Here is a 72,089-nt window from a genome sequence, read left to right as displayed (position 1 = left end):
GTGCGTACTGGTAGGTATGGTGACTATGTAATGAGGTGCGTTCTGGCGGCAGAGAAGTCAGGCGCAGGAGAGCGAAAACTGGTTCACAACGGTGTCGTTTAATCAACATAAACCACCGTCAACAGAACAATACAATAAATGGGACAAACAAAACCTGGGAATCACCAGCATACCGTTGCACAAGCACTAAAAGAAACAATTACCCACAAGGACATGGGGGGAACAGAGGGTTAAATATACAACATGGAATTGATGGAATTGGAACCAGGTGTGATGGAAGACAAGACAAAACCAAAGGAAAATGAAAAGTGGATCGGCGATGGCTAGAAGGTCGGCGACGTCGACCGCCGAACGCCGCCTGAACAAGGAGAGGGACCAACTTCGACGGAAGTCGTGACAGACTAGTAGAAGAAGAATACTATCTTCAACCTTTAAGGGTTCTTCAGCTTTGAACCCTTTAAGGAACCCTTTTTTGGTTGCAGGCGGAACCATTCTGGGTTTAATGTAGAACGTTTTCTACAGGGGGTTCTACATGGAACCCAAAAGGGTTCTACCTAGAACCAAAAATGGTTCTACCTGGAACCGAATGGGTTTATCCTGTGGGAACAGCCGAATAACCCTTTTGGGACCCTTTTTTTTCTATGCCACATAGAACACGTATTTCCATTATGCTGATGATGACTGAAAGATAATATTATAGCATATAGTCTTAGTAGTAATGCCATGACTGCTAATTAGCCAGCTAATAGTAGCAGGGCAAATTAGCGGAAATTTATGTGATTCTATGGCTTCTATGCAGGATGACTACTAAAGTTTTTGTCACTTGCTAGCTCACTAGCTAGTGACCACAGCAGAGTCATATCAGACTGGAATGAAAGCAAACTGTCTACCTCGTTATACAATGACTGCTACATAACTGTCCTGGCTAGGCAGCTAAAATAGCAGGGTTAAATTGGCTGCAATTTGTGTCACCCAGTGTTTCTACTCTTGGGCTGATCATGGATTCATGGATTAGTTGGCTCATATGTCTGCTGCCTATGTGTTGAACATACAGTATGTACTCAAACAAACTAGTCTCCAGTTGTTTTTTTCCATGGTGTAAGCTCAGAGTCCAGCTACCTAGTCGCACGTGACCTTACTTGCTACAAAGTTTTTAAAAATAAATCAAAAGAAACACCAACTGCGCAAACCGAAATTGGGTAAACAATGTTGTGGACAATTAGATCCAAAGATGAAGGCAGAGACTATTTAATTTAATTGTATAATAGAAACATCTTCAATACAAGCAGCTGAAAGGGAAGTCGGAAGTTTACATACACCTTAGTCAAATACATTTAAACTCAGTTTTTCACACTTCCTGCCATTTAATCCTAGTACAATTTCTCTGTCTTAGGTCAGTTAGGATTACCACTTTATTTTAAGAATGTGTCAGAATAATAGTAGAGAGAATTATTTATTTCAGCTTTTATTTCTTTCATCACATTCCCAGTGGGTCAGAAGTTTACATACACTCAATTAGTATTAATGCTATCTCTACTGTTTGTTTAGTTCAGAGAGGAATGTGTGTATGTAACCTCGAGCAGGATACTTTCTATCAGTGTGGTTCATTGCTACATTCATTGTGTGTTTATAGAGTGCTAATAGGCCTACTCCTTATTGTATTAGCAGTGTGTATTGTTGTATGCTATCGCTACAATGTTTATAGCCTCCATACTGTTGTTGTGATTTGCTCATGGCATGGAAAGCATCTAGAACAGGGGAGTCAAACAAATTTTGGCCCGGGGGCAAGGTATGGAGGGTCACATTGAAAACGTGTTATATTTCCTCACTCTCAAATCTTGCTTAAAATAGTCCTCTATCCATTGTTTTGGAATTTAGTCCTTTATCCTCTATCCATTGTTTTGCAATTTTCAATACTCCCTGACTGTCTAGAGTTAATTTCAGTAATTATTAGTGAGCTGGACCCAGTCAATGAACTGTATGAATGTAGTGATTATTAGTGAACTGGACCCAGTCAATAAACTGTATGAATGTAGTGATTATTAGTGAACTGGACCCAGTCAATAAACTGTATGAATGTAGTGATTATTAGTGAGCTGGACCCAGTCAATAAACTGTATGAATGTAGTGATTATTAGTGAACTGGACCCAGTCAATAAACTATATGAATGTAGTGATTATTAGTGAGCTGGACCCAGTCAATAAACTGTATGAATGTAGTGATTATTAGTGAACTGGACCCAGTCAATAAACTATATGAATGTAGTGATTATTAGTGAACTGGACCCAGTCAATAAACTATATGAATGTAGTGATTATTAGTGAACTGGACCCAGTCAATAAACTGTATGAATGTAGTGATTATTAGTGAGCTGGACCCAGTCAATAAACTATATGAATGTAGTGATTATTAGTGAACTGGACCCAGTCAATAAACTGTATGAATGTAGTGATTATTAGTGAACTGGACCCAGTCAATAAACTGTATGAATGTAGTGATTATTAGTGAACTGGACCCAGTCAATAAACTGTATGAATGTAGTGATTATTAGTGAACTGGACCCAGTCAATAAACTATATGAATGTAGTGATTATTAGTGAGCTGGACCCAGTCAATAAACTGTATGAATGTAGTGATTATTAGTGAACTGGACCCAGTCAATAAACTGTATGAATGTAGTGATTATTAGTGAGCTGGACCCAGTCAATAAACTGTATGTATGTAGTGATTATTAGTGAACTGGACCCAGTCAATAAATGTATGAATGTAGTGATTATTAGTGAGCTAAACTAGATCTAGTACTAGTGTATAAATAAATATCCCTGTCTCTAAATAATACATGACGGTGTACCAGACGACTGTATCTCTAAATAATAAATGACGGTGTACCAGATGACTGTATCTCTAAATAATAAATGACTGTGTACCAGATGACTGTATCTCTAAATAATAAATGACTGTGTACCAGACGACTGTATCTCTAAATAATAAATGACTGTGTACCAGACGACTGTATCTCTAAATAATAAATGACTGTGTACCAGACGACTGTATCTCTAAATAATAAATGACTGTGTACCAGATGACATTACTGTATATGTATGCTAAGTGTTATTTTGCAATGTGGGCAGTTGAAAACGGTCCAAGACATGATAGGGATTGTTAGAGGTTGAAAGACTATGAAGGGATTGTCTGCGTTGTCAATCTACCTGTAATTTGAGTTACCTAGCTGCTTCCCCCTTGACCTGAGTGCTACATTCTCTGTGGGGGGTTTTAAACCAACGGATCCAATACATTCATGTTTCCACTATTGGGATCTCCTGTAGGATTGCTCTCAAACTATATTCCAATGAAATGGATCTACGGTTAAAAGAAAAGCCAGTCTGCATCTTTACATTTACGAACACAAATGTTTACATTCGGTATGTTCCTTTGACTATAATAGTAAAGTCGACTGAGTGGACAAAACATTAAGAACACCTGCTGTTTCTGTGACAGACTGACCAGGTGAAATCCATGAGCCCTTATCGATGTCACTTGTTAAATCCACTTCAATCAGTGTAGATGAAGGGGAGGAGTGCGCTAGAAGTAACAAAGGTTATATGGTCCGAAGCAGGTGCTGTGTGAGCACTGAAATACACTGACTGTACAAAACGTTAAGGATATCCTTCTATTGTGTTGCACCCCCCTTTTGCCCTCAGAACTGCCTCAATTTATGTCCTAATGACCCGTCTCCTCCCTTTCATCTACACTGATTGAAGTGGACTTAACAAGAGACATCAATCAGGGATCATACCTTTCACCTGTTCAATCTATGTCATGGAAAGAGCAGGTGTTCTTAATATTTTGTACACTCAGAGAACATTGCCCTTTTTTATAGAACTACACTATCAGGGTAATAGAATAGCAAGCCCTATGGTAGGGCTCCCAACAGGTTTTATTTGGTCCCTCAAGTTTTCTGAGTCAAATAAATAAAGCGTTTTTTAAAAGATCATTGTTGGACATAAAAGACAGTAAAAACACTCGGAAATCACCTCAAAATGATTTTAATTTAAGAAATCTGTTCCCAAGTATTCCCACGCAAAATAGAGAGACGTGATCGTATATATATGTAAGCAACGTTTGAAATGATTGTTTTAGTCAAACGTTATGTCTGTTTGGGTTTGTGCAGTCAATTTGCAGTCTACAAATGATTTGTAATTATGTTCCAGCCCCCCCGACCATCCGCGCAAGAAATAATAATAAAAAACATAAAACTTGACTCCATTAATTACAGCCTAAACCTTCTCATTTCAGGAGATGAAAAACAGGTTCAATTTCTCTCTTTCTTGTCTCTCGTGTCTCTGCCTCCACCTCTTCCTCCTTCAGCAGCGTTGAGGGCACGCTTTTCCCATAGGCACCTGATGATAGATAAGCTGTGCTAATGAGTATGCAGCAGACGGGTGACAATTTGTCGAGTGTTACAGCGGAGCGCCCATCCACCACCTGCACACGACCCACAAGTCACATGGTGACAAAGGCACGGCATTAACCAATCCCAACGCAGCGCAAAATAAATTAAGCATAAATGTTATTAACACGCTGTCAGGAAACAAGAGAGAGAGAGAGAGACAGAGAGAGAGAGAGAGAGGGAGAGGGCGATAGAGAGAGAGAGAGCGAGAGAGAGAGTGAGAGAGAGAGAATGAGAGAGAGAGTGTGAGAGAGAGAGAGAGAGAGAGAGAGTGAGAGAGAGAGAGAGAGAGAGAGAGAGAGAGAGAGAGAGAGAGAGAGTGAGAGAGAGAGAGAGAGAGAGAGAGAGAGAGAGAGAGAGAGAGAGAGAGAGAGAGAGAGACAGAGAGAGAGAGAGAGAGAGAGAGAGAGAGAGAGGAGGGAGAGAGAGAGAGCGAGAGACACAGGTAAATCTTGTGGTGTTACACGGTAACATGTCCACAGGTGGTAGAGGACAGGGACATCATTCACCAGAAACGTTAGAGGAACCCCCCTACATGAACGAAACATTAAATCAGGTCTAATGTAGCTTCTGCTGGTAACACAGAAGCTGGGGTTATTTTATATCATTCGCTGTGATGCCGTTATATTATAATTTTATGCTAATATAAAATAATAACAGCGTCACAGCTCACGCTGCATTAATAGAGACGCTGATGTATGTTTCTATTTTATCTTTTATTATTGTTGTTGCATTGTTGAGAAGGAACCTGCAAGTAAGCATTCGTTGGGCGGTGTATAGCAGGTGTATCCCATGCATACGACTAATAAAACGTGAAACTTGTATGTCAGAGCATGACCAGGGCGAGATTCACCAGTAACGTTTGCGGAAGGAGTGGGAGGGTGAAGGGGTTGTTTTCCTACACTGCCGAACATTAACTCAGTCTGATGTGGCATAGCTTCTTCTGGGGTGGATCTTATGCTTATATAGAATAATAATGGAGTCACGTCTCAAGCTCTATTAATAACATGAGAAATATATTCATATTTAAATGTCTGAGCTTGACAAGGGAGAGACGCATGAGTGTCAATCTGTAGAGAAAAGTAAAGGGTTCAATACCAAATTAATTATGGTGTCAGATATCAGACACTGACCATCTACTAACCATCTACTAACCATCTACTAACCATCTATTAACCACTTACTGAAGATCGACTGACCATCTACTAACCATCTACTGAAAATCTACTGACCATCTACTACAAGATCTTCTGACCACCTACTGAAGATCTACTGACCATCTACTACAAGATCTACTGACCATCTACTGCAAGATCTACTGGCCATCTACTACAAAAACTATTGGCCATCCAATGAAGATCTACTGACGATCTACTGAAGATCTACTGACCATCTACTGACCATCTACTGAAGATCTACTGACCATCTACTACAAGATCTACTGACCATCTACTGAAAATCTACTGACCACCTACTGAAGATCTACTGACCATCTACTACAAGATCTACCGACCAACTACTGAGGATCTACTGACCATCTAATGAAGATCTACTGACCATCTACTGACCATCTACTGAAGATCTACTGACCATCTACTACAAGATCTACTGACCATCTACTGACCATCTACTACAAGATCTACTGACCATCTACTACAAGATCTACTGACCATCTACTGAAGATCTACTGACCATCTACTGAAGATCTACTGACCATCTACTGAAGATCTACTGACCACCTACTGACCATCTACTGACCATCTACTGAAGATCTACTGACCATCTACTGAAGATCTACTGACCACCTACTGACCATCTACTGAAGATCTACTGACCATCTACTGACCATCTACTGAAGATCTACTGACCATCTACTGAAGATCTACTGACCACCTACTGACCATCTACTGAAGATCTACTGACCACCTACTGAAGATCTACTGACCATCTACTGAAGATCTACTGACCACCTACTGACCATCTACTGACCATCTACTGAAGATCTACTGACCATCTACTACAAGATCTACTGACCATCTACTGCAAGATCTACTGACCACCTACTGAAGATCTACTGACCACCTACTGAAGATCTAATTTGCGCTGGAGAAAACCCAGCGTGCACAAATACAGTGCATTCAGACCCCTTGACATTTTTAACATTTTGTTACGTTACAGCGTTATTGTAAAATCAATTAAATAAATACAAATCCTCATGAATCTACATACAATAACTCACAATGACAAAGTGAAAACAGGTTTTTAGAAATTGTTGCAAATGAAATGTTATTTTTTAAACAGAAATATCTTATTTACATAAGTATTCAGACCCTTTGCTATGAGACTCGAAATTGAGCTCAGGTGCATCTTGTTTACATTAAACATCCTCGAGCGGTAAATTCAATTGATTGGATATGATTTGGAAAGGCACACACCTGTCTATATAAGGTCCCACAGTTGACAGTTCATGTCAGAGATAAAACCAAGCCATGAGGTCGAAATAATTGTCCGTAGAGCTCCGAGACATGATTGAGTCGAGGCGCAGATCTGGGGAAGGGTACCAAAACATTCCTGCTGCATTGAAGGTCCCCAAGAACACAGTGACTGCCATCATTCTTAAATGGAATACGTTTGGAACCACCAAGACTCTTCCTAGAACTGGCTGCCGGCCAACCTGAGCAATCAGGGGAGAAGGGCCTTGGTCAGGGAGGTGACCAAGAGCCATATGGTCATCTCTGACAGAGCTCCAGAGTTCCGCTGTGGAGATGGGAGAACCTTCCAGAAGGACAACCATATCTGCAGTACTCCACCAATCAGGCCTTTATGGTAGAGGTGGCAAGACTGATGCCACTCCTCAGTAAGAGGCACATGACAGCCTGCTTGGAATTTGCCAAAAGGCACCTAAAGGATTCTCAGACCACGAGAAACAAGATTCTCTGTTCAGATGAAACCAAGATTAAACGCTTTGTTCTGAATGCCAAGAGTTATGTCTGAAGGAAACCTGGCACCATCCCTACGTTGAAGCATGGTGGTGGCAGAATCATGCTGTGGGGATGTTTTTCAGCAGCAGCGACTGGGAAACTAGTCAGGATCAAGGGAAAGATGAACGGAGCAAAGTACAGAGAGAACCTTGATAAAACCCTGCTCCAGAGCGCTCAGGACCTCAGACTGGGGCGAAGGTTCACATTCCAACAGGAAAACAACCCTAAGCACACAGCCAAGACAACGGAGGAGTGGCTTTGGGACTCTAAATGTCCTTGAGTGGCCCAGCCAGAGCCTGCACTTGAACCCGATCGAACATCTCTGGAGAGACCAGAAAATAGCTGTGCAGCAACGCTCCCCATCCATCCTGACAGAGCTTGAGAGGATCTGTAGAGAAGAATGGGAGAAACTTCCCAAATATAGGTGTGCCAAGCTTGTAGCGTCATACCCAAGAAGACTCGAGGCTGTAATCACTGCCAAAGGTGCTTCAACAAAGTACTGAGTAAAAGGTCTGAATACTTATGTAAATGTAATTTTTTCAGTTTTTTATTTGCAAACATTTTTGCTTTGTCATTATGAGGCTATTGTGTATAGATTCATGAGGGGGAAAAACAATTTAATATGTTTTAGAATAAGACTAACGTAACAAAATGTGGAAAAAGTCAAGGTGTCTGAATACTTTCCAAATGCATTGTACAGTCATTGAAAAACATTGAAAAACTCCAAACCTTCATTGACCTTGATGCTGAGCACTGAGGTCCTGTCAAGAGTCTTCTCCAGCATGTACACCGACCCCTGACCCTGACAGACGAAATCTGTGCATCCTTAAACTAGTTCCTCACATAAGAGGCCTTACTGGATCGATAACTCTTACATACAGTACCTTAGAGAATCCGCCTATTTGAAATATGAAAGACCTCATTCCAACTCACACCACGGCTAAGGAAAATCAATCAGAAAATGGAAGGATAGGGTTTGTGTAGGCAACTTTCCTTTCAAGTATCATCTGTGGGAACTGGGAAGGCATTCTCTAAAGAATCAGTTGGTTTCCTTCTGCACTAGATACTGATTGAGACTCCAGGATGGTCGAACTGGCCCGGCTCCAGGATAACATACCCGAGGGGGAATTTTAAATCCCTCCGCGAGGCTGCTGAGGGGAGGACGACTCATAATAATGTCTGGAATGGAGCAAATTGGAATGGCCATTCCACTAATTCCGCTCCAGTTGTTACCATGATCCCATCCTCCCTAATTAAGGTGCTACCAGCCTCCTGTGCACGTTCTTGAGAGCAGAGAGATTTTTGGCACATTGCTGTAGATTGGTCCTTCTACTGATGGTTTGAACTTTGATACGCCCATCTGGTGTGGGCTTAGTCCCATTATCATTTGTTTTTCAACGGGACACAACTCCGGGCTGTTTAAGGGCTATTTGAAAGAGAAAGAGAGTGAACTGCATCAGATGACCTGGCCTCTACAATCACCTGACCTCAACCCAATTGAGATGTTTTGGGATGAGTTGGACTGCAGATGAAACTGTTTGAGATAAAAAGTGTACAAAGCTGTACAAAAGTGTACAAAGCTGTCATCAAAAAAAAGGGTGGCTACTTTGAATAATATAAACTATATTTTGATTTGTTAAAAACACTTTTTTGGTTACTACATGATTCCATCTGTTATTTCATAGTTTTGATGTCTTCACTATTATTCTACAATGGGGAAAATAGTAAAAAGAAAGAAAAGCCCTTGAAAGAATAGGTGTGTTCAAACGTTTTACTGGTACTGTAGTTGTGGACACCTCTTTAAACACCTGTTGCTGACAGATACAGTTGAAGTCAGAAGTTTACATACACTTAGGTTGGAGTTATTAAAACTCGTTTTTCAACCACTCCACAAATTTCTTGTTAACAAACTATAGTTTTGGCAAGTCAGTTAGGACATCTACTTTGTGCATGACACAAGTCATTTTTCCAACAATTGTTTACAGACAGATTATTTCACTTATAACTCGCTGTATCACAATTCCAATGGGTCAGAGGTTTACATACACTAAGTTGACTGTGCCTTTAAACAGCCTGGTAAATTCCAGAAAATTATGTCATGGCTTTAGAAGCTTCTGATAGGCTAAGACATCATTTGAGTCAATTGGAGGTGTACCTGTCGATGTATTTCAAGGCCTACCTTCGAACTCAGTGCCTCTGCTTGACATCATGGGAAAATCAAAAGAAATCAGCCAAGACCTCAGATTTTTTTTTGCGTTCTGTCTCCTAGAGATGAACGTACTTTTATGCTAAAAGTGCAAATCAATCCCAGAACAACAGCAAAGGACCTTGTGAAGATGCTGGAGGAAACAGGTACAAAAGTATCTATATCCACAGTAAAATGAGTGCTGTATCAACATAACCTGAAAGGCCGCTCAGCAAGGAAGAAGCCACTGCTCCAAAACCGCCATAAAAAAGCCGGACTACGGTTTGCAACTGCACATGGGGACAAAGATCAGCACAAGAACGGTTTGACGGGAGCTTTATCAAATGGGTTTCCTTGGCCGAGCAGCTTCACACAAACCTAAGATCACCATGCGCAATGCCAAGCATCGGCTGGAGTGGTGAAAAGCTTGCCGCCATTGGACTCTGGAGCAGTGGAAACGCGTTCTCTGGAGTGATGAATCACGCTTCACAAGATGATAGTCTGACTGACGAATCTGTGTTTTGCGGATGCCAGGAGAACGCTACCTGTCCGAATACATAGTGCCAACTGTAAAGTTTAGTTGAGGAGGGATAATGGTCTGGAGCTGTTTTTCATGGTTCAAGCTAGGTCCCTTAGCTCCAGTAAAGGGAAATCTTAATGCTACAGCATACATTGTAGACAATTCTGTGCTTCCTACTTTGTTTGGGGAAGGCCCTTTCTTGTTTCAGCATGATAACGCCCCGGTCCACACAGCAATGGTTTATCGTGGAAGAACTTGACTGGTCTGCACAAAGCCCTGACCTCAAATCCATCGAACATATTTGGAATAAATTGGAATGCTGACTGCGAACCAGGCCTAATCGCCCTACATCAGTGCCCGACCTCACTAACGCTCTTGCGGCTGAATGGAAGCAAGTCCCTGCAGCAATGTTCCAACATCTACTGGAAAGCATTCCCAGAAGAGTGGAGGCTGTTATCGCAGCAAAGGGGGGGGATCAACTCCATATTAATGTGTAGCTTTCTGCTAAGCAAAAGTACAAATCAGCACCATCAAGAATCATTAGTGAGAGACTTGAGAATGCACAAAACAAATGTGTACCCTGAGAAACAGAAATGCACTGTCACTGTACCCCTTTTTTTAAGAGTATTGAGATGATTGTACCTTTTGTTTAATATAAGAAAAATGTTGGGTACAAACTTTTACCGTTATACTGGATTATACGCACATGTACCCTAAAAGGTGACATCATATGTGTACCTCTGAAGGTACGTTATGTGTAATTGCATATTTATGTCAACCAGATAACAATACTGTGCCCTTCTTTTCTGAGTGGATGGAATAGCTGCAGGTGCTGTGGATATGCAGGGTTGAATTGGAAAGGCATTGCACTAAGGAGAGGCCACAAGGGAATGCTGATAACATATAGACACAAGATTATATAAATACAGAAACTCACAAATTCAGACCACATCAGCAATGACCGAAATGATCTCTGAAATATCTTTTCTTTTGTCTTTTTTACATGTACCATTCATGTTAAAATTGTAGCTGTTGTTGTCTGAGAATCATTCATTGCCTGTGCTGTAATCTGAACGCACCATTATCATAACAAAAGCGAACTGTCTCATTAAAATGTCCTGTCTCACGGAAATGGTCTCCAGAAAATGTTATTCTCGATCACAGAGAACAACAACAAAAAAGACAGCGGGCAGGGTTGAATTTAAAAGTCATTGAGAAGTCAATCAGAACAGACTACCATATTCATTCGGAGTTATATTTTAAATGTCACATTTTGCAAAACAGGTACAACAGGAAACAGGAATGTTTATCTTTAGTCACCATAAACAAAATCTTCTGCAACCATTGTTCCTATAACACTGTTTTTTTCCCTCCTATCTTTCAATCCTATTGAAAATCAGTGAAGAATAATAAAAAACACGAAGACAATAGACTAAGTGTTAAAGATCCATGACCTTCCAGAGCCGTCTAATCAAGACTGGTCAAGCTCTGTTTATATTCTGACTTCTCGATACTGAGCCTCTACTTCGTATCATTAAAGATATTCTCACTGACATGTACACACTGGGAAACAGCCCGTTTTACACAGCGATAGCAGTCCCTACTGAACGATCTTTGAGGAACACATGAGGAAGAATAATCATACTTCAACATTTATCGGCCAAGTTCCCTGAGGAAGTCTTCGCCACTCCAGTTTTACCAAAGCAATGTGATTCTGCGATCCATTATCTTTCAGGAGCTGGAAGAAAGGATATTTAATATATCGCTTTGTAACAAAAAAAAATACAAATAAATTAAAACACAGTCCATGTTATTTTGAGTTATCATGTATCATTCCTTTTTTTAAACTACAGAGAACAAAGTATTTTTAATTATATGATTATAAACTATGAAACATTATAGTTGGAGGAATCGTGCGTCTGGTTTCTCTCAACGTGTCTTCTTGCCCATTTCCATTTGTGATACTGTTCTGCTGGAGTCCACACCTCCTCATGCAAGTTACAAAAGGTGTTCCCACGCCTTATCATCCTCACTTCACCCTCAATATATCTCACTGAGGCTTCGCATCAACACGGATGGATTCTGAGAATTATTTTTAAAAATGAACTGTATCACAAACATAACTTGTGGAGATGTGCCTGAGGTGATTAACTGTGTGTAACGTCCTGAGGTGATTAACTGTGTGTAACGTCCTGAGGTGATTAACAGTGTGTAACGTCCTGAGGTGATTAACTGTGTGTAACGTCCTGAGGTGATTAACAGTGTGTAACGTCCTGAGGTGATTAACTGTGTGTAACGTCCTGAGGTGATTAACAGTGTGTAACGTCCTGAGGTGATTAACTGTGTGTAACGTCCTGAGGTGATTAACAGTGTGTAACGTCCTGAGGTGATTAACTGTGTGTAACGTCCTGAGGCATACTATGTTGGCATACTACATAAAATTAGTATCCTGAGGTGATTAACTGTGTGTAACGTCCTGAGGTGATTAACTGTGTGTAACGTCCTGAGGTGATTAACTGTGTGTAACGTCCTGAGGTGATTAACTGTGTGTAACGTCCTGAGGTGATTAACTGTGTGTAACGTCCTGAGGAGATTAACAGTGTGTAACGTCCTGAGGTGATTAACTGTGTGTAACGTCCTGAGGCATACTATGTTGGCATACTACATAAAATTAGTATCCTGAGGTGATTAACTGTGTGTAACATCCTGAGGTGATTAACTGTGTGTAACGTCCTGAGGTGATTAACTGTGTGTAACGTCCTGAGGTGATTAACTGTGTGTAACGTCCTGAGGTGATTAACTGTGTGTAACGTCCTGAGGTGATTAACAGTGTGTAACGTCCTGAGGTGATTAACTGTGTGTAATGTCCTGAGGCATACTATGTTGGCATACTACATAAAATTAGTATCCTGAGGTGATTAACTGTGTGTAACGTCCTGAGGTGATTAACTGTGTGTAACGTCCTGAGGTGATTAACTGTGTGTAACGTCCTGAGGTGATTAACTGTGTGTAACGTCCTGAGGTGATTAACTGTGTGTAACGTCCTGAGGAGATTAACAGTGTGTAACGTCCTGAGGTGATTAACTGTGTGTAACGTCCTGAGGCATACTATGTTGGCATACTACATAAAATTAGTATCCTGAGGTGATTAACTGTGTGTAACATCCTGAGGTGATTAACTGTGTGTAACGTCCTGAGGTGATTAACTGTGTGTAACGTCCTGAGGTGATTAACTGTGTGTAACATCCTGAGGTGATTAACTGTGTGTAACGTCCTGAGGTGATTAACTGTGTGTAACATCCTGAGGTGATTAACTGTGTGCAACGTCCTGAGGTGATTAACAGTGTGTAACGTCCTGAGGCATACTATGTTGGCATACTACATAAAATTAGTATCCTGAGGTGATTAACTGTGTATAACATCCTGAGGTGATTAACTGTGTGTAATGCCCTGAGGTGATTAACTGTGTGTAACGTCCTGAGGTGATTAACTGTGTGTAACATCCTGAGGTGATTAACAGTGTGTAACGTCCTGAGGTGATTAACTGTGTGTAATGTCCTGAGGCATACTATGTTGGCATACTACATAAAATTAGTATCCTGAGGTGATTAACTGTGTGTAACATCCTGAGGTGATTAACTGTGTGTAACGTCCTGAGGTGATTAACTGTGTGTAACGTCCTGAGGTGATTAATTGTGTGCAACGTCAGACTTGGCAGCCTCAGTGGGCTCAGCAGCAGGAGCAGCAACAGATAGAACATTAAAGTCCCATTACCTTTCAGAGGCTGTCCTGTGGCGACATTCTTTTCTGTCCATTGAGTTTTGGTCATTAGCACCTGGCATCTCACTCTGTGCAATGTTTAATTCAATCTGTCGTTTACAGTTTACAGCTTTGGAAGAGTTTTTACTTTCAACCTCGATACACACTATGGGGAAAGGGTGTGTGTGTGTGTGTGTGTGTGTGTGTGGCTCCCAGGGGCACCTTTGTGGTGTATAAGAATGGGGATTTGAGCCACCCCAGAGTGAGAGAGAGGATCTGGCACATGCAGTGTGTTATGCTCTAGTCTACACAGTCAGTTTCCCACCACAGATCACCAGAAATGGTCCAAAAGACTAGAACCAGCTAACCTGCTTTTACACTATGATTTGACTAGTAGATGTTCAATGTTGCGTTTTTATTTGTATTTTTTTTTTTAAAGGAATAGTTTCACTATGTTAAAACAAGTGTTTAGTTCACATAACAGGAGTGACCTGAAAAATGAGGGACGGACATAAATTAATCACGAATCACATGATACAAATAATAATGTTCAGAAACGACTTTGTCAAAGCAACAAAATAACTAGGACTTTACAACAATGGTGACCATTTTAGACCTTTTTGGACAAAGGGAATTCCTTACACATAGTTTCTGAGTGGCACAGTGATCTAAGACACTAAATCTCAGTAGAAGAGGTGTCTCGTTCAAACCCAGGCTGCATCACAGCCAGCTGTGATTGTGAGTCCCATAGGGCAGCGCACAATTGGCTCAGTGTTGTCCGGGTTTGGCTGTAGTAGGCAGTCGTTGTAAATAAGAATTTGTTCTTAACTGACTCGACAAGTTAATAAATATATATTTTTTAAATGTTTGACGGAAGGGGCACATCAAAATGCTGAATTTTGGAGCATTAGCAAGCCTTTATTCATATAAAGAACATTTATTTATTGAATTCTCCATGTGGTCTATATTAAAGGGGACTTCATTTAATATAACAGGCTTTAAAAATGCAATAATGATGCATAATGTCTACTTATCAAAGAGACGCAAAAGGCACTCATTTCGTGGAACGACCATTCTAATTTTCATTCAGTCATTCAAATATATCCATCCAGCGAGATATTTCAGTCATCATTTATAGACATACATGTATACCTTTTATTACATGGAATGGTAAGACACTGTTTATGAAGATTGAGTCTATTTTAGGTATTCAAAGTTAAATATCAATGGATTATAACAAAGAGAAAACACCAATCACTGAATGGCACTCCGTCATCGCTCAAGGTTGCGAGTCCGAACACGCCTCCTCCTGTGCCAGATATAAAACCATCACAACTTTCCTCTTGGCCTCAAACCGGTGCTCTCCTCTTCCCGCTTTTACGCGAAAACACTACATGTGTTTTCTCAACGGGATTTGAATATAGTGTGGTGTTTCTGCAGATGCAGAAAAAAACTGGTTATTGACATTACACACTATGGAGCTGAATTTTACACAGAGAGGGCGCGACTTTCTAGAGTTACGCGCGCTGGCGCAGAAACTTCTGACTCGGGGGAACAACTACTCTCTGCGTCTGGAGAACTACTCTCTGTTTGACAACGGATCGGAGCTCGATCAGGAGGACTCATTGGACGTCAACACTAACATCTACTCTAAGGTTCTGGTCACTGTGATCTATATCGCGCTCTTTGCCGTCGGCTGCTTAGGGAACTCTGTTACGCTATACACCCTGGTGACCAAGAAGTCCCTCCAGAATATCCAAAGCACTGTCCACTACCACCTGTCCAGTCTCGCCGTCTCCGACCTGCTAATACTAGTCCTCAGCATGCCCGTCGAGCTATATAATTTCATCTGGGTCCATCATCCTTGGGCATTCGGAGGAGTTGTTTGTAAAGGCTACTATTTCATTCGGGATGCCTGCTCGTATGCCACGGCGTTCAACATCGCCAGCCTCAGCGTCGAGCGTTATATGGCGATATGCCACCCTTTCAAGGCGAAGAGCATCATGTCCTGCAGCCGCACCAAAAAGCTGATCAGCGGGATGTGGGTGGCTTCGTTCCTCCTGGCCTCTCCGATGCTCTTCACCATGGGACAGAAGTATCATGGACCCCACCGGGAGAAGATATGCACCACCATCGTGCCTCCTGTCGTATTGAAGATAGTGATTCAGGTGGGTTTGAAAGTCCTCCTGACTTCGGCATTAATCAGTAATGGTGGTATTTTTACGCACCAATATTTCAAGAGCGGCTTGGGCAGTACATGCAGCTCTAAATAACAGCCTTCTGAAATATTTACTTGTCTTTCTTGAATGGGAAGGTGCCAGCACTACCTGTTGACAATTAGCTTCCTCTGTGAATAAATAAAACTAATGCAAATCAGAAGAAAAAAATAACAATTACATTTATTATTCGTTTAAATGAAGTAATAATTTTTCATTTCAGCATTTTTAACTGTGAATTTAGTAATTCAAGAAATGGGCATGTTGTATGGCTACTGTGGAGCTCTACGTAATACTGGTACACACACACACACACACACACACACACACACACACACACACACACACACACACACACACACACACACACACACACACAGAGAGCGAGAGGGGGGTGAAGGAGATTATGTTTTTATTTGATTAGGATCTCTCTTAGTCCTCATTAGGACTAATCTTCCAAGAGTCCTTAAACATTAAAATACAATTTATAATACGAACACATTTTCACATATTGCACATTATTACAGACAACAGACATATTGACCAGATAAATAATTCGGACAGTCTTGTAAAATAGAGTGGTTCCTTCATCTGCCATAGTCCTGCAAAACCTTTCAATTGAGTATATTTAAATGGTTGTAAAGTACTGTTTGATGTATATATTAAAAGGTTTCTGGTTTTCTCAGATACATTATTCCATTTCTTTATTGCTCTGGATCAAAATGTTATTTTGCCTATTTCTCTTTTCTGTCTGGATAACACATAGATGGATGGTGGATAATCTATTCCTAGTGTTGACCGAATGTCTGTCTCTTACCAACTGAATACTGTTGTGAATGGAGTTTGGCCGTTTTAAATGGTGCACATTGTGAAATAAATTGAGAATGTTTTTTCAATTATCTTGTTGATCAATGAGCACCCAAGAGCATTGTGCATGACTACAACAGAATAATCATATCTCCACCTTAAAACAGCACTTGCTACTTTGTTCTGTTCAATCTGCAGCCTCCTAGTTTAATTTAACTTGCTGTTGCATTTCCCCAGACCACAGAACAATAGATGACCTGACTCACAATTAATGCTTGGGTTGTTTGCTAAATAATCTTTCCCAGTAAATATTTAGCTATCCTTCTGAGCATGCTTTTTTTTATATACATATATGAGTTATTTGAGATGACCATGATAAGCAGTTGTCTAGCTGCACCCCTAGTAGTCTGGTATCTGCAACTTCATATATTTTTACTCCCCCCATACTCAATTGCATCCCATGTTGTGTTGGTCTTTTCCTGGTGGAACAGACCAACATAACCTTGGTTTTCTTGCTGTTCAAAACAAATTTGTTCCACTCACTGATCTACTTGTAAAGCTTAGGGAACTGATTGTCTTGCTGTATAAATTGTAGTATCATCTGCGAATGTAGTAGCTTGAGATTCAAAAAAGGCGCAAGGAAGATCGTTGGTATATTTTAAGTAAAGAAGCGACCCAAGGCAGCTGCCCTGCGGTATTCCACAGTTTAAAACATGAAGGGAAGAAAACGACCCATGACATAGGTGGACTGTTTCCTGTCAGTTAGATATGACTGTACCCAATACAATGCTGCCTCCGTGAACCCATAATGCAGTAATTCTGTCAAAATTATTTAATGATCCACCTAATCAAATGCTGCACAAAAATCTAAAAATATTACACCTACAAACCTGCCATTATCCCTAGCATTGAGCCACTGGTCAGTCTTCAAACAGTGGAATGTTTTTTGTGATAAGCGTGCTGATTGGCTGTGATCAGATCATTCTTTTCCTTAAACTACCATATTTGTCTAGTCACAATACCTTCCAATATATTACTGGGTGAAGGGAGTAGACTACTTGGTCGACTATTGGCTGGAGTAATGGGTTATTTTCTGTCTTTCAGGATTGGACACATGGTTCCATACATTTGGAATTTTCCCCTTTTCCAGTGACCAATTAAATATGTATTTCAGTGTAGCTGCAATCTGGGGAAGCAGCATAGCGAAGTACATTTTTTTCCCCATGAGCTCATAACCTGTAGATTTACCATCGGATAATGACTTCAATGGGTTTAACACCTCCTGTACTGACACCAATGGTAGACTAAAAGAGAAGTGAGAAGTTTTTTTTCTCTCTCTCATTACATGACTATCAATCCATTGGACAATAGCTTGTTTGGAAGAATGGGTGTTTCCATTATCTCTCAATCAATTCAATTTCATTGTAAAAAAAATTAATGCACAATGATTGGCAATATCAGCTGGTTTTGTAATTGTTCTTCCGTCAACCTCCACACTAGATGGGCATTGTGACATAGATTAACCAAGTCAGCCCTTTACTGTATTCCATACATTTTTACAATCATTTTTACAATCATTTTTACAATCATTTTTACAATCATTTTTACAATCAATAAAATCTTTGTTTTTACAAAAGCTTTTTTTTTTCTTGTGATTTATTTTAACAGCACGTCGTGTTCTATAATTCTGTTCATCAATTTCTTGTTCAAATTTGTCTGCTAAGACTATTGCCACTGTAATTCTTTTACACTGGGGCATGATGGTCCATTACCTCAGTGAGCAAATCAATAAAACCTTCTGTATCGTGATTTAAATAATCCTCTCGATAAATCAGCTCCCAGGGTACAGCGGACAAATCATTTTGAAATTGCACATGACTAAATGTTTTATAATTTCTCTTGACCACAATCCTTCTGGATTTCTTTGGAACCTTGGTGTTCATGGTTATGGCTACAATATTATGGTCTGTCCAGCCCACTTTCATTGATATATCCTTTAAGCATTGCAATGGTATATTACAGAAGATCAGATCAATGCACGTGTCTGAACGGTGACCCAACTAGGTTGATGATCTAGTAATGTCATTAATCATTTGTTTCAAACCACAGCTCTCGGCATATCTCATTAATCTAGTTATATTTGAATTGTTATGATCTTTCCAATTTGTATAAAAATCACTCAAGATAAATACATCTCTATTAATATCGGTGGCCTGGTCAAACCCAGTACATAAGTCATCCAGATAGGACACCTTAGAGCTAGTAGGTCTATACACACATCCAACCAATATGGCTGCCTGGTGAGGTGGATGTACTGGTGAGGCAGATGTACTTGAGCCCATAGTGCCTCTATTTGACATACATTTAATGTCATCCCTCCGCTTAAAAGGTATGTGATTCTGAATGTACAATGCTACACCCCCACCATTCATATTCCTGTCCCTTCTCAGTAGACTATATCTATGATTCCTGTCCCTTCTCAGTAGACTATATCTATGATTCCTGTCCCTTCTCAGTAGACTATATCTATGATTCCTGTCCCTTCTCAGTAGACTATATCTATGATTCCTGTCCCTTCTCAGTAGACAATATCTATGATTCCTGTCCCTTCTCAGTAGACTATATCTATGATTCCTGTCCCTTCTCAGTAGACTATATCTATGATTCCTGTCCCTTCTCAGTAGACTATATCCATGATTCCTGTCCCTTCTCAGTAGACTATATCCATGGATGTTAATTTGTCCATCATTAACGGATGCATCCAAATGTGTTTCGGTTAAAGCTAAAATATCAATATTATTTATATTGACCAAGTTAAAAACCTCAATGCATTTTGTTAGGAAGGCTACATCCATTAACCTGAGCTATATGCAACCCTTTCCTTATCAAGAGGAGATCAATAGAGCATGTATTCATTATAGTGGACATCAATAGAGTATGTATTCATTATAGTGGACATCAATAGAGTATGTATTCATTATAGTGGAGATCAATAGAGCATGTATTCATTATAGTGGAGATCAATAGAGCATGTATTCATTATAGTGGAGATCAATAGAGTATGTATTCATTATAGTGGAGATCAATAGAGCATGTATTCATTATAGTGGAGATCAATAGAGTATGTATTCATTATAGTGGAGATCAATAGAGTATGTATTCATTATAGTGGAGATCAATAGAGTATGTATTCATTATAGTGGAGATCAATAGAGTATGTATTCATTATAGTGGAGATCAATAGAGCATGTATTCATTATAGTTTAAGTTGTCATGATACACTACAACACAAACTCAGAATTGAACATTAAATTAAAATAGCCAGGGAGTTACTCTAGAGTCTTGATACAGTTGGTTTCAAATAGCCAGGGAGTTACTCTAGAGTCCTGATACAGTTGGTTTCAAATAGCCAGGGAGTTACTCTAGAGTCCTGATACAGTTGGTTTCAAATAGCCAGGGAGTTACTCTAGAGTCCTGATACAGTTGATTTCAAATAGCCAGGGAGTTACTCTAGAGTCCTGATACAGTTGCCAGTTGATGTAAAGTTTATTCATCACCAAAGAGCCTTGTTGGTTCAGGCAACGCTTCTCTTTCATGATGGTATACAGTTTTTTTTTTGTCTCCTTTCATTGATCTCCGTGGGGAAGTAGTGTCTCAGAGTTCTCTGTCCCTGCTCTTCGCCATTCCCTTTTGCTTAAAATGTTCAAAACATGCAATAACAGCCCTGTGTCCTATTCCCAGAGGCCTTACCCATTCTACAGACTCTGGAGAAAGTGACATTACTCACTACATCTGTGGGCAGTTTCCGCTGAGTTGACCGAAAGTCTCGGACAGTGTCCTCACAGCCTCTGCTGTTGTCATCCTCCGGTATCCCTGAAAAGATGAGATTGGACAGTGTTCTCATCTCACAGCCTCTACTGTTGTCATCCTCCGGTATCTCTGAAAAGATGAGATTGGACAGTGTCCTCACAGCCTCTGCTGTTGTCATCCTCCGGTATCTCTGAAAAGATGAGATTGGACAGTGTCCTCACAGCCTCTACTGTTGTCATCCTCCGGTATCTCTGAAAAGATGAGATTGGACAGTGTCCTCACAACCTCTACTGTTGTCATCCTCCGGTATCTCTGAAAAGATGAGATTGGACAGTGTCCTCACAGCCTCTACTGTTGTCATCCTCCGGTATCTCTGAAAAGATGAGATTGGACAGTGTCCTCACAGCCTCTACTGTTGTCATCCTCCGGTATCTCTGAAAAGATGAGATTGGACAGTGTCCTCACAGCCTCTACTGTTGTCATCCTCTGGTATCTCTGAAAAGATTAGATTGGACAGTGTCCTCACAGCCTCTACTGTTGTCATCCTCCGGTATCTCTGAAAAGATGAGATTGGACAGTGTCCTCACAGCCTGTGCTGTTGTCATCCTCCGGTATCTCTGAAAAGATGAGATTGGACAGTGTTCTCATCTCACAGCCTCTACTGTTGTCATCCTCCGGTATCTCTGAAAAGATGAGATTGGACAGTGTCCTCACAACCTCTACTGTTGTCATCCTCCGGTATCTCTGAAAAGATGAGATTGGACAGTGTCCTCACAGCCTCTACTGTTGTCATCCTCCGGTATCTCTGAAAAGATGAGATTGGACAGTGTCCTCACAGCCTCTACTGTTGTCATCCTCCGGTATCTCTGAAAAGATGAGATTGGACAGTGTCCTCACAGCCTCTACTGTTGTCATCCTCCGGTATCTCTGAAAAGATGAGATTGGACAGTGTCCTCACACCCTCTACTGTTGTCATCCTCTGGTATCTCTGAAAAGATGAGATTGGACAGTGTCCTCACAGCCTCTACTGTTGTCATCCTCCGGTATCTCTGAAAAGATGAGATTGGACAGTGTCCTCACAGCCTCTACTGTTGTCATCCTCCGGTATCTCTGAAAAGATGAGATTGGACAGTGTCCTCACAGCCTCTACTGTTGTCATCCTCCGGTATCTCTGAAAAGATGAGATTGGACAGTGTCCTCACAGCCTCTACTGTTGTCATCCTCCGGTATCTCTGAAAAGATGAGATTGGACAGTGTCCTCACAGCCTCTACTGTTGTCATCCTCCGGTATCTCTGAAAAGATGAGATTGGACAGTGTCCTCACAGCCTCTACTGTTGTCATCCTCCGGTATCTCTGAAAAGATGAGATTGGACAGTGTCCTCACAGCCTCTACTGTTGTCATCCTCCGGTATCTCTGAAAAGATGAGATTGGACAGTGTTCTCATCTCACAGCCTCTACTGTTGTCATCCTCCGGTATCTCTGAAAAGATGAGATTGGACAGTGTCCTCACAGCCTCTGCTGTTGTCATCCTCCGGTATCTCTGAAAAGATGAGATTGGACAGTGTCCTCACAGCCTCTACTGTTGTCATCCTCCGGTATCTCTGAAAAGATGAGATTGGACAGTGTCCTCACAGCCTCTACTGTTGTCATCCTCCGGTATCTCTGAAAAGATGAGATTGGACAGTGTCCTCACAGCCTCTACTGTTGTCATCCTCCGGTATCTCTGAAAAGATGAGATTGGACAGTGTCCTCACAGCCTCTACTGTTGTCATCCTCCGGTATCTCTGAAAAGATGAGATTGGACAGTGTCCTCACAGCCTCTACTGTTGTCATCCTCTGGTATCTCTGAAAAGATGAGATTGTCCCACATTGATCAACACTGCACATCCAAGCAAGGTTTCTTTAAGTTGTATGTTCTCCCTTTGGCACCACCTCCACCATGAATAGAGTCTACAGCACCTTTCAGCTCCGTGTTTCTCTTTCCTCAGATCATCAATCTGATATTGGCTGAATTGTAGACTGGCACGTAATGCATTGATGTCCTCTCGTAGTATATCCAATATATCAAGTTTGGCAAGCCTTTCATTGATGGATTTCAACAAGTCCACATCTATATCCGTGAACCTCTCCCCACTCTCCACGTGTGCCCTCTTGGGGCTTGGTGATGGTTTTTGGTGCCATTGTTGACACCGCTTGGCCGACTTGGCTTTGGGTTTGTTTTGTTGATTGTGTTTGTTGTCCTAAACAGTGCTTGAATCCTCTGAAACCTGTGCCATGTTTCTTTGAGCTCGTATCTCTCTACGTCAATGAATCAATTCAAGCTCTTCATTGGATTCTGAATCACCCAGCGTGTTTACAGGCAGAGTAAAACTAAAATAACAAAAACAACGGATATATCTTTCTGGACCTACATACATACTGTATACAGGCAGTGAGTAGATACACCTAATACAATTAAACCATTAAACCATTAAACCATTAAACCATTAAACCATTATACCATTAAACCATTAAACCATTAAACCATTAAACCATTAAACCATTATACCATTAAACCATTATACCATTAAACCATTAAACCATTAAACCATTATACCATTAAACCATTATACCATTAAACCATTAAACCATTAAACCATTGAACCATTAAACCATTAAACCATTAAACCATTGAACCAATAAACCATTATGTGCTCATTCCTGCCTGTTATATTGAACTGTTTGCTGCAAAGAATTAAACAATTCTCGGAAGATTTCCGCTCTGAGAGATGAATACCCAATAATGAGAAAATTTTTGTTTGATTTCCCCACTCAACTGTTGCAGTTGTATGTGGAAACATATTGTGGTAGCAGGCCAGTAACCAGGATTTTTGACGGTTCGAATCCCATTCCAGACGAGAAAATCTGGTTTGGAAAGTTGCTGGCATTATCCCCAATGTCTGCCATTGTGGCAATTAACAACGTATAATTGCTCCAGGTGCTCGGCACTGCAGCTGACCTGTTGCTTCCCGCCACTCTCTCTCTCTCTGTGTGTCAGGGGGTTGGGTTGTGTATAAAGACACATTTCTGTTCTGTCTAAGTTCATGGACAATAAAGCAAATCTGATCTTGGCCCTCCTTACAATCCCCACCCCATCCACTTCTATCCTCACGTACCGCTGTCACACACGAAGGCTGAGATCAAACTGATACAGACAACAATCATGTCTCCTAGGGGTGCTGTTGCTGTTGTAGCTCTTAGTCACATATTTCCACAGAATGAACGGTGTAGCAAGGTGGAGCTCAGAGCTTGTTGGTGTTGCCACGTAATCTAGATGGATGTACTTCCACAGATCTTACCATCATTCTGAGAATTGCACACAGCCGTGTGTGTGTGTGTGTGTGTGTGTGTGTGTGTGTGTGTGTGTGTGTGTGTGTGTGTGTGTGTGTGTGTGTGTGTGTGTGTGTGTGTGTGTGTGTGTGTGTGTGTGTGTGTGTGTGTGCAGTATTACATAGTATTTGGCATAGAGCACCACAGTACAACATGCCCATTTCTTACATCATTTAATTCCAAGGCTGAAGATGTTCCCCCTCCTCTCCTCTCCACCTCCCCCTCCTCCACTGCCCCCTCCTCTCCACCACCTCCTCCTCCTCCTCTCCTACTCCCCCTCCTCTCCTCCTATCCACCACCTCCTCCTCCTCCTCCTCCTCCTCTCCTCCTCCTCCTCCTCCTCCTCCTCCTCCTCCTCCTCTCCTCCTATCCACCACCACCTCCTCCTCCTCCTCCTCCTCCTCCTCCTCTCCTCATCCCCACCACCTCCTCCTCCTCTCCTACTCTCCTTCTTCCACCACCTCCTCCACCCTCCTCTCCTCCTCCTCCTCCTCCTCCTCCTCCTCCTCCTCCTTATCCTCCTCCTCTCCTTCTCCTCCTTCTCCTCCCCCTCCTCTTACATGGAAGGCAGCCACATACTGTGTCTTTGCTAATTTTATTTTGAGGGGTCACCACTACTACACTAGCTGTGTGTGTGCAGTATTACATAGTATTTGGCATAGAGCACCACAGTACAACATGCCCATTTCTTACATCATTTTATTCCAAGGCTGAAGATGTTCCCCCTCCTCTCTACTACCTCCTCCTCCTCCTCCTCCCCACCCCTCCTCCTCTCCTCTACACCACCTTCCCCTCCTCTTCTCCTCCTCCTTCTCCTTCTCCTCCTCTTCCTCCTCCTCCTTCTCCTCCCCTCCTCCTTCTCCCCCCCCTCCCCCTCCTCTGATCTCCTCCTCCTCCTCCTCCTTCTCTCCATCCTCCCCTCCTCCCCTCCTCCTCCCCTCCTCCTTCTCCCCCCTCCTCATTCTCCTCCTCCTTCTTTTCCTCCTCCTTCTCTCCTCATTTTCCTCCTCCTCCTCCTCCTCCTCCTTCTCCCCCTCTTCCCCCTCCTCTACCTTCCCCTCCTCTCTCCTCCTCCTCCTCCTCCCCCTCCTCCTCCTTCTCCTTCTCCCCCTCCTCCTCCTTCTCCTCCTCCTTGGTGTGTGTAGTGTGTGTAGTGTGTTAATATATGTTAGTGTATTAGTGTGTGTAGTGTGTTAATGTATGTTGGTGTATTATTGTGTGTAGTGTGTGTAGTGTGTTAATATATGTTGGTGTATTAGTGTGTGTAGTGTGTGTAGTGTGTTAATATATGTTGGTGTATTAGTGTGTGTAGTGTGTGTAGTGTGTTAATGTATGTTGATGTGTGTAGTGTGTGTAGTGTGTGAGGTGTGTTAATATATGTTGGTGTATTAGTGTGTGTAGTGTGTGAGGTGTGTTAATATATGTTAGTGTATTAGTGTGTGTAGTGTGTGTAGTCTGTGTAGTGTGTTAATGTATGTTGGTGTATTAGTGTGTGTAGTGTGTTAATGTATGTTGGTGTATTAGTGTGTGTAGTGTGTGTAGTGTGTGTAGTGTGTTAATATATGTTGGTCTATTAGTGTGTGTAGTGTGTGTAGTGTGTTAATATACGTTGGTGTATTAGTGTGTGTAGTGTGTTAATGTATGTTGGTGTATTAGTGTGTGTAGTGTGTGTAGTGTGTTAATATATGTTGGTGTATTAGTGTGTGTAGTGTGTGTAGTGTGTTAATATATGTTGGTGTATTAGTGTGTGTGGTGTGTGTAGTGTGTTAATATATGTTGGCGTATTAGTGTGTGTAGTGTGTGTAGTGTGTTAATGTATGTTGGTGTATTAGTGTGTCTAGTGTGTGTAGTGTGTTAATATATGTTGGTGTATTAGTGTGTGTAGTGTGTGTAGTGTGTTAATATATGTTGGTGTATTAGTGTGTGTAGTGTGTGTAGTGTGTTAATATATGTTGGTGTATTAGTGTGTGTAGTGTGTGTAGTGTGTTAATGTATGTTGGTGTATTAGTGTGTCTAGTGTGTGTAGTGTGTTAATATATGTTGGTGTATTAGTGTGTGTAGTGTGTGTAGTGTGTTAATATATGTTGGTGTATTAGTGTGTGTGTGCTTGTGCCAGAGATTTATAAGTAGACTCCCATTTCAGAAGCAGCTGGACTGTTAAAACCTGTTTACCTTTCAGTTTGACTTCCTGCTGTTCCGTAGCACACTGTCTCATAACACTTCATCCCACCAGCTTGACCACTACAGAGAGAGAGAGAGAGAGAGAGAGAGAGAGAGAGAGAGAGAGAGAGAGAGAGAGAGAGAGAGAGAGAGAGATTCCCTACTAGAGTCCACTGATGTTGTTGAGTGTGTAGGAAACATGGGAATTTAGCCCTCTACATTGTATGCCGTCCCCTGTCGATAGGTGTAGAGTGTATGTGTGTGTCTGTGTTGGCGCGTGGATGCGTGCATATGTGTGTGTGTTTGTGTGTGTGCCTGCATGCGTGCGTGTGTGTGTGGGCGTGCGTGTGGGATGTGCTCAGTATTACATAGTACTTGGCATAGAGCACAACAGAATAACAGGGAACACTGGGATTAAGCTGAGTGGTGTGCCGCAGAGCAGGGAACACTCTGGTTGTATTTCTGGAGACTCCATGCTGTGTGAAATAGTTCCGACCACCTCAACTTCCTGTGAAGCCACCAGGAAACAACACTCATGATTGACGACAGGACGGTGGCACAGCATGCATCTACCAGTTACCGCTCACACACTCAGCCAAGGCTTGCCTTGAACCCTGAAAGTATCTCGCTGTGTTTACAAGAGGCAGCCTAATTCTGATATTTTGCCCAATTATGGGCAAAAGACCTGATCTGATTGGTCAAAAGACAAAATGAGTGAGAAAAAAAAGGTGAGAATTGGCTAAACACAGTCTATAGTGTCACTGTTGCTGTGAGTTGGCCAAACATCCTGTGTTATCACCTAATATTAGATTGACTTGGCCAAACATCCTGTTTTATCACCAGAGATTAGATTGACTTGGCCAAACATCCTGCTTCATCACCAGAGATTAGATTGACATGGCCAAACATCCTGTTTTATCACCAGAGATTATATTGACATGGCCAAACATCCTGTTTTATCACTAGAGATTAGATTGACTTGGCCAAACATCCTGCTTCATCACCAGAGATTAGATTGACTTGGCCAAACATCCTGCTTCATCGCCAGAGATTAGATTGACATGGCCAAACATCCTGCTTTATCACCAGAGATTAGATTGACATGGCCAAACATCCTGTTTTATCACTAGAGATTAGATCTTTTTAATAAATCATGATTGAGGTAAGGTTCTAGGTTTCAATTCATCATGTTGAAATCCAGCTGTCTCTTCACCAACATATGAGATACACAAACATATCATGTCACTCCCACGACCATAATAATCCCACAACCATGTCAATCCCACGACCATAATAATCCCACAACCATGTCAATCCCACGACCATAATAATCCCACAACCATGTCAATCCCACGACCATAATAATCCCACAACCATGTCAATTCCACTACCATGTCAATCCCACAACCATGTCAATTCCACTACCATGTCAATCCCACTACAATGTCCATGTCAATCCAACTACAATGTCAATCCCACAACCATGTCAATCCCACTACAATGTCAATCCCACTACCATGTCAATCCCACTACCATGTCAATCCCACTACAATGCCAATCCCAATACCTTGCCAATCCCACTACCATACCAATCCCACTTCCATGCCAATTCCTCTACCATGACAATCCCACTTCCATTCAGAACCTAGCATTAGGGTTGGCTAATCTCGGGTTAATCCAGAATTTAAATCTGCCTTAATTTTGTTTGGCGCTTGATTACAATTGATGTTTATGTAAAAATCCACGAGAGATTAAGTGTTTGCCATTAGGGTTGGCTAATCTCGGGTTAATCCAGAATTTAAATCTGCCTTAATTTTGTTTGGCGCTTGATTACAATTGATGTTTATGTAAAAATCCACGAGAGATTAAGTGTTTGCCAATGCCTAGAACCCCTTTACATATGTCACAGAGGAGAGAGGTTGTGGCTAGGAGCTTCTGTCAACCCTGCATGTCAGGGGACAGCCCCTGCTAAGAAATAGCACAGAAACAGGGAGGATGGAGACAGATGCCTCTTTGGCTATCTGGCCTGTTGGTATGCGCTCCTGGCTCCAATACCCCCGGAGAGAGAGCCTGTGCTGGGGTCTGGACACTGGCTCCTAGCCCACCAGGCTGGCTAGCTGGTGGTTAGATGACTCCTCCATCCACCCCCCCCTCCCCTTTCACCCAATACTCAGGCTCAGGAAGATGAAAAAAGAAGAAAGAGAATTTCTCATGTTTTGAGAATTTTAATCTAAAATATGGCGCCAGACCATCTATAGGGCAAACGGGAAGAGGTATGAATACTTTCTGAAAGCACTGACCTAGACCATCTATAAGGGCAAATGGGAAGAGGTATGAATTCCTTCTGAAAGCACTGACCTAGACCATCTATAGGGCAAACGGGAAGAGGTATGAATTCCTTCTGAAAGCACTGACCAAGGCCATCTACAGGGCAAACGGGAAGAGGTATGAATTCCTTCTGAAAGCACTGACCAAGGCCATCTACAGGGCAAACGGGAAGAGGTATGAATTCCTTCTGAAAGCACTGACCAAGGCCATCTACAGGGCAAACGGGAAGAGGTATGAATTCCTTCTGAAAGCACTGACCAAGGCCATCTACAGGGCAAACGGGAAGAGGTATGAATTCCTTCTGAAAGCACTGACCAAGGCCATCTACAGGGCAAACGGGAAGAGGTATGAATTCCTTCTGAAAGCACTGACCAAGGCGGGCAAACGGGAAGAGGTTTTTTTGTTGTTGTTGGTGTGTGTGAAAAGTTGTATCCCACTTAATCAGTGGATAAATATAACATATATCCTGGTACAATGCTAGTGATTTGTTTTAGATTAAAAGAAGGAAATCTCGAGGCTCATCAATGTATTATGGCTCAGAGCGCTGTCCTGTTGATTCCTTTTGCTCTGTCCATCCACCAGGAAGAGACAGAGAGAGAGAGATCCTGAGAGATGAAAGAGGACCATCAACATCTAGATCAAGATCTTGTCACGCCCTGACCTGAGAGAGACATTTTATTTCTCTATTTTTGTTAGGTCATGGTGTGATGTGAGGTGGGCATTCTATGTGTTGTATTTCTTTGTGTTTGGCCGAGTGTGGTTCCCAATCAGAGGCAGCTGTCTATCGTTGTCTCTGATTGGGAATCATACTTAGGTAGCCTTTTTTCCCCACCTATGTTGTGGGATCTTGTCCTTGTATTGTTGCTGTTGATCCATACAAGGCTGTACGTTTCGTTGGTTCTCTCTTTCTTGTTTTTGTGGTGATCATTAAAGAATATGATTAACCTACAAACGGAATGATAGACCACGCTGCATCTTGGTCCACTTCTTCAGACGAACGTCACTGATCTAGGGAAACAAAGTGCTTCAGAGAGACAAGTCTTAGGCTTCAGACCTGAAACATATTTTGCCACTGAAAAATTAAGGAGGCAGAAGATGAAAAGGTGAAGGGTAGTTTTGTGTTTGAAGATATTTTGTCATTATCTGAGAAAGGGAAGAGGGAAACATCTTTACGGTAGGAGTGGAGGGAGAATGATGATGGAACTTTCACTTTTAATTTAATCCTATTTTCTATCATTCCAGTGAAATTGGTTCCAGATTGGTACTGTTCCTCAAAAGTACACTACCAGGTTGTCAGTATTACTTGCAGAGGGATATGAAGTGCTCTGAAAGAAAGAGATGGAGGCAGAGATAGAGAGAAGGTGAGGAAACAGAGAGACCAAAAATCACGTAACCATGGAGATTGCTCACATAAGAACTATTTTTCATGTCACAATGGATGGACGGCAAAAATATCTTGACTTCTACTTCACCACTACTGTGTTCCTCTTCCATTGGTAGTACTGTTGTCTGCCATAGAACATCTACTGTTATTAACAATGAGCCTGTTGTGTAATGTAGCTGAAATAGAGATTAGACTAGCAACTAAAAGGCAATTCAATTGTTTATGAAATGATTTAAGGAGAACACTTTAAACCTGCCATGTTAAGCGGTAGTCTCATGGGGTACTGGTGTACACCCATCTATACCCTTCTGTTGAAACCGTGGTCCCCTCATGAAAGATACAAAGCAGTGTGCCTATTCATATTCAACGTCTTGTCATGGATCCAATTCAGAGAATGCTTTGCAAGCATTGCCTCACATAATTGAATCCAAATGGAGATTTGCCATCCAGAATGCTGTCCTTTAGTAGTTCTTTCATACAGATTTTTTTATACCGATAGTTATTTACTACAGGTAGTTCTTTTGTACAGATACTGCGGCTGGTTTAAGATGGATGAATCACATCTGCAACAGCCTCTTGACTGGTCACGTCAACCTGTGGTCCCAGTGAGTCACAGCCTATTGACAGGTCACGTCAACCTGTGGTCCCAGTGAGTCACAGCCTATTGACAGGTGACGTCAACCTATGGTCCCAGTGAGTCACAGCCTATTGACAGGTGACGTCAACCTGTGGTCCCAGTGAGTCACAGCCTATTGACAGGTGACGTTGGTCCCAGTGAGTCACAGCCTACTGACAGGTGACGTCAACCTGTGGTCCTAGTGAGTCACAGCCTATTGACAGGTGACCTGTGGTCCCAGTGAGTCACAGCCTATTGACAGGTGACGTCAACCTGTGGTCCCAGTGAGTCACAGCCTATTGACAGGTGACCAACCTGTGGTCACAGTGAGTCACAGCCTCTTGACTGGTCACGGTGGTCACAGTGAGTCACAGCCTACTGACAGGTGACGTCAACCTGTGGTCCCAGTGAGTCACAGCCTATTGACAGGTGACGTCAACCTGTGGTCCCAGTGAGTCACAGCCTATTGACAGGTGACGTCAACCTGTGGTCCCAGTGAGTCACAGCCTATTGACAGGTGACGTCAACCTGTGGTCCCAGTGAGTCACAGCCTATTGACAGGTGACGTCAACCTGTGGTCCCAGTGAGTCACAGCCTATTGACAGGTGACGTCAACCTGTGGTCCCAGTGAGTCACAACCTCTTGACTGGTCACGTCAACCTGTGGTCACAGTGAGTCACAGCCTACTGACAGGTGACGTCAACCTGTGGTCCCAGTGAGTCACAGCCTATTGACAGGTGACGTCAACCTGTGGTCCCAGTGAGTCACAGCCTACTGACAGGTGACGTCAACCTGTGGTCCCAGTGAGTCACAGCCTATTGACAGGTGACGTCAACCTGTGGTCCCAGTGAGTCACAGCCTACTGACAGGTCACGTCAACCTGTGGTCCCAGTGAGTCACAGCCTGAGGTGACGTCAACCTGCCCAGTGAGTCACAGCCTATTGACAGGTGACGTCAACCTGTGGTCCCAGTGAGTCACAGCCTATTGACAGGTGACGTCAACCTGTGGTCCCAGTGAGTCACAGCCTATTGACAGGTGACGTCAACCTGTGGTCCCAGTGAGTCACAGCCTATTGACAGGTGACGTCAACCTGTGGTCCCAGTGAGTCACAGCCTATTGACAGGTGACGTCAACCTGTGGTCCCAGTGAGTCACAGCCTATTGACAGGTGATGTCAACCTGTGGTCCCAGTGAGTCACAACCTCTGACTGGTCACGTCAGTGGTCCCAGTGAGTCACAGCCTATTGACAGGTGACGTCAACCTGTGGTCCCAGTGAGTCACAGCCTATTGACAGGTGACGTCAACCTGTGGTCCCAGTGAGTCACAGCCTATTGACAGGTGACGTCAACCTGTGGTCCCAGTGAGTCACAGCCTATTGACAGGTGACGTCAACCTGTGGTCCCAGTGAGTCACAGCCTATTGACAGGTGACGTCAACCTGTGGTCCCAGTGAGTCACAGCCTATTGACAGGTGACGTCAACCTGTGGTCCCAGTGAGTCACAGCCTATTGACAGGTGACGTCAACCTGTGGTCCCAGTGAGTCACAGCCTACTGACAGGTCACGTCAACCTGTGGTCACAGTGTGTACTGTAAACCCAGAATGGCCCATAAGGCAGGCAGGAGGATCTCCTGTTTCTGTAGCGCCAGGCATCTCGATGTACAAGTACAGACCGCTAGCTAGTCTGTTGTAGGGCTTTACCCCTAATCCATCTCCTTAATGCTGAGTTCCAAGCAAAGAGGCATTATGTTAGTCTCTGGATGACTCAGCCGGAGAACAAACTCCCATCACCTTGCTTTCCACAGAATAATCAGATTTGGAAGTCTTAGTCATAGCGGACTGTTCTGGTAAGGGTGGGTAAGGCACATTTAAATGACCATATCCTCTCATACTGTGAGTCTAATGCGATGTCCCTTAGCCTTTCCAAAACATGGAAACACACTTGGTTATGTAATAATGCTCTACTGTAGCTACACAATTTAGTTTGGTTTCATATCATAATTACATTATTTCACTCAGATTGCTAAGAAATAACGAGTGGGAATTTCAAGGGGAATTCATTACTAGTGTTTTCATATCCTGATGTCTGGATGGGGTCTGTGGGCAGAAAAAAATCAAATTGGCTTAGGTGGATGGTCGACGCGGACAACTTTAATTACTCAGCCCAACTGAGGGAGGCTCACACAGTGGCCACAGTAAGGGAATTGGTGGAGAACAAGAGGGTAAAGGACTGTGAAATGTAATGGCTGCAGAAATGATGAAAAGAGACGTACCAAAAAAAAACTGTTAATTTAAGAGAAACATGTTCAACGATGTCTGTGTTTGGTTCACGCAGGAGGGCTGATACATAGGGGCAGAAACCCACTGCCAGGACCAGTCATCATCAGAGCCACAGCCAATACTGCTGTTGGAAATCATGCTATTTCCCCACATTGTACTTTACAGAGTAAAATGGTGTTTGATATGTCCTGCGGAGTCCCTGTATGCGTAAAGACACAGAGCCTTTTGTCGTTCATTTAAAAAAAATCATTTGTCATTGAACTTCATGGGAACAGAGAGGAAGCAGAGATGTGGATATGGAAACTTTGCTTCTTAAAGGTTCAGTAACTTGAAAACATGAATGCTGACATGTAAAACATTCTGGGACTGTATCAACAGTAAAAATACAACAAAATATATATTTTTGTTGTTGTTGTGGATTTTCCCTTTATCAAGTGATATATGTTCTAGAATTTAAAGGTTTGCCAACACTACAGACCGCAGAGGACTAATAACATGGTATTCTCAATACATGCAACAGATCATCCCCAGCAACATTTTAAAAGCCTTATATATATATTTCTCTCTCTCTCTCTTACATCAAGAAATGGTGCAAGTTCAGAGCAAAAAAATATAATTAAAAAGCTCTAATCAATGAAAGCTGTGGTTGAAAGTGGCTCTGGCTGGCTGGCTGGTTGGCTGGCTGGCTGGCTGGCTGGCTGGTTGGCTGCAGCTCGTTAGGGGCTTGTCTGCTCTAATTGCCTGTTCCAGCTTAGCCTCGTTAGGGCCATGCAATCAGACGACTCATGTTTTCCCAATGCATTTTCCTGCCCACGTCAGATTTTCAAAGGGGGGGAGCTGTTCCAAAAATGTTCCTGACAGACAGATCAACCACCTAATCTCCAGTCATCTGCCTAAGAGAAAGAGAGCGGAACAGGGCAAAGAGAAACCCCAAGCTCCTAGGGACCAGTGCCAAGGAATCAGATATCCTTTTCTACCCCTCCACTCCAATCTACTGGCTGATCCTACTTCCATTCATGTTAAATAAACATCATATACGATCCAGAGGAGGCTGGTGGGGAGGAGCTGTAGGAGGACAGGCTCAGTGTAATGGCTGGAATGGAATAAATGTAACAGTATTAAACATATATAAAACAAATGTTTGACTCTGTTCCATTTATTCCTTTCCAGCCATTACACTGAGCCCATCGTCCTATAGCTCCTCCCACCAGCCTCCACTGATAAAGTAATTTATGATTTGAAATGTAACAAGTGTTTACAAAACCCATACTGCTTTTTGCCTCCTGTGTTTTCACTCTTGTTCACACCAATCTGTTTTGTTCGATGGAATTACAGGAATAGATGCCAAAGTATGCTAATTCAAAATTAGATCCACTTCGTGAATGTATTTCTTCATATGGATACAGAATGAGTACGGACCCAGGGCATGTGACCAAAGATTAAGGTTAGTTGGATTCATGCAGGAACTCAAACGTATTGCTTCTGCATCATGTTTTAAAAATCTCTTGACATATACTGTAAATCTCTTGACATATACTGTAAATCTCTTGACATTTACTGTAAATCTCTTGACATTTACTGTAAATCTCTTGACATTTACTGTAAATCTCTTGACATATACTGTAAATCTCTTGACATATACTGTAAATCTCTTGACATATACTGTAAATCTCTTGACACTCCCTCCCCGTAGGACTGGTTTCGGTTGGCCTGCTGTAGCCTGAAACGACCTGCCAGGCGAATGATAACGATGGTGATGGTAAAGACCAGGCTCCTCTGAGCCGAGTTTGATATTCAGGAAACCATCAGGAACACTTCACCCATCCGGTCTCACAGGGCAGCCGCATCCTCTTCCTTTGTAGCCCCCCAAAAAAAAAAAAATATCTGTGATGGGAAATTCATGTAATCCTCTTGAATTTCAATGTGTTTGGAAATACCACAGGAGCTAGTGTTTGGGAGAAATAATTTGAATATTTTGCCCTGATTTTCTGTCTGTGTTTTGCTGCAGTGAGGCACAGACGAATGAGAAGCTCATGAGACACTGATAGAGACAGATGGGCCAGTCTCTGCTGGATCATAAAGTTCACCTGTAAATAGATTGAGTGTGAACTGTGTAAGTGCTTCACACTGTCAGACAGGCAAATAAATGTCAAAGAAACTAATTCTATAACCGTCATTCATACCATGTTTTTTATACATTGTGCTCAAAGCACTTATGGACATTATTTCTAAAAATATAATGTGCGACGTCCGATGTTATTCCAGGACCCTGTACTAAGCTCACATTTATGAGTCTGTATAAACAGGAACATTTCTGGCCATTCAACATGTCAGATAGCACTATGCATAGCCAGGCTCTGCGATAGACTAGTATCCTGCTCAGTATCCTGTGTACTTGTACATAAAACTGCCTCACGCTACAGAATCAGGAGACAGAGACTACTTATAGTCAGGTATGCTGGCAATCAACTGACTGACACAATTGACAGAAGTATGTATCCATTTAACGCCTGGTGTGGTTTATAGACACTCTAATTACACTGTATGGTGATCAATCTGGAGTTATAATAATAACAGATTGTTCATGTTCCATTGCTGATTTGACATGACTGCAGCTAATTGGAGAGGCGAAAGAGATTGACACTTCTGGTCTGTCTGGTGTAGTATCCTGATTTCAGACAACATACAGTATATCACTAATTACAAGCAGACAGGTACAGGGCCACTTTCCTACATTGTCCTCTCCTCTGCTGTTTTTCTCTCTCGCTTCCCCTCACTCTCACTCTCACTCTCACTCTCACTCTCACTCTCACTCTCACTCTCTCGCACGTGCCACAAAATCTTCCTCTGTCTTTCCAAACTTTACAGGTGGTACTGTACAGAGTATCTTTACAGGTGGTACTGTACAGAGTATCTTTACAGGTGGTACTGTACAGAGTATCTTTACAGGTGGTACTGTACAGAGTATCTTTACAGGTGGTACTGTACAGAGTATCTTTACAGGTGGTACTGTACAGAGTATCTTTACAGGTGGTACTGTACAGAGTATCTTTACAGGTGGTACTGTACAGAGTATCTTTACAGGTGGTACTGTACAGAGTATATTTACAGGTGGTACTTTACAGTGTATAATGAGATTGTGAAACTCCTCTGGTTAGTCTAGACTGTGTCAATATGTACTCATTAACTGTCAATATGCAAGCAACTGTGTTCCCACCAGAATGGCAAGCCAACTTTTGAACAGACTTCAAAGAAATCAATATCTCTGTTGCATTATTTTTGTCCCAGACCAGAAACAATTCATCGTTAATTGTTATGATTGCATCGCCAGTACTGTTTGAGGCCAAAACTACAGTGGTTCTTCATTTAAGAGTTGCGCCGTACTGCAGCACAGATAGCGGGGTGCCACAGAATTCTATGGCACGTTATTTAAGTGTCAGCCATTGTTGCCAGAATGACGCAATTTACCACAAACGGTTGCAGCATAAGCTCAAAACTTTTAAAGGAAGAACCACTGAGTCATTGGCAGAAAGTACAGTCTTACTAACTTTATCTCTCCATGCCCCTCCGTTTCTCTGGACAGGTGAATGTGTTCCTGTCCTTTGTGGTTCCCATGGCCGCCATATCTGTTCTGAACGGGGTCATCGCCAGTCAGCTGCTGCATATGTTCAGAGAGAAGCAGCAGGACAACCGCATCTGCATCGTCGAGGGTAACCCTACCATGCTGAGCGTTGCTGTGGAGCCAAACCGCACACAGTCGCTGCGTCACGGAGTCATGGTTCTACGTGAGTATACAGTGGTTGCTCCACTAAAGGTTTTGCGATTATGCTGCGGTACTTAGAGGTAATTTGTGGTTTAGTACAGTACCCTGTGTCACCACTTCATTGCTCCACAGCAACGCAAGGGGGCGTTAGACCACTGATTATGCTTTTGAGTGCCTACTGATTATGCCTACTGTGTCTCTAACTGACAAGAATGGGCGACATAAACCTAAATAGAAATTGTGCATGACTTCAGTATTACTTACTAAAACTGTTTTTAATTTTTTATTTGTTAGGATTATTTTGCTCTTAATGTAGTACTGTAAACTACTCCCGACCGGTCATGTTGTACAGCACCTAAGTGGCACAATAGTCTAAGACACTGCATAGCAGTGCAAGCTGTGTTGCTACAGATGCTGGTTCAATAACTGTGCTGTCCTTGACTGGGAGACTCATGAGATGACTGTAGGTTTTTGGTTTCTCTCCCTCTAAAAACATAAATAAATAATTATAAGTAACAAACTGGCTTTATTTACAAATTAGTGACAATGCTCAACCCCATGTTCAGGATTGGCCTTTTTCTCGCTCATTTTACGTTATTTGAAAACAAAATCATCTCCAAAATATTGTTATTTTTAGACAAGCAACTATTATTATTAATTTAGAATTATATACAAGCCTGTTGGATATTCTCACAGATATATCATTAACCCTGCGCTTTTTATTTTCACTGAATCTTCGTTTGGGCATTGGTTAGACTAGAATTAGAAAAGTAGGGTGTAGAAATGTTATGCTCTTAGTGTAACCTTTCTTTAACTAGACAAGTCAGTTAAGAACAAATTCATATTTCCAAGGACAGCCTACTCCTTCCTCCCTGTTGGGAATTGAACCCCAGTCTTCGGCGTGCCTGCACAACATGGGGATTCTTTAGCTAAATAGCTCAGTGCTGTACTCCTGACCGTGATGTTGTACAGTGCCATATTTCCCGTTCCATCCTAACGGAAACCCAGAGGGTTTTTCATTTTTCATTTTTATTTTTTCTTGGAATAGAAACACCATTATATTAATCTAATTAATTAAGCAAGTACCAGTGAAATGTTTGGACACAGCTACTCATTCAAGGATCTTTCAAGGATCTTTCTATATTTTTTATTCTACATTGTAGAATAATAATGAAGACATCACAACTATGAAATAGCACACATGGGTTAAGTTAAGGAAAAAATCTTATTTAGGACTACACCTTCCTCCCTGTCGGTGGAATTGAACCCTGGTCTCCGGTGTGCCTGCATTCTTTTGTACTGCAGCTATTGAAGGCTATTAAATGCCCTCTGGTGGTCAACTAGCACTAACTAGCATTAATGGCACCAGTGGTTCACACCTAAATCATGTGCAATAGAATTCTGCGGTACCATGCAAGCTGCGCCGCAGTACGCTGCAACTTTTAAAGGACGAACCACTGTACAACACCCACTTCTACGCACGCACGCACGCACATACACACACAACACTGAACTATTCCTTCAAGTGGTAAAAATACCTACACATGTCTGTTTGTATGCTTGTATGAACTACAAAATGCAGAAGAGAAGTCCACTCTCTTGACTGTGTGCCATTAAACATTAGAAGTTGGGGTCTCAACTACTGTGAGATGGCACCCATTCAGCCTGAGCCAGCTTCACTCTCCCTATCGCCAAACCCATTCCATTAGCACTCCATTATAGGACACACTATCAAAGAGAGAAAACCCACCGCCAGCTTTTTATACACCTTATTACGGCTGAATAAATCATTTTCATCGATGCACCAAAAAAAGGATAATATTATCTCACAGCTTTCTCCATCTGCTGTGCGTGGCTAGTTTGCTACACACGTGACCAAAGCTTCAAAGGACAAGTTAACCTCCTTCAACTCCTGATTTCCATAACAACAGTCTGGAGTTGTTTCTTTGTGACATGCGTCAGGCTGCATGCATTATTAGCACAATGCCTCTTCCTCCTGGAGTGGAGCCACTCAGTGATTACATGCACTTGAAACAGTAGTGGGCAACAATCTTTTTAGTGAATTCACTGCCCGCTGATAAATTAATAAAAAAGAGAATATTTCTAGAAAAATTGCAATATACACCCCCATATGTATTTATTTGGACAGTGAAGCTATAACTTTTAATTTGTCTCTAGACTCCAGCATTTTGGATTTCAGATCAAATGTTTTATATGAGGCGAAAATATACAGCATTTGTAACATTTTATTTGAGGGTATTTTCATACATACATCTGTTTTATATAAGATATAAGCACCGAGAAGGTCAACATCTTACAAGTTCCAACCCCACTTTAATATTTAGTTACTTTTTTAGTGTTTATACTATTTTCACATTTTGACCGCTAAGCACTTTTGGACATCGATTTTGAATTCAAATTCGACTTCAACTCCAACTGTTTCTTTTTTCACTCCAGATGCTATTCCTATGTTTTATGAGCTACCAAAACGCCGCCGGCGTAGACATGCTAGATGGGCTGGCACCCTTGTGAAACTGTGATGCAGAGAAAATCGTTGGGCACTCCCCTCCGTTTTATTGGCAAATGTCCAGTCACTCTAGAATAAGATGAATGACCTTCGTTTGAGAGTCACCTACAAGAGAGACTTGAAAAACTGCAACATTATATGCCTTGCAGAAACTTGATCACAGAACTCAGTGGTTTCTCCATGCTGTGGCACAATCGGTTGACGGCAGCCTCGGGAAAGTCCAAAGGGGGAGAGGTGTGCCTCTTCATGAACAACAGCTGGTGCGCTGCTTCCAGTGTGAAGAAAATCTCGAGATTAACAACCTTTTTGGGATAGGGGGCAGCATTTTCACTTTTGGATGAATAGCGTGCTGAGATTGAACTGCCTCCTACTCTGTCCCAGATACTAATATATGCATATTATTATTAGTATTGGATAGAAAACACTCTGACGTTTCTAAAACTGTTTGAATGATGTCTGTGAGTATAACATAACTCATATGGCAGGTGAAAACCTGAGAAAAATCCAACCAGGAAGTGGGACATCTGAAGTTTGTAGTTTTTCAAAGCTTGGCCTACAGAGTACACATTGAGATATGGATGAGGTTGCACTTCCTAGGGCTTCCACTAGATGTCAACCGTCTTTTGAAACTTGAATGAGGATTCTTCTATAAAGGAGGGGCTCATGAGACCTCTTTGAGTCAGTGGTCTGGCAGAGAGTCTTGGTCTCATGACGCGCGCTCCCGACAGAGTTACCTCGCGTTCCAGTGCTTTTTCTGAAGACAAAGGAATTCTCCGGTTGGAACATTATCGATGTTTTATGTTAAAAACATCCTAACGATTGATTCCATACATTGTTTGACATGTTTCTAAAGGACTGTAATGGAACTTTTTGAGTTTTTGTCTGGATGAAATGCTCGCTCCTCATGAAGATGGATTACTGGGCTGAACACGCTAACAACAAGTGGCTATTTGGACATAAATGATGGAACTTTATGGAACAAATCAGTCATTTATTGTCGAACTGGGATTCCTGGGAGGGCCTTCTGATAAAGATCATCAAAGGTAAGTGAATATTTATGGTGTTGTTTCTAACTTTGTTGATTCCAAAATGGCAGCGTTCTCAGATTATGCTTTTTCCATAAAGTTTTTTTGAAATCTGACACAGCGGTTGCATTACGGAGAAGTCTATCTTTAATTCTGTATCTTTTATCAATGTTTATTATTATTATTTCTACAAAATCACCGGATGTTTTGGAATCAAAACATTACTGCACGTAAGGTGCCATTATAAACTGAGATTTTTAGATATAAATATGCACATTATCGAACAAAACATACATGTATTGTGTAACATGATGTCCTATGAGTGTCATCTGATGAAGATCATCAAAAGTTAGTGATTAATTTTATCTATATTTCTGCTTTTTGTGACTCCTATTTTTGGCTGGGAAAATGGCTGTTTTTTTGACTTGGTGGTGATCTAACATAATCATATGTTGTGCTTTAGCTGTAAAGCATTTTTGAAATCGGATACGATGGGTAGATTAAAACCTCTTGATGCTACCCATCCCGGATCCGGGATCGTGACTACGGCTCAAGCTCATTAGCATAACGCAAAATGCAAAAAAATATTCTTAGAAATATTTAACCTCCACACATTAACAAGTCCAATAGCTCAAATGAAAGATAAACACCTTGTTCATCTACCCAGCAAGTCAGATTTCTAAAATGTTTTACGGCGAAAACATAGCACACATTTATATTAGACCACCACCGAAACAAAAGGCAAGCGGCGGCCATTTTGTCCCAGAAAATATAAAATTTAAAAGTAGGATTAAAAAATAAATAATTCACTAACCTTTTGAAAATCTTCATCAGATAACAGTAATATTACATGTTACACAGTACATTTTTTTTTTCAATAATATGCCATTAATATCCATAAATCTCTGTTTACAATGACGACATTTCAAAAAATGCTACTCAAAATGTCCGGAGAAATTATGATAGCTCCGACAGATAACGTCAGATAACAAGCAATAAACATGACTAAATATACATGTTCTACATATAGTTACAAAGATACACTTCTTCTTAATACAACCGCTGTGTTACATTTATTTTTAACGTTACAGAATTCGTTCACTAGTCTATGCTATGAGACGGCGCTCAGATATTAGCAGTGTCTCCTCTACGTTTGGAGTCCACAGAAACCCAAAATAACCACATAAATATTCCCTTACCTTTGATGTTCTTCGATCAGAAGACGTAGAAGGAGTCATACTTACCCAATACATCGTTTGGTTTCAAGTTGTGCGTCTTTGTATTAGCATATGCTAACAGCTTCAGCTGAAATGCACCCAAAATAACTTCTGCTCCTTCTGGTCCCGCACTCTTGCGCATCAAAACTTCAAAATTACATATTCTATGTCGACTAAACTGGTCAAACTAAGTGCAGAATCGAGCAAAATGATGGTTTTATCATGTAAAACAATGATAATCGCGAACAAACGAACCGGCTTCAACTGGTGTCTCTTGGAAAAGAACGTTCCCCAAATCGGCCGCGCGCAATAGAGTGCATGTATTTGAGAGTGACCCGGGCATTTTCGCCCGCCAAAGGATGAGGGCGCGCGAAATTCAAACAATGAACGTGCCAATTGAAAGCAGACATCGCGCTGAACAAATACATACTGTTCCCAGATCGGTAGCTGCCTGGGAAGGGTGGGGGCGATGACGTCAAAGTTGACCCAACTTTTCTCTTGACAAGAGAGAGTTTGGGAGAAAGGCTGCCCTGAGAGTTCTGCTTTACATACAGACATAATTTAAACGGTTTTAGAAACTTTATAGAGTGTTTTCTATTCAATAATAATTATTATATGCATATATTAGCAATTTTGGAAAAAAATATTTTCAGTTTACTATGGGTACGCACTTCCTCCAAAGGGGGCAGTATTCAGCCATAAGCTCAAGAGGTTAACAAGATGTTTATCTTTAATTTGCTGTATTGGACTTGTTAATGTGTGAAAGTTACATATTTCTAAAAAATATTTTTGAATTTCAAGCACTGCCCTTTCAGCGGAATGTTGTCGAGGTGTTCCGCTAGCGGAACCCCTGCGCTAGAAAGGTTAAAACCATTCTACCACACTTCTACCAACACATCTCATGTGCCTCTAGGGGCCCTAAAACTCTAGACACCTTTTATTATACAGAAATGTAAACAAGGGCCTCCCTCGCCCTCCCTTCGGCAAATCAGACCGTGACTCTATCTTTCTGCTTTCTGCTTACAAACAAAAGCTCAAACAGATTTTGTTGTGGTACTGTCCACATGTAGCGTGTTTTTGGTTGAAAGGTTCAGGTCCAGGTCCAGGTTCAGGAATGGTTGACAAATTACAACATTTACCTGGAGCTAACTCTGCAAATAGCACTGCTGGGTGCTTTAAAAAGTCATAGTTAATTGATTTATAATATAACAATACTCTAAGAAGAAAAAAAATCTTAAACTAGCCTCTCCAAGCACTTCATGATAACAGAAGTGAGTGCTACGGGGTGATAGTAATTTAGTTCAGTTACCTTTGCTTTCTTGGGAACACGAACAATGGTGGCTACATGAAGCATGTGGGGGCAGCAGACTGGGATAGGGAGAGATTGAGCCAGCTGGTCTGTGCTTGCTCTAAAGACGCGGCTATATTTAACCCCCCATCCCCGTTTAAAAATGAATTTAGTAAATGTCTGTCTAGAAAACCAGGCAACTAAAAGCAGCTTTCCTAGCAATGTTATAGTTCATTTCTAGCTTGTTAGCTAACTAGCTAATGTTAAGATAGCTGGCTAACCAGTTCAAATAATGAACATTTAATAATCCCAACTCATAACGTTACCACAGCACTTTGTGACATCAGCTGATGTAAGAAGGGCTTTGAAAATCAATTTGATTGGTACTACAAACCAGGTGCAATGTTAGCTAACATTAGGCTATAACTAGCAATGCCAATGGCTGTGAGATACAAATAATATTACTACACAGATCATGCACGTAACGTTAGCTAGCTAGCCAGCCAGCTAGCGTTATCTAGCTAGCTAACAGTACACTTTAACTTGAAATAAAAACACATTTCTGACAAAATTTGAAACGTATAATATCTGAAAATGTAGCTAGCTGGACTATCTTACCCATATACATGGATGGATGTTTTTCCCTATATGTCATGGATGCCAAGGGTGAAGATGTAATCCGGAGACAGGTGTTTTATACCACAGCCTCCTGTGTGTTCTCTTTTTGTCTCCCTCTGCATATTTGCAATCAAATTCCAGGATTTTCTCCATCTCCTTAACTATCACACTCTAATTCCATCGGGCATTCCACTGATTTCAAAACTCGGTCCTCGAGAAAGTGGAGAGCAACACTTTTGTAGTTATACTACGTGATATCTTTCAAAAAAGCCACATTAGGAATGATTATCTACACATACTGACCAGCTCATGTTATAGACAGAAGTGCGCTTCATGGCAGACCAATTCAAACTCATCTCTCGGCATGTCCAGCCCACTCATTATCTCAGCCAATCATTGCTAGCGGAAAGGTTCCTGTCTTTTTCTGTGGCTAAACCAACTAGGCTTGTAATTTAACAATTATATTTGTATTTATTTGTATTTAACTAAACACTGTTATTAAGGCACATGAAAGTTCACATGATCCCGAAGGCATTTCTGCCAAAAAAACGCATTGTGATAAATATAAAAAGTTTACATTCAAATACCTCTCTGGTGAAGTCGTGAAGCGCAACATGCGCCTAGTTTCTTGAAACAAGTCACATATTTGTACTGTGTACTTGAGCTTGTGTCCTCAAAAGTGACTACACCTCAGCAAGTTTTAAAAACGTTTACCAGAAAGGTGAGATTTTAACCTTTAACCGAGTATGCAGCATTACTACTTATTGTCTTATGGCCCTCTCATGATAACTAATTACTTTTGGGATTACATTTTAGATTACATTTAGTTACAGTTAATTGGTTTTAAACTTCACTGTCCAAATAAATACATAGGCGAATGTAGTAGTACAACAAGGCCATTACTATTGACGCTTAACCTTGGTAGCAGACATTGCACACTCTAGCTCTGGCCTGTCACTCTTGGCTCTAGTTGCAGTCACATTGCATGACAGGAGAAGGGGGAAGGCCCCGTGCTCAATGGCAATCACAGAGCGGAACTCAGTGTACTTAATGTGAGTTAATGTGTGTGTAGTGGCGATTCTAAAAGCCACTTCTATGGACACCAACAGTTTGAGATAATGCGTGTGTAAGAGTGTGTGTGTGTTCATAATGTTGTTGCATTTTTTCTTTCCCCTCTGCACCAAAAGGACAGGGCAAAGGTCAAAGTGGGCCGAGCTATTTCTCTGGCCGACTTAGGTCAATCATACACTCGGGTCCATAGCTAAACGTTTAGGGTGCTGTAAATGTATTCAGGTTACTTCCCTACGTATTACAGCATGGATAGAGTTGGAAGTTAACCAAACACTGGAATATATCAGAGGGCTTAATCACTGTAAGATTATATCCAGTATGAGTCTTTCTAAGACGAGACAATGAGAAGTTAAACAAACAGTTTTTAGCCTTTCATGTTTGCTCTGTGTTAATGTGTTGGGTGTGTATATCTGTATACACTTGCTGTTTCCTGCTAACGGGCTGGATGGTGGGGTTAAATAGGCTTTGATCAGATCCACTGGTTGAATCAACATTGTTTCCATGTAATTTCAATTCAATTACATTGAATAAACGAGCCAGGTCACCCTTGATACAAGTCAGTATTCGACGTCCATCCTTGTCTGAGGATGTTGGAAGATGACGTAGAAACTGGCCACTAGGGGGGCAACCGTGAGCGCTGTTAGATTCATGTAGGTTTCGGTTTTGCTATGTCGTTGTGGACAAGGATGACAGATACCTCTCGGTTCCAAAGGTTGTAAGTTCAAACCCAGTAATAAAAAGTTGTTTTTAAAAAATGGTTGTTTAAAGCCTGTCCCAAACCTTAACCATTTGGAGTTAATGACTAACCTTAAGATTTCAGAGTTAATGACTAAACTTAACCTTAATCACTTAGAAATGTGACATTTGCAACCATTCTGACATGAGATTGTGAGAGCTAGTTGGAGAGCTAGTAGGAGAGCTAGTTGGAGAGCTAGTTGGAGAGCTAGTTGGAGAGCTAGTTGAACAGCTAGTTGGAGAGCTAGTTGGAGAGCTAGTTGGAGAGCTAGTTGGAGAGCTAGTTGGACAGCTAGTTGGACAGCTAGTTGGAGAGCTAGTTGGAATAAAGGTGGACTAGACGTTGACTTGATGTATGTTGTATGTTACCATACAAATGGCCTGTATGTTACCATACAAATGGCCTGTATGTTACCAGTGGGGAGCCACCGTGGAGCTCCACATGCTATCACTGTTCAGACAGACAGACAGACAGGCAGACAGACAGACAGACAGAACAGACCAGACCAGACCAGACACTGATACAAAACCCCAGTGAGAGCCCCTTTCTTCCATCTCTTCCATGTGCTATAGAGCCAATATGACAAAGACACAGGCCATTTGTAAAGGCAAGACAATGAAACCTGCATCTTTCAAAGACTAAAACCACTCTTCCCTATACACTATATTGTAGAATTTCTACAGAAATGCATCTTGCTAGCTAGGAATTCTGACCTAATGACCAATGGATACAATTCCCTTGTTATTGGGTGTTATGGTGCATTGTAGCCTAGTGGTTAGAGCGTTGGGCAAGTAATCCAAAGGTTGCTGGCTCGAATCCCCGACCTGACAAGCTACAAATCTGTTGTTCTGCCCCTGAACAAGGCAGTTAACCCACTGTTCCCTGGTAGGCTGTCATTGTAAATAAGAATTTGTTCTTAACTGACTTGCCTAGTTAAATAAAGGTTTAATAACCATACTAGACCAGCATCGTTCCTATAAGAACTCATTTCCCATAGTGAATGGAAAGGTTGCCGTTCATTCAGATATGGAAGTTTGCTCATTAGACAGTTCTGTTACCTTAATTATAAGATAAAGGTGCACATATACAGAAACACAGACTGGGTACATATGCTGTTCTGTTTCCAGATGAACTTGATTCAATATTTGACATCACTTCTAGCTGATCATCATATAACAGCTATCACAATTATATTCCTTCGTCGAGATTCATTTTTGTCATTGTTTCTTCTATCAGATTATCAAGGACCAAATATAAGACATATATCAGAGTGGATTGGAAAGCAGCCGTGTTAATTGTGGACACAATAAGATTGACAATAATACGTCTCCACGGAGCATCTCTAATGGTCCTTTATGGGCTCAGATTGAACCACTAAGACACAGCTTGCAGGGCCAATGATACATAGCCTAATGGATACCCATATCTATGGTAATATTTCAACCTTCGCAATTATCCAATGAAAATGGTTTCATTATTTTGCTATTTAGACCCCTAGATCAGCGCCTACCAAAACTAATGTTGGCACCCAGAACCAAATTTCAGAGACTAGCCAAAACACCAAAGTTGGTTTGAAAATGTAAAGTCATTTCGTAAAGAGGACAAACTTTTCTGCTCTGTTTCACAATGAGTAGAATTCAGATACCAAACTTTAGAGAACGTCAGGGTGGCCAGTGTGGGTTGAGGGAAACCGATTGGTTTGGTTTGAGAGCGGAAGTGAAACCGCCAGCCTGGAATGTATTTATCATGACAAATGAGCTTCCCTCTGACGCTGACAGCTGATTGGCTGCCAGCGAAGAGCAATCCAGTCACACAGAGCTTTTTTCTGTCACCGCAGGGTGTGTGTGTTCCACACAGATTGAGACTGCAGCCTGACGAGCTAAACATTGACATTTTAGAAAATATGGTATAACCTTTGGTGTTAGGATAGAAGAAGAAGTAAAAAATATTTACAATTATAACTTTATTATAATTTACCAATCTACTTATATTGCATACAAGTGATATCAAATCGAATCAAATTGTATTTGTCACATGCACCGAACACAACAAGAGTAGACCTTACAGTGAAATGCTTACTTCCAAGCCCTTAACCAACAATGCAGTTTTAAGAATTAAAAAAAAAGTGTTAAAGTATTTACTAAAATAAACTGAAGTAAAAAATAAAATAAAAAATAAGAAGATAATAGAAAAATAATAAATAATTAAAGAGCAACTATAAAATAATAGTCCTAGTGATTGTGGCTGCCGCTGCATTGATAATGGTTTGCTGTGCATTATTTGCTCTCTAGGTATTTAATCTCTAGGGTCAAGAGGATTCGAGAGTGGTGTTTGACTCGATGCCCCGTGCCTTGTGATAAATAGTAAAGTAGTGATAGGCTACCTGAAAAGGTCATATCCCCATTAATCACAGGGGAATGTCAGGTATGAGGTAGAAGGAGTCTTCCTCATTTAGATTAGGACAGGAGAGGCTGAGATCATGTTTGTGACACATCATAGACATTTCCTGGTCCCATAGATCATTGGGTCCCTTTAGAACCCTCAGGAGAGCTTTCTTTTTCAGTTAAACTCCACACAGAGGATTAAAAGGTTGCCCTTTAATTAACCTCTGACCTTTCAGCTGTCGTAACCTCTCACCACCTCCGTGAGTCTTGTTTAATACCTTTGGGCAGCAGACTGTCCAGCCTGAACTAGAGCTTTGTGGGTGTGGTCTAATGCCTAGGCGTCGTTCAGTGATCCTTTGGAGTGGAGAGATGAGGTAATAGGATAATGTCAGTCTGGACGTCATAATCAATAGAGCACAAATGGAATAGATGGCAAGGATCAGGAGCCACAACAACAGAAGAGGATAACCCCTGAGCCCAGATCACCTTGGGAGTGGAACACGAAGAGAAGATGAAAGAGAACTGAACAGTACTGAATAGTACCACATGAATCATAGATGGAAGCCAATCCCAGTGCATGCTTAGTTTACCATGAATGAGCATGACATGACATGTCTTCATATTTTATTTGTTTTATTATTTTGTGTGTATTTTTTTTTGCTGGTTTCAATTACTGTTTTTACTTTGGGCTTTATTGTTTTTTATCCTCAAAATGTTTATGTATGTGATGCTGTCTCTGGCTGGAACAACCTTTTGATTTTAATGATCAAATAAATTCAATCAATCAAACTAATTTGTTTTTCGCTTTGGTTAATTTAGCAGAATGTTAATTACCTACAGTATACTGCAGTGGTATTATAATACTGTACTGCTATTCTAACTGTGAAAGCAATGCTAGTCTCAGACCTGCTGCACCTACTTCAACTGTGCAGGCTTTGATCTTGTTGCTTCCCAAATGGCATTCTATCACTGCAAGTGCACTAATTTTGACGAGGACCCAGAGGGCTTTGGTCAAGATGAGGACCCAGAGGGCTCTGGTCAAGATGAGGACCCAGAAGGCTCTGGTCAAGATGAGGACCCAGAGGGCTCTGGTCAAGATGAGGACCCAGAGGGCTATGGTCAAGATGAGGACCCAGAGGGCTCTGGTCAAAATTAGTGCACTACGGGGATAGGGTACCATTTCAGACAGTCTGAATATTGCAACATGTCCTTACCTTAATCTGTCTGTCTGTCTGTCTGTCTGTCTGTCTGTCTTTCTCTCAATTCAATTCAATTCAATTCAAGGGCTTTATTGGCATGGGAAACATGTGTTAACATTGCCAAAGCAAGTGAGATAGATAATATATAAAGTGAATATATAAAGTGAAAAACAATCAAAATTAACAGTAAACATTACACATACAGAAGTTTCAAAACAATAAAGACATTACAAATGTCATATTATATATATACAGTGTTTTAACAGTGTACAAATGGTTTAAGGACACAAGATAAAATAAATAAGCATAAATATGGGTTGTATTTACAATGGTGTTTGTTCTTCACTGCATGCCCTTTTCTCGTGGCAACAGGTCACAAATCTTGCTGCTGTGATGGCACACTGTGGAATTTCACCCAGTAGATATGGGAGTTTTTCAAAATTGGATTTGTTTTCGAATTCTTTGTGGATCTGTGTAATCTGAGGGAAATATGTCTCTCTAATATGGTCATACATTGGGCAGGAGGTTAGGAAGTGCAGCTCAGTTTCCACCTCATTTTGTGGGCAGTGAGCACATAGCCTGTCTTCTCTTGAGAGCCATGTCTGCCTACGGCGGCCTTTCTCAATAGCAAGGCTATGCTCACTGAGTCTGTACATAGTCAAAGCTTTCCTTCATTTTGGGTCAGTCACAGTGGTCACGTATTCCGCCGCTGTGTACTCTCTGTGTAGGGCCAAATAGCATTCTAGTTCGCTCTGTTTTTTTGTTAATTCTTTCCAATGTGTCAAGTAATTATCTTTTTGTTTTCTCATTTATTTGGTTGGGTCTAATTGTGCTGTTGTCTTGGGGCACTGTAGGGTGTGTTTGTGTTTTGTGAACAGAGCCCCAGGACCAGCTTGCTTAGGGGACTCTTCTCCAGGTTCATCTCTCTGTAGGTGATGGCTTTGTTATGGAAGGTTTGGGAATCGCTTCCTTTTAGGTGGTTATGGAATTTAACGGCTCTTTTCTGGATTTTGATAATTAGTGGGTATCGGCCTAATTCTGCTCTGCATGCATTATTTGGTGTTCTACGTTGTACACGGAGGATATTTTTGCAGAATTCTGCATGCAGAGCCTCAATTTGGTGTTTGTCCCATTTTGTGAAGTCTTGGTTGGTGAGCGGACCCCAGACCTCACAACCATAAAGGGCAATGGGCTCTATGACTGATTCAAGTATTTATAGCCAAATCCTAATTGGTATGTTGAAATTTATGTTCCATTTGATGGCATAGAATGCCCTTCTTGCCTTGTCTCTCAGATCGTTCACAGCTTTGTGGAAGTTACCTGTGGCGCTGATGTTTAGGCCAAGGTATGTATAGTTTTTTGTGTGCTCTAGGGCAACAGTGTCTAGATGGAATTTGTATTTGTGGTCCTGGTGACTGGACCTTTTTTGGAACACCATTATTTTGGTCTTACTGAGATTTACTGTCAGGGCCCAGGTCTGACAGAATCTGTGCATAAGATCTAGGTGCTGCTGTAGGCCCTCATCTGTTGGTGACAGAAGCACCAGATCATCAGCAAACAGCAGACATTTGACTTCGGATTCTAGCAGGGGGAGGCCGGGTGCTGCAGACTTTTCTAGTGCCCGCGCCAATTCGTTGATATATATGTTGAAGAGGGTGGGGCTTAAGCTGCATCCCTGTCTAACCCCACAACCCTGTGTGAAGAAATGTGTGTGTTTTTTGCCAATTTTAACCGCACACTTGTTGTTTGTATACATGGATTATATAATGTCGTATGTTTTACCCCCAACACCACTTTCCATCAGTTTGTATAGCAGACCCTCATGCCAAATTGAGTCAAAGGCTTTTTTGAAATCAACAAAGCATGAGAAGACTTTGCCTTTGTTTTGGTTTGTTTGGTTGTCAATTAGGGTGTGCAGGGTGAATACATGGTCTGTTGTACGGTAATTTGGTAAAGAGCCAATTTGACATTTGCTCAGTACATTGTTTTCATTGAGGAAATGTACGAGTCTGCTGTTAATGATAATGCAGAGGATTTTCCCAAGGTTACTGTTGACACATATTCCACGGTAGTTATTGGGGTCAAATTTGTCTCCACTTTTGTGGATTGGGGTGATCAGTCCTTGGTTCCAAATATTGGGGAAGATGCCAGAGCTAAGTATGATGTTAAAGAGTTTTAGTATAGCCAATTGGAATTTGTTGTCTGTATATTTGATCATTTCATTGAGGATACCATCAACACCACAGGCATTTTTGGGTTGGAGGGTTTTTATTTTGTCCTGTAACTCATTCAATGTAATTGGAGAATCCAGTGGGTTCTGGTAGTCTTTAATAGTTGATTCTAAGATTTGTATTTGATCATGTATATGTTTTTGCTCTTTATTCTTTGTTATAGAGCCAAAAAGATTGGAGAAGTGGTTTACCCATACATCTCCATTTTGGATAGATAATTCTTCGTGTTGTTGTTTGTTTAGTGTTTTCCAATTTTCCCAAAGTGGTTAGAGTCTATGGATTCTTCAATTGCATTGAGCTGATTTCTGACATGCTGTTCCTTCTTTTTCCATAGTGTATTTCTGTATTGTTTTAGTGATTCACCATAGTGAAGGCGTAGACTCAGGTTTTCCGGGTCTCTATGTTTTTGGTTGGACAGGTTTCTCAATTTCTTTCTTAGATTTTTGCATTCTTCATCAAACCATTTGTCATTTTTGTTAATTTTCTTCGGTTTTCTATTTGAGATTTTTAGATTTGATAGGGAAGCTGAGAGGTCAAATATACTGTTAAGATTTTCTACTGCCAAGTTTACACCTTCACTATTACTTTGGAACGTTTTACCCAGGAAATTGTCTAAAAGGGATTGAATTTGTTGTTGCCTAATTGTTTTTTGGTAGGTTTCCAAACTGCATTCCTTCCATCTATAGCATTTCTTAATGTTACTCAGTTCCTTTGGCTTTGATGCCTCATGATTGAGTATTGCTCTGTTTAAGTAGACTGTGATTTTGCTGTGGTCTGATAGGGCTGTCAGTGGGCTGACTGTGAACGCTCTGAGAGACTCTGGGTTGAGGTCAGTGATAAAGTAGTCTACAGTACTACTGCCAAGAGATGAGCTATAGGTGTACCTACCATAGGAGTCCCCTCGAAGCCTACCGTTGACTATGTACATACCCAGCGTGCGACAGAGCTGCAGGAGTTGTGACCCGTTTTTGTTGGTTATGTTGTCATAGTTGTGCCTAGGGGGGCATATGTGGGAGGGAATGCTGTCACCTCCAGGCAGGTGTTTGTCCCCCTGTGTGCTGAGGGTGTCAGGTTCTTGTCCGGTTCTGGCATTTAGGTCGCCACAGACTATTACATGTCCCTGGGCTTGGAAATGATTGATTTCCCCCTCCAGGATGGAGAAGCTGTCTTCATTAAAATATGGGGATTCTAGTGGGGGGATATAGGTAGCACACAGGAGGACATTTTTCTCTGTTAGGATAATTTCCTTTTGAATTTCTAGCCAAATGTAGAATGTTCCTGTTTTGATTAATTTAATGGAGAGAGTTAGGTCTGCTCGATACCAAATTAGCATACCCCCTGAGTCCCTTCCCATTTTCACACCTGGTAGTTTGGTGGATGGGACTACCAGCTCTCTGTAACCTAGAGGGCAACCAGTGGGTCCGTCTCCTCTATACCAGGTTTCTTGCAGGATGACAATGTCTGTATTACCGATTGCTTTGGTGAAGTCCGGGTTTCTGCTCTTTAGGCCAAAGGCAGATGACCTCAGGCCTTGGATATTCCAGGATGATATAGTGAAGGATTTTTGTTCCATAGAGTGTCCAATGTTGTTGGTCATGGTTTGTCCTCAGGCCAGTAAGTGTGAGCAGAGCCTGCTGAGCATCTGGTACATGCCATTGGCTTGGGCGAGTGTGAGAATGGGGGTTGGGACTGTTTGCCCGCTCACTACCTGGGCGTATGTGTGGCTTCCATGTTGAGGCCCTCTTTGCGGGGGTGGGGTGCATGGGGTGGGCAGGAGTGGCATAGGTCTGATCTGAGGGGGTCTAAATGGGGTGTGGGCATGGTTGATGTCGGGGGGTGGGGGTGTGGATGTGTCTGGGTGTACTGTGGTCTGGATGTAATTCCTCTTGGCGTGGGTCCTCTATGTGTAGGTCCAGGGGGGGGTCCTGCAGGTCTGGGAGGGTGTCTCGCTGGTCTGGGTGGGGTGTCTATTGATCTGTTGCTCCTGTGTGAAGTGTTGGGGATACGTTTGAGAGCGATGTCCTTTAGAGTCCGGGCAAAGGTGGGCACTGCTGCCTTGTAGAGGTGGACCTGGTCATAGAGGCTCTTCAAGTCCAGGGTGGAGTGGTGGGCCAGGAAAACGTTTGGTTTTGAGGCACAGTCACGGGAAATACTTGCGTTTACCCGCTGTATTGTGGCAGGGTGGAAGTATTTTTGTGGTAGCAGGGTGGAGATAACCACTTGTGCGTTGGGGAAAGTAGAAGAAGCCTTTTCAATCACTCCCTTCAGTGCTGTGGCCACCCTTTCCTGCTGTGCTCTCAGGTCGTTTGTGCCTGTGTGTATTATTATGTGGCTGGGTGAACCTAGTTGGTCCTCAGACAGAAGGTCGAGGGCGCGCTGGGTGTTTGGACACCAGAGTTTAGATACATTGTGTTTGGGAAAAAGTTTTTTTTCTTCTATATATTTCCCATTCGAGTCCATAAGGAGTACAATCTGTGTCTTGTGTTTGTCCTCAGTGGGTGTGAGGGGGTTGTCAGAAGGGCTATCAGGGTGGCTGACAGGGGGGTGCTCAGAGGGGGTGAGAGCCGCTGGGCTTGTGGTTCTTCATTTGTCTGTTCTGCTGTGATGTCGACTCTATGGTCAGGGTCTGGTGTGGACTGTTCTGCTGTGGTGTCGAGACTTTTGTCAGGTGCTGAGGTGGGCTGTTCTGCTGGCTTCTTTGTGGGGGTGGCCACCTCTCTAGTGGGTTGTTCTCTGTCACATGCCGTCCCCCTCAACCTCTCCTCCGTCCCCCTCACCCTCTCCTCCATCCCCCTCAACCTCTCCTCCACCAGCAGTCTGATCCTCTCCTCTAATGCTCTGTTCTTCTCCTGATTCTGCTCTTTCTCCTGTTGAAGTTGTCTCACCACTGTCCAGAGTGCAGATATGTCTCTGTCCACCTCCAGCTCTCCGGGTCTGGTTAAGGGGGTGTTGTTGTGCTGGACTGTTGTCTGGGTCTGTGCTGACTGAAGTGTAATCACCTGCTGTTCCAGCTCCACCTGTCTTACCTCCAGCTGCGTGAATTTGTCCTTCATTTCAGTGAGGGAGTGGTAATCTGTGCTGGGAGGTTGACTCTCCGCTGGGGGTTGCTCGTCTGTGGGGTTACATAATGAAGAGGTCTGGTCTGACCTGCTCGGGGTGGGGGTATCTTTATCAAGGGAGAGCTTCTCCTGCTGGGCTAATTCTTTGATTAGGTGAAAGTCCAGCTGAAACTGTTTGGGGTTACCCTGTACCATTACTGTTCCGGACTTATAGATATTTATATTACCTGCCTCAGAGTCCTCGCTATCAAGTATTCTGAGTTTCCACCCCTTGTTAACCCCCCCCTCTCTTAACAAAGGGGTAGTGTGCTAATATAGCACTGTGCCATGCCAGGGTATGGTTTGTGTGGAAGATAAGGTTGCTGATGTTCCCACTTTTGTAATAGTCAGCAAAAAGTGTCTCTTGATTTTCCATAAGGAGCTTCATTTTGTAATCTTTTCTTGCCTTATCATTCTTTACATGCACAGGGTACTGTATTTTAATTACCTCTGAACAGCGGGAGGGAGCTTCTAAGGCCTCTCCATTTCGTTGGAGTAGACTGTGTGACTCTCCTGCCATTGTTGGGCTAATGGGCTTTGACACCTCTCACTTGACACTTCAGTGCTAGTTGAAGCTGTATCAAGCTTGGCAGAATTATGTTAGAATTCAGTCCTTATAAAGTAATGTGTATTTTTCTTCTTGGGTTTTGGAAATAAAATATAGTTTCAGACTAAACATTACTCACTCAGTTCCAGGTTGGATGGTGTTTTCAGGTTTCTGTTGTTTTCCAGAGAATTTGCTGTATAGGGTAATAAATCCTTGGTAGTTGTGAACCTTCCAGGTGATTCCGTAATTCCGTCCAAAATCAGGTTGTAGGTTTTAAGTTTTGATTTGAAGTAGGGGTTATGTTGTAGAGGGTAGAATCCAGTATGTGTTCTTGACAAAAAAATCCAAGTTTATCTAACTCCTAATCTATCTTTTTTAAAGAAAATGCTGAAAATGCAGGAGCTCCTGACCTCTGCTCTGCTCTCTCTCTTATCTCTGTGTCTCTCTCTCTCTCTCTCTCTCTCTGTCTCTCTCACTGTCTCTCTCACTGTCTCTCTCACTGTCTCTCTCACTCTCTCTCTCTCTCACTCTCTCTCTCTCTCTCTCTCTCTCTCTCTCTCTCTCTCTCTCTCTCTCAGGAGCTGTGGTTGTTGCCTTTGTGGTTTGCTATCTACCCTACTACATCCGGCGCCTCATGTACTGCTACGCAGAGTTTACAGAGTGAGTAACACACAGTCCATGTATCCACCAGACATCACGTACTTTACCAGACAATAGGTGTACATCCACTAACAAGAGGCATGGTCAGAGGGTCATCCATCAGAGCAGGGTGACACAGAGGGGAGCTCAGCCGTCCAGTCAGAGGGGAGCTCATCCGTCCAGTCAGAGGGGAGCTCAGCCGTCCAGTCAGAGGGGAGCTCAGCCGTCCAGTCAGAGGGGAGCTCAGCCGTCCAGTCAGAGGGGAGCTCAGCCGTCCAGTCAGAGGGAGCTCAGCCGTCCAGTCAGAGGGAGATCAGCCGTCCAGTCAGAGGGGAGCTCAGCCGTCCAGTCAGAGGGGAGCTCAGCTGTCCAGTCAGAGGGAGCTCAGCCGTCCAGTCAGAGGGGAGCTCAGCCGTCCAGTCAGAGGGGAGCTCAGCCGTCCAGTCAGAGGGGAGATCAGCCGTCCAGTCAGAGGGGAGCTCAGCCGTCCAGTCAGAGGGGAGCTCAGCCATCCAGTCAGAGGGGAGATCAGCCGTCCAGTCAGAGGGGATATCAGCCGTCCAGTCAGAGGGGAGCTCAGCCATCCAGTCAGAGGGGAGATCAGCCGTCCAGTCAGAGGGGATATCAGCCGTCCAGTCAGAGGGGAGCTCAGCCGTCCAGTCAGAGGGGAGCTCAGCTGTCCAGTCAGAGGGGCTCAGCCGTCCAGTCAGAGGGGAGCTCAGCCGTCCAGTCAGAGGGGAGCTCAGCCGTCCAGTCAGAGGGGAGATCAGCCGTCCAGTCAGAGGGGAGCTCAGCCGTCCAGTCACAGGGGAGCTCAGCCATCCAGTCAGAGGGGAGATCAGCCGTCCAGTCAGAGGGGATATCAGCCGTCCAGTCAGAGGGGAGATCAGCCACCCAGAATACATAGATCTCCCTGTTTAAAATAGCATTACCCATTCCGAATACATAGATCTTCCTGATCAAATTAGCATAATTTGTCAGATTAATCAGAGCGAGAGTTTTAGCTATGTCCCCCCCTCTCTCTCTCTCTCTCTCTCTCTCTCTCTCTCTCTCTCTCTCTCTCTCTCTCGATTGTCTAACGACACTCACAATATATAGTTTCCTTAATTGAACCAAACACACACCATTGATTAAATGATTCCAAAGCTAAGGAAGCACATCCGAGATACAATTAAAACAAAACTTTATAATTAGATTGTGAAGTTATGCTGTCAGTAATAAAGGACTTTGTCATCATTTTTACAATTTCAGAGTATTATTTCAACATCATAGTTTGAAAATACAATTTTTAAAAAAAAACAGGAAAATCGAGTTTTGGACAACACTGCCATTTTAAGTGGTGTACACTCACCCTGCTGAGAGAGACTTCTACCTACCTCTCCAGCTTTGTCTACGTCAGAGCCTGGAGAGGTAAGCGCAGCAATTTCACTGCTGCATACGAGCGTAGAGTACAGTATAACATCTCTGTAGAGAGTTGTGGCCTACATTCAGTAGATGTCAGTATGATAAGTGAGACGAGACTAGCTGAACCACCCTGCTCAGCTCATGGAAGTGTCTGTTTTAACTTTAGGTTTGATTTGGATTTGATTTGATTTGGATCTCTTTTAGTCCCCATTAGGACTAATCTTCCAAGAGTCCTTAAACATTCAAATACAATTTATAATACGAACACATTTTCATATAGGGTTCAGGGTTAGGGTTCAGGTTAGGGTTAGGGTTAGGGTTAGGGTTCAGGTTAGGGTTCAGGTTAGGGTTCAGGTTAGGGTTCAGGTTAGGGTTCAGGTTAGGGTTAGGGTTCAGGTTAGGGTTCAGGTTAGGGTTCAGGTTAGGGTTAGGGTTCAGGTTAGGGTTCAGGTTCAGGTTAGGGTTAGGGTTCAGGTTAGGGTTCAGGTTCAGGTTAGGGATCAGGTTAGGGTTCAAGTTCATGTTCAGGTTAGGGTTCAGGTTAGGGTTCAGGTTCAGGTTAGGGGTAGGTTTCCGGTTCCTAACCTGATATGCTTCACAGGTGTACTCCACTCCTTTATCATCTGAGACCTAGTGGTCAATTTAAACACATCTGTCTTGGAAAGGACGGTAGGAAAACATTTGGTCAACAATAATGTGGTTTATAATGTGGAAAACTATGAGCAAACATTTCCCTTAATTTACAATGACAAATTAGATGACATGTTTAGCATTGTATGTGTCAATAAAACACATTGATTCTTTATCCCTGTGCAACCCTCCACCCACCGACTCCCACCTCCCCCTACTCTCACCTCCCCCTATCTACTCCCACCTCCCTGTGCAACCCTCCACCCACCGACTCCCACCTCCCCTACCGACTTCCACCTCCCCCTACCGACTCCCACCTCCCCCTACCGACTCCCACCTCCACCCACCGACTCCCACCTCCACCCACCGACTCCCACCTCCACCCACCGACTCCCACCTCCCCCTACCGACTCCCACCTCCCCCACCGACTCCCACCTCCCCCACCGACTCCCACCTCCACCCACCGACTCCCACCTCCCCCTACCGACTCCCACCTCCCTGTGCAACCCTCCACCCACCCCCTCCTCCCCCACCTCCCCGACAGGGAAGGATATGATTACTACCACTACTTCTTCATGGTGACCAACGTCCTCTTCTACGTGAGCTCAGCTGTCAACCCAGTCCTCTACAACCTGGTCTCAGCCAACTACCGGGAGATCTTCTTCAACACGCTCCGCTGCTTCTGCGTGCCGTGTCGTCGCAAGAAACAGAGACGTGTTCTGATCAGACACTCCACCAGCATCTCCAGTAACCACACCTTCTCCTCCAACATCATCAAGGAGACCGTCTACTGACCACCCCCCAAAAAAACCACTCCCCTGATAACATTCCATTTTAGAACTGCAGTGTATGGAATCTATTACTCAGTTGGACTCCATGTATGTTTGATGGGGAGCCTGGTACTGTGAATCACTGACACATTGTGCCACATAAATACACAAAAAAATATCCACAATTTGATATATTGGTGCAATCATCTGAAAGAAAGAATAAGGGCGTAGTTCACTCAAATTACAAAATGACATTGGTTTCCTGTAAGCAGTCAATGGACGAGGTATGACAGCAATCCATGCTTTGGCTTTAGTTTTCACATGCTAACAATTTAGCATTTGTTAGCACATTCAATTCATGGGACCGATATTAGCATTTGTCGCGCATCGTGTTCAAATCGTATGTCTGACTTTGTTGAGATATACAATCAATCTTGGGCACTTTTGAACATGATGTGCAAAAAAATGCTAATATCGGTCTGATGACTGCGGAAACAGAGCCAGGGCAAAAGCATGACTTTATGTCATATCTTGTCCTAACAGGTTATTTTGTCATTTGGGTAAACCATTCCTTGAAGTGTTGGACATAGTAGTCTTTAGCATTGTAAATATTGTAAACATGTATGTACATTCAGATTTTTTATAGAACTGTTTATTCACATACAGTACTTTACAAAATGATATGATGATGGTGAGAACAATCTGCACTCATCAACATATGTCTGGATCTTTGAAATATGAGGCAAAAAAATAGATTCTGTGAAATTTACCAGGAAGTGACTGCCCCTCAGCCTGGTCATTTCTGGACTTTTTAGGCTTTATGAATGACCTTCAATGGGCAAAAATGTTGCACAATGGTCTTCAAGCGCAAAAACTTAGTACATTTATCCAAAAACACTAATATATTTTTTATCTTAAATGCATTTTCACAAATGTTATGACATAATCGTGAAGCCCATTCAAAAGGTAGGACACATGATACTAAAGTAAAGTGGAAAGGGCACAGGGTATTATCATTTTGCCCAGACTCACAGTAAATGGGTCTATTTTTAAAAGAGACAGAGAACGATTGTCAAAAATGATCTGCTGCGGATGTAACGCCAGGAAAGAGTATTGATCATAACAAAATCTCTGGCCTTGCAACAACAACAAAAAACTTGGCCTTGCTATTGTCTGCTCGGACTGTGAATGTTAACTAAAATACCGAGAGAAGATGTACTATTTGATGAAGAGGAACATCAGATGGCATTCACAGCTAATGGGTGTGGTGTTGAGCCCTGTAAGTTGTTCTAGAATGCCAACTTCTGACACTTTACAGCTTTTGAGACACTGGTGTTGGAATATTTAAGATGTACCACACCACTGCACAATAGGTCAAGTAACAAACACTTTTCCTACTGAGGCTTGTAATCCCACTGTGATTCAACATATATTTAATAACAGTGTTTTATTTGAGATGAGACTGTTTGAGGCTTGTATAATATTAACTCTACATTGTCTTCTGTACTTAGGCTATGAACTTTGAACCCATAACAAATTATTTTTTTAAGATCTGATCTTGAGAGTAATGCTGTAACAGAGCCAGCAGAGGATGAGAGTGGATGGCATGAGCAACATCCAAGATGGTGTTACAAGACAGAGCACTCAATGGGACACGAAATGGACTCTGGTATTTGAAGCCTGGAGAGGAGAAAGCTCTGTAGCTGACCTGAATGTAGTCCACAGCACCCTGTCATGACCACTGAGTGTCTGTACAATACATTGTGTCACATGGACAATGACAAACGAGTGAGAGATAGAATAATGGATACAGTGTTTCAGACTGAACACACGCTTACAATGAATAAAACACGCTGAAAGAACCAAGGTTGATTAGCGTGGATGCAGGAAATGGATACGATTTGTGGGGACGAAAGAGTTGAAATAAGTACATTCTCCTGGAGGGAGGGAGGGAGGGAGGGAGGGAGGGAGGGAGGGAGGGAGGGAGGGAGGGAGGGAGGGAGGGAGGGAGGGAGGGAGGGAGGGAGGGAGGGAGGGAGGGAGTGCCACTCTGAAGAGACCATACGTCAGCATCCACTTCAAGGATGAGAGAGAAACCGAATACAACGAACCAATGCTCTTGGAATTCAATGAGTTATTGTAGGCTACGTAAGAGGGATAGGAATCCATTCACGAGTAAGGGTACCTGTCCTGGATCTGAGAGGGAAGAGCATCTTTATGGAGAGGAGAGGAGAGGAGGGGAGGGGGGAGGGGAGGGGGAGGGGAGAGGAGAGGAGAGGAGAGGAGAGGAGAGGAGAGGAGAGGAGAGGAGAGGAGAGGAGAGGAGAGGAGAGGAGAGGAGAGGAGAGGAGAGGAGAGGAGAGGAGAGGAGAGGAGAGGCTATGGTGTGTCACATCTGCAGGCTCTGATGGAGACAAGAAAAGCACTGAGAAAGGCAGGCCAAAGGATGGTCTGTTATGACAGCGTCACACAGCGTCACAGTCACTGACTGCTGTCTCACAGAGCACTGATATTCCACCTCAACAGCTTTTAGTTTGACGGAGCACCTCCAACAACACTGGACATTTTAATATACAACATTATAATAAGAACTGAGTGCGTGTACGTGCCTGCTGCCTGCCTGGTGCCTCCCTGGTGCCTGCCTGCTGCCTGCCTGCTGCCTACCTGGTGCCCGGGTGTGTCAATAAGTGTGTAAATATTTCCTTCGCTTTGATGAAAATTATACATTGGCAATATTGCAGCTGCATTTGCCTACTATAATTGTATTTTATTTTATCTCTTGACTACAAAGGGTTTTATGAACAATACAATGCAATGTACTCATAAGGAACCCCAATACACTGTTGTATATAGACATGGATGTAGATTGTAGAGGCCCACAAATATAGTCAAAGACATGACATATATGTAGTGCTTTGATGACAGTGTTGTGCAAGGTTATGCTCAGGACATCTAGCTCAAACTGCTTCTGACAGATGCTGATGTTGTACGTATTCATGACGTTTATCAGAGCAGTTGCTCATGGTGTACACTCCCTGCTGCATACACCCCTGTTACATACACCCCCTGCTGCATACACCCCCTGCTGCATACACCCCCTGCTACATACACCCCTGCTGCATACACCCCCTGTTGCATACACCCCCTGTTGCATACACCCCCTGCTGCATACACCCCCTGTTGCATACACCCCCTGCATACACCCCCTACTGCATACACCCCCTGCTGCATACACCCCCTACTGCATACACCCCCTGCTGCATACACCCCCTACTGCATACACCCCCTGCTGCATACACCCCCTGTTACATACACCCCCTACTGCATACACCCCCTGTTGCATACACCCCTGCTGCATACACCCCCTGTTACATATACCCCCTGCTGCATACACCCCCTACTGCATACACCCCCTACTGCATACACCCCCTGCTGCATACACCCCCTGCTGCTTACTGTAAGTCATGTGCTCTATGCCGACAGTGATGACTTTGTTATTGTTTGTAACTTGTGATATTTTTGTTGTTAGGGACAATGGAGGCATATTTATGGTATATGTCAGTCCTATACTGTATAGATGGTTCTGCTGTCAGTTCTATACTGTATAGATGGTTCTGCTGTCAGTCCTATACTGTATAGATGGTTCTGCTGTCAGTCCTATACTGTATAGATGGTTCTGCTGTCAGTTCTGTACTGTATAGATGGTTCTGCTATATGTCAGTTCTGTACTGTATAGATGGTTCTGCTGTCAGTTCTGTACTGTATAGATGGTTCTGCTATATGTCAGTTCTGTACTGTATAGATGGTTCTGCTGTCAGTTCTGTACTGTATAGATGGTTCTGCTATATGTCAGTTCTGTACTGTATAGATGGTTCTGCTGTCAGTTCTGTACTGTATAGATGGTTCTGCTGTCAGTCCTATACTGTATAGATGGTTCTGCTGTCAGTCCTATACTGTATAGATGGTTCTGCTATATGTCAGTTCTGTACTGTATAGATGGTTCTGCTGTCAGTTCTGTACTGTATAGATGGTTCTGCTATATGTCAGTTCTATACTGTATAGATGGTTCTGCTGTCAGTCCTATACTGTATAGATGGTTCTGCTATCAGTTCTGTACTGTATAGATGGTTCTGCTGTCAGTCCTATACTGTATAGATGGTTCTGCTATCAGTTCTGTACTGTATAGATGGTTCTGCTGTCAGTCCTATACTGTATAGATGGTTCTGCTATCAGTTCTGTACTGTATAGATGGTTCTGCTGTCAGTCCTATACTGTATAGATGGTTCTGCTATCAGTTCTGTACTGTATAGATGGTTCTGCTGTCAGTTCTGTACTGTATAGATGGTTCTGCTATCAGTTCTTTACTGTATAGATGGTTCTATATGTGAATAAAAGAGTGAATGTCGTGATTACATTTGGCTCGATCTGTGGTCCATGATCTTCCAGACACAAACATACAAACACACAAAGACAAACATACACGCACACACATATACAGACACATAAATACACACACACACATATACAGACACATAAATACACACACACACACACATATACAGACACATAAATACACACACACACACACATATACAGACACATAAATACACACACACACATATACAGACACATAAATACACACACACACATATACAGACACATAAATACACACACACACACACATATACAGACACATAAATACACACACACACACATATACAGACACATAAATACACACACACACACATATACAGACACATAAATACACACACACACATATACAGACACATAAATACACACACACACATATACAGACACATAAATACACACACACACACACAATATACAGACACATAAATACACGCACACACATATACAGACACATAAATACACACACACACATATACAGACACATAAATACACACACACACACACATATACAGACACATAAATAAACACACACACACATACAGACACATTAATACACACACACACACATACATACAGACACATTAATACACACACACACACATACATACAGACACATTAATACACACACACACACATACAGACACATAAATACACACGCACACACATATACAGACACATAAATACACACACACACATATACAGACACATAAATACACACGCACACACATATACAGACACATAAATACACACACACACACATATACAGACACATAAATACACACACACACATATACAGACACATAAATACACACACACACACACATATACAGACACATAAATACACACACACATATACAGACACATAAATACACACACACACACATATATACAGACACATAAATACACACACACACATATACAGACACATAAATACACACACACACATATACAGACACATAAATACACACACACACACACATATACAGACACATAAATACACACACACACATATACAGACACATAAATACACACACACACACACATATACAGACACATAAATAAACACACACACACATACAGACAAAAATAAACACACACACACATACAGACACATTAATACACACACACACAGACAAAACATACACACACATACACACACACACACATACAGACACATTAATACACACACACACAAAGACAAACATACACACACACGCACACACATATACAGACCCATAAATACACACACACACAAAGACAAACATACACACACACAAATACAGACACATAAATACACACACACACACACACAAAGACACACCAAGCACACACTCCATTTAGCACAGATGTGTCTGACCTTTCTAAGGTGTACCCTTGGGGATTATTACCTCTGCCTTATAAAGGAGCTGTCAATCACTGGGGTCATGGGACAAGCTGAGATAATAGTGTGTCTTTCATCCACCTAGCCCAGTCTGTCCTTCATCCACCTAGCCCAGTCTGACCTTCATCCACCTAGCCCAGTTTGTCCTTCATCCACCTAGCCCAGTCTGTCCTTCATCCACCTAGCCCAGTCTGACCTTCATCCACCTAGCCCAGTCTGTCCTTCATCCACCTAGCCCAGTCTGTCCTTCATCCACCTAGCCCAGTCTGTCCTTCATCCACCTAGCCCAGTCTGTCCTTCATCCACCTAGCCCAGTCTGGGTTTCATCCACCTAGCCCAGTCTGTCCTTCATCCACCTAGCCCAGTCTGTCCTTCATCCACCTAGCCCAGTCTGTCCTTCATCCACCTAGCCCAGTCTGTCCTTCATCCACCTAGCCCAGTCTGTCCTTCATCCATCTAGCCCATTGTACAGTATGGTGTGTGTTGTCAAAAGTCCTCAACTTTGTCATAACTACCTCTGTGTGGGGAAGAAAGAAGCAGTACTCGGCTTATGATTTGGACACTGTGTTAACTAACCTCCAGACGAGCTTCAATGCCATGCAACTCTCGTTCAGTGGCCTCCAATTGCTCTTAAATACAAGTAAAACTAAATGCATGCTCTTCAACCGATCGCTACCTGCACCTACCCGCCTGTCCAACATCACTACTCTGGACGGCTCTGACTTAGAATATGTGGACAACTACAAATACTTAGGTGTCTGGTTAGACTGTAAACTCTCCTTCCAGACCCATATCAAACATCTCCAATCCAAAGTTAAATCTAGAATTGGCTTCCTATTTCGCAACAAAGCATCCTTCACTCATGCTGCCAAACATACCCTTGTAAAACTGACCATCCTACCAATCCTCGACTTTGGCGATGTCATTTACAAAATAGCCTCCAATACCCTACTCAACAAATTGGATGCAGTCTATCACAGTGCAATCCGTTTTGTCACCAAAGCCCCATATACTACCCACCTTTGCGACCTGTACACTCTCGTTGGCTGGCCCTCGCTTCATACTCGTCGCCAAACCCACTGGCTCCATGTCATCTACAAGACCCTGCTAGGTAAAGTCCCCCCTTATCTCAGCTCGCTGGTCACCATAGCATCTCCCACCTGTAGCACATGCTCCAGCAGGTATATCTCTCTAGTCACCCCCAAAACCAATTCTTTCTTTGGCCGCCTCTCGAACAACAAAAATCTCTGAAACTGGAAACACTTATCTCCCTCACTAGCTTTAAGCACCAACTGTCAGAGCAGCTCACAGATTACTGCACCTGTACATAGCCCACCTATCATTTAGCCCAAACAACTACCTCTTTCCCTACTGTACAACTACCTCTTTCCCTACTTTATTTATTTTGCTCCTTTGCACCCTATTATTTTTATTAAACCCCGCAGCCGTACCACAGTCACACCACAGTCATACCACAGTCACACCACAGCCACACCACAGCCACACCACAGCCACACCACAGTCACACCACAGCCACACCACAGTCACACCACAGCCACACCACAGCCACACCACAGCCACACCACAGTCACACCACAGTCACACCACAGTCACCCACAGTCACACCACAGTCACACCACAGCACACCACAGTCACACCACAGCCACACCACAGTCACACCACAGCCACACCACAGTCACACCACAGCTCACACCACAGTCACACCACAGCCACCACAGTCATACCACAGTCACACCACAGCCACACCACAGCCACACCACAGCCACACCACAGTCACACCACAGCAGCCGTCACAGTCACACCACAGTCCCACACCACAGCCACACCACAGTCACACCACAGCCACACCACAACCACACCACAGTCACACCACAGTCACACCACAGCCACACCACAGCACACCACAGTCATACCACAGTCACACCACAGCCACCACAGCCACACCACAGCCACACAGTCACACCACAGCCACACCACAGCCACACACACACACAGTCCACACCACACCACAGCCACACCACAGCCACACCACAGTCACACCACAGCCACACCACAACCACACCACAGTCACACCACAGCCACACCACAGCCACACCACAACCACACCACAACCTCCAGCCTCTAATCATGATTCTGCTGAAAGGCAGGATTTGACTTACAGTATGTATTGGGGTTATTGCACAAGTAGAAACATGTGGATTAAAACAGCATGGCCACCCGGGTACCCATTGGGCAAAAAATGGTTCTTTCCACGTCATAAAAAATAAAATAAAAATGTGACGACGTTTAATCAACGTGGAAAACTCATTGTGCAGAAAGCCATCAACATAAGGAGATTTTGTATACTTTTATTTTGTAACTTTTAACCTAGATCCAATGATATGGTGATTGATGATTTGGTTGATTTCATATTGAATTCACATTAGTTGACAACTCAAACCAAATGTAAATCAAAATCTAGATGTTGAAAACTAGATCTGTGCCCAGTGGGTAGAGGTCACCTCCATGAACAGCCTTGTCTTCTCATGAAATCATGCAACAGGAATCATAATCTCCTCTCATTTCTGCTCTGTCACCCGCTTGGCTACTCCCGTTGAGGGAGGGAGAGGAGCTTACAGGATTCCTGCCTGGCGGGCCAAATCCAGAAGAAATAACCTGTAGTCTACAAGGCAGACATAATGATTCACTACAGCCAGGTTACGGTAATGTTTCTCTAAAGCTGAAATCCAACGGAATGTCTATTCCTGTAAGGCCAACATCTCCCTGACGCTCTCTAGCGATGACTGATGCAGTGAATAGCTATCAGATGACCGCAAGAGTTAAGGAATGAATATAAAATATAAATATAGAAAAGTATCTAAGACTTGCTTCATCTCTCTAAGACACTTGTGGGCGGCAGGGTAGCCAAGTGGTTAGAGCGTTGGACTAGTAACCGGAAGGTTGCAAGTTCAAACCCCCGAGCTGACAAGGTACAAATCTGTCGTTCTGCCCCTGAACAGGCAGTTAACCCACTGTTCCTAGGCCGTCATTGAAAATAAGAATTTGTTCTTAACTGACTTTCCTAGTTAAATAAAGGTACAAATAAAAAATAAAGAAAACATGTGTAGAAGATCATAGATGTCACCCATAGAAAAGTAGGTGAAAGGTAAGGTGCTATGTTTAGTGTTAATGGTAATGTACACTTGTCACAGTAAGGAGCACAATGTACTGATAGGTATTGCAATTCTCTTTTCACCGGGCGGAAAGCATATAAGGGAATTCACGTGTAAAACTAAAAGGATATAGCATGTGGATGCTAACCAATCAGATTGAAAGGCAAGCTCATCTTGTTATATCACAGTTAAGTATGTCTTTCATCTTGTCCCACAGTCCAGAGATAAAAGGTCACAGACAGGTCATGTTTGTTTCCCCAATGACAGTGCTAAAAGCAATAGTGTTTTCCATTTACTTACTCTACAAAATGGCACCATTGGTTTTGTTCTATGCTTTTCTCTCCCCATTGCTCTCTCTGTCGTCAATGGGGGTTTTTTTTTGTGTTTTTTTAAAGTGGACTGGATTCATGGTTGCTGAGTGAGCCTCCTCTTCCTCTGGACCAGACTTTCTCTGGTGCCGAGAACCCGGAGCAGCCAGGCAGAAAATGCTCTCAACACACAGAAGGAAAAGAGAAATAAAGTACTGAGTGATATGAAGCGTATAAACCCCATGTTATTATCCAATCACTCGGGGCTGTCAAACTAACACAGGGGCAACTAGTTTCAGCTCTAGGGAATTTGCTCTGCAAAATTGTTTTTAAAAGAAACATTGGAGCTCAAACCAGCTTTCCCACAGATTTTTGTACGGAGCTCCTGTCATCCTCATTATTCCAGACTTTGGCAAAACAACAGAGGCATGCCCAGGCAGTGGACTGGAAGAGTCAAGTTGGCAAGCCAAGGAGGGCATTCCTTACTTTCTTCTCTTTTCTTCCACTGGGGGTTTTAATGGCGGGGGCTTAGTGAAAAGCCACATAAAGGAGCTCAGATATCCCTGGAGACGTCTGAAGATAGGTGAGACAAGCAGCCCATCTATCCGGACCAACCGATGTCTCTGCTTACTTATTTGTCGCAGCATCTTAGATACCGCTTTTATTAATACAGTCGAATAATAATTAGTCGCTTAATCAAGCAGGTGAAAATCTCCACACGACACACACACCGAAACACTTCATCAAACAATAGAACCCGTCTCTTACACTATACCGATTAATTATTGTATATTGTTGATCTGATAATCAGCCAGTCTCTAAACATTGTTCCCTGTCCCCTTGTTTGTTTAAAGGGTTTCTCCTTTCATCTCACACTGACTAACACTGAAGAACGTTTACATTATGCTAATGCGTTCATTCTAATTCAAAATCCCTCGATGCCAATTGAGATTATTTGTAGTTATAGGGCAGCTAGCTCCCAGTGGTTGACAGGTGCCTCGTGTGATGATGAAGACACAGTGCTAAACCTGTGAAAACTCCCATGGTAATCAGAAAGAGACAGTACCGGAAAAACCACAGGAGCCTCATAAGCTTTCCAACACAGCCCCTATCAACCAAGCAAGTTATCATCCAATACAGAGCAGGCATTTTAAAAGAGGTTGTGTTGTTGGTTACACAAGCTGGGTTCCCAAAACATTTTAGATGGATATTTTCACAGTGTGGCTGAAAGTGTGACATTTGCTGGTTTCATGCACTGAATAGACTCTGAAACACTGATCTCCAGCACTCAGCTGGGAGAGCCTCCTTTTGACCTGACCCTGTTGACAGAGACCAAGTGGAATATGAAAACACTTAGTTTTAATGGTTCTGTAAGTGATAGACTGCTAACATTCAGATCGGTGCTGAGCCCGTGCTGAGCCAGTGCTGAGCCAGTGCTGAGCCAGTGCTGAGCCAGTGCTGAGCCAGTGCTGAGACAGTGCTGAGCCAGTGCTGAGACAGTGCTGAGACAGTGCTGAGACAGTGCTGAGCCAAAGCTGGGCCATAGCTGAGCCAAAGCTGAGCCAAAGCTGAGCCATGCTGAGCCAGTGCTGAGCCATGCTGAGCCAATGCTGAGCCAATGCTGAGCCATGCTGAGCCAAGCCAATGCTGAGCCAATGCTGAGCCAGTGCTGAGCCATAGCTGAGCCAGTGCTGAGCCATAGCTGAGCCAGTGCTGAGCCATAGCTGAGCCAAAGCTGAGCCAAAGCTGAGCCAAAGCTGAGCCATGAGCCATGCTGAGCCAGTGCTGAGCCATAGCTGAGCCAAAGCTGAGCCATAGCTGAGCCAGTGCTGAGCCATAGCTGAGCCAAAGCTGAGCCATAGCTGAGCCAAAGCTGAGCCAATGCTGAGCCAAAGCTGAGCCATAGCTGAGCTGAGCCAGTGCTGAGCCATAGCTGAGCCAGTGCTGAGCCATAGCTGAGCCAGTGCTGAGCTGCTGAGCCAGCCAAAGCTGAGCCAAAGCCCATAGCTGAGCCAAAGCTGAGCCATAGCTGAGCCAAAGCTGAGCCAGCTGAGCCAGTGCTGAGCCATAGCTGAGCCAGTGCTGAGCCATAGCTGAGCCAAAGCTGAGCCATAGCTGAGCCAAAGCTGAGCCATAGCTGAGCCAAAGCTGGGCCATAGCTGAGCCAAAGCTGAGCCAAGCTGAGCCAGTGCTGAGCCATAGCTGAGCCAAAGCTGAGCCATAGCTGAGCCAATGCTGAGCCATAGCTGAGCCAATGCTGAGCCAATGCTGAGCCATAGCTGAGCTAGTGCTAGCCATAGCTGAGCCAATGCTGAGCCAAAGCTGAGCCATAGCTGAGCCAAAGCTGAGCCATAGCTGAGCCAATTCTGAGCCATAGCTGAGCCAATGCTGGGCCATAGCTGAGCCAAAGCTGAGCCATAACTGAGCCATAGCTGAGCCATAGCTGAGACAGTGCTGAACCCGGGCTGAGACAGTGCTGAGCCATAGCTGAGCCATAGCTGATCCATAGCTGAGCCCGGGCTGAGCCAAAGCTGAGCCATAGCTGAGCCCATGCTGAGCCAGTGCACCCTGCTGTCCATAAGTGTTTCATAGGTTGTATCAATTGGCTTTGGCTTATTGTTTCGTTCTGTTGTGAAAATGCTTTTTGAACAATGTTTATTTCAACAAGGCTTATTTCTTACTGTTGGCACCTTGTCACCCTGTCAATAGCAGCCAACCTGTGTGTGTGTGTGTGTGTGTGTGTGTGTGTGTGTGTGTGTGTGTGTGTGTGTGTGTGTGTGCGTGCGTGCGTGCGTGCGTGCGTGCGTGCGTGCGTGTGCGTGCATCCGGAATATATAAACGTGATGTGATTACGTTTATCTAAATGAATGAGGGGAACGTCAAAAAATGAGAAAGAATCAAAGTGAGGAAAGTCGTGATGAGAGAAACATGAGAGAAACTCAAAAGAATCGTGATGAGAGAAACAGGAGAGAAACTCAAAGGAAATGATGAGAGGAACATGACAGCAATACAAACGAAGTGATGAGATGAAGCAGTTGAGAATGAAGCTTCTTCAAGGTGTCACTTCTCCATGATTGAGCTTCAGCTTCGTTTATCTCTTTCATTGGATTTCGCAAAAAACACACGGCACAAGTCTACATACTCAAGACAGTTAAAACAAATGGAACAAATGTGGTTTTCAGTAGGAAGGCTGTTTTCAACAGGAAGGCTGTTTTCAATAGGAAGGCTGTTTTCAGTAGGAAGGCTGTTTTCAATAGGAAGGCTGTTTTCAATAGGAAGGCTGTTTTCAGTAGGAAGGCTGTTTTCAATAGGAAGGCTGTTTTCAGAAGGAAGGCTGTTTTCAGTAGGAAGGCTGTTTTCAGTAGGAAGGCTTTTTCAGTAGGCTGTTTTCAGTAGGAAGGCTGTTTTCAGTAGGAAGGCTGTTTTCAATAGGAAGGCTGTTTTCAATAGGAAGGCTGTTTTCAGTAGGAAGGCTGTTTTCAATAGGAAGGCAGTTTTCAGTAGGAAGGCTGTTTTCAATAGGAAGGCTGTTTTCAGGGAAGGCTGTTTTCAGTAGGAAGGCTGATTTTAGGAAGGCAGTAGGAAGGCTGTTTTCAGTAGGAAGGCTGTTTTCAATTTTTCAGTAGGAAGGCTGTTTTCAATGTGGAAGGCTGTTTTCAGTAGGAAGGCTGTTTTCAATAGGAAGGCTTTTTTCAGTAGGAAGGCTGTTTTTAATAGGAAGGCTTTTTTCAGTAGGAAGGCTGTTTTCAGTAGGAAGGCTGTTTTCAATGTGAAGGCTGTTTTCAGTAGGAAGGCTGTTTTCAGTTTTTCAGTAGGAAGGCTGTTTTCAATAGGAAGGCTTTTTTCAGTAGGCAAGGCTGTTTTCAGTTGTTTTCAATGTGAGTGTTTTCAGTAGGAAGGCTGTTTTCAATAGTTTTTCAGGGAAGGCTGTTTTCAGTAGGAAGGCTGTTTTCAGTAGGAAGGCTGATTTCAGTAGGAAGGCTGTTTCAGTAGGAAGGCTGTTTTCAGTAGGAAGGCTGTTTTCAATTGATTTCAGTAGGAAGGCTGTTTTCAATGGAAGGCTGTTTTCAGTAGGAAGGCTGTTTTCAATAGGAAGGCTTTTTTCAGTAGGAAGGCTGTTTTTAATAGGAAGGCTTTTTTTCAGTAGGAAGGCTGTTTTCAGTAGGAAGGCTTTTTCAATGTGAAGGCTGTTTTCAGTAGGAAGGCTGTTTTCAATTTTTTCAGTAGGAAGGCTGTTTTCAATAGGAAGGCTTTTTCAGTAGGCAAGGCTGTTTTCAGTAGGAAGGCTGTTTTCAATGTGAAGGCTGTTTTCAGTAGGAAGGCTTTCAATAGTTTTTCAGTAGGAAGGCTGTTTTCAGTAGGAAGGCTGTTTTCAGTAGGAATGCTGTTTTCAATAGGAAGGCTGTTTTCAGTAGGAAGGCTGTTTTCAAGGAAGGCTGTTTTCAGTAGGAAGGCTGTTTTCAATAGGAAGGCGTTTTTCAGTAGGAAGGCTGTTTTCAGTAGGAAGGTTGTTTTCAGTAGGAAGGCTGTTTTCAATAGGAAGGCTGTTTTCAGTTGGGGCTGTTTTCAATAGGAAGGCTGTTTTCAGTAGGAAGGCTGTTTTCAGTAGGAAGGCTGTTTTCAATAATGGAAGGCTGTTTTCAGTAGGAAGGCTGTTTTCAATAGGAAGGCTTTTTCAGAGGAACATGACAGCTGTTTTCAGTAGGAAGGCTGTTTTCAGTAGGAAGGCTGTTTTCAGGAAGGCTGTTTTCAGGAAGGCTTTTTCAGGAAGGCTGTTTTCA

The 72,089-nt window shown here is 42.7% G+C and overlaps 1 protein-coding gene across 1 annotated transcript; it reads left to right on the top strand.

Annotated features, from left to right (window-relative positions):
• The first annotated feature begins 15,256 nt into the window (after window positions 1–15,256).
• Window positions 15,257–59,952, top strand: LOC112222383 (neurotensin receptor type 1-like). Its single transcript, XM_042304182.1, has 4 exons — window positions 15,257–16,064; window positions 36,451–36,652; window positions 55,150–55,231; window positions 57,790–59,952. Exons 1-4 carry the CDS (start codon window positions 15,372–15,374, stop codon window positions 58,037–58,039), a joined length of 1,227 nt encoding a protein of 408 aa, XP_042160116.1. The 5' UTR covers window positions 15,257–15,371; the 3' UTR covers window positions 58,040–59,952.
• The last annotated feature ends 12,137 nt before the right edge of the window (window positions 59,953–72,089 follow it).

Source organism: Oncorhynchus tshawytscha, linkage group LG22 (assembly GCF_018296145.1).
Source record: "Oncorhynchus tshawytscha isolate Ot180627B linkage group LG22, Otsh_v2.0, whole genome shotgun sequence".
Classification (NCBI taxonomy): Eukaryota; Metazoa; Chordata; class Actinopteri; order Salmoniformes; family Salmonidae; genus Oncorhynchus; species Oncorhynchus tshawytscha.
The sequence above is the reverse complement of the archived record's forward strand: the minus strand, read 5'-3'. Positions and strand labels throughout refer to the sequence as shown.

Coding starts and splice junctions, on each gene's coding strand:
- LOC112222383 (XM_042304182.1), top strand. CDS start 15,372: ATGGAGCTGAATTTTACACAGAGAGGGCGCGACTTTCTAGAGTTACGC. Junction 16,065..36,450: donor TATTGAAGATAGTGATTCAG/GTGGGTTTGAAA, acceptor TTCTCTGGACAG/GTGAATGTGTTCCTGTCCTT. Junction 36,653..55,149: donor TCACGGAGTCATGGTTCTAC/GTGAGTATACAG, acceptor TCTCTCTCTCAG/GAGCTGTGGTTGTTGCCTTT.